This window comes from Meriones unguiculatus, chromosome 1, assembly GCF_030254825.1.
Source record: "Meriones unguiculatus strain TT.TT164.6M chromosome 1, Bangor_MerUng_6.1, whole genome shotgun sequence".
NCBI classification, from domain to species: Eukaryota; Metazoa; Chordata; class Mammalia; order Rodentia; family Muridae; genus Meriones; species Meriones unguiculatus.
The window spans coordinates 98,209,517-98,270,464 of NC_083349.1; the positions used below are offsets into that span (position 1 = coordinate 98,209,517).

Genomic DNA, 60,948 nt, shown 5'->3' on the forward strand with positions numbered 1-60,948 from the left:
TTGCTGTTTTAAAAATAAACTTGAAAGTAAAGTGTGCTTTTATTCTCATCCCATATTAAAACAACAGTTTTCACTGCCAGATAAAACATGTTTGTGTAGAAGTAACAGGATTTGTCGCTTTATGCATTCATCCTAAGAGCAAACAGAACCCCAAAGGGTGCATTACCACACATAAAATGAAAGTACAAAATGGTTGGTAAATCATTCCAGGGCCGCCATTTATATCATTACCTGTGAGTTCAAATATATCCTAAAAAGCTTTGCACCACAGGGAAATTGAAATGATCATCCTTTTGAACCATATACACATGGGAAGCAGAGAGTCCATTAATAAGCCATTAAGTGGCTATCATTATGGGAGAATAAAAAGAAAAGTTTTCACTCCAAGGACCCCAGAATGTGGTACAGTGAAAGGATAAAAATTCCACATTAGAGTTCATTGTGATCAGAGTGCAATGGGAGCAAGAAGTGAGCCTAACTTATCTTAGAAGTGTATAAAGAACCTTATTACCTACACTGGACTTCAATACTTTGTAAGCTGGACTTGGTAGTCAACCTCAAGAGGAGGAAGTCCCTCCGAAATTCTATGTTAAGTCCTGACACCAAGTGTGATAATAATAGCAGATATCACGGTTTCATATCCTTTGTTGTGATAAAACACTTTGATAAAAGCAACTTAAAGGCAAAGGGGTTTACTTGGTGTACAGGGTACAGCAGTCCGTCATTTCAGGGACTCTACGTTGGGCAGAACTGGAAGCAGCTAGGGCATTGCATCCACAGAAAACAGCAGAGAGCAATGAATTAATGCTGTATGCTACTGAGCAGCATGTTGTCTGCACAATCCAGGACCTCCTGCCCGGGGAATGGTGCCATGAACAGTGGTTGAGTCTTCCCACCTCCATGAATGTCATAAAGATGATCCCCCACATATATGCCACAGGCCAACCTAATCAAGACGGTCCTTCACTGAAACTCCCTTCCCAGGGGATTCTGGATCGTGCCCAGTTGACATTACAACAGACAATCACAGGGTAATTGGAGGTTATTAGGTCAGGAAATTGGCACCCTTGGAATGGGATGCTCTTACAAAGAAACCCAGAAATATTTCAATATTTCGCTCTCTCTTGCATCTCTCTCTCTCTCTCTCTTTCTCTCTCTCTCTCTTTCTCTCTCTCTCTCTCATCTCATCTCATCATTATGTGAAAACATCTAAAAACCAAGAGACTGGCTCTGACATGACACCAAATCTGCATCTTGATCTTGGACTTCCCAACCTTGAAAACTATGTAAAAACTAATTTTCGGCTGTTTATAAACTATCCAGTTTATGATACTTTTATAGCAATCAAGGCAGACTGAAGTATTGCTTAGAAGCTATATTCAGATGGAGTCCTGAGAACCTCTAAGGCTGAGGCAAACAGACTCAGTGGACACCTGTCCAAGCTCCACCCGGAGGGTTCACTCTCTTCTGCTGTTTCCATCAACATCTCACGTGACCTCAGTCTCTTCTGTAACAGGAGCACTTTCTTCTCAGCATACAAACAGACTTGCCTCTTTCATCTTTAAATTGTGATTTACTCCCTCAGCACCTTCTGTTACTTTACTTCTCCCTTTGCAATGAATAAAACAAGGTACATTTGCTATCACTGCTTCCTCAACACCTCTGCTATAAGCACTCTTGTCCAGACAGACAGTGAATCCTTAACTACAAAGATGAATTAACACCTCACAACATCCATTTTTTAAAAAGTCCTTATCTCCTTCCTTAGTTTCTCAACTCTCTCGATGATTCTCTGCTGTGTTTCTTATGGACCAGTAGTTCTCAAATCTTCCTAAATGCTGTGACTTTTTCATACAGTTCCTCGAGTTGTGGTGCCCAGCCATGAAATTATTCTGTTACTACTTCATAACTGTAATTTTGCTGCTGTTATGACTCATAATGGAAATATCTGGTATGTGCAGTATCTGATATGAAACCCCCAAAGGGAGCATAACCCATAAATTGAGAATTGCTGTTATAGACCGAATCTGAGCATTTCATAATTTTAGCAAATGGACAGAGCCTCTGAGTTAGAAAGCTTTCTCCACCCTGGTGCAGTGTGTACTGGATTATGGGCTTGGCCTGGGCATAGACAGATGCAAGCTGCCCGGAAGCTTTGCCAAACAGAGCAACTTGGTCAACTGACTCTCCTGAGAATAGGAGAGGGTGTGTATCCTTCCATGCCCACTTCCTGTTTCCTGGTATACCAAAACAATCATATAATATTTTACTTTTCCCTTAGAGAGAAAAGGTCAAGAATATTATAACAGCCTTACAATAATTGATAAAGCTAGTTCAAACTCAGACCATTCCAACAGAAATATTTATTATTCTAGAGACTGGGTGTGGTGCGGCATGCCATGATCCTACTCTGTGGAAAAGGATCAGTCCGTAGGGTCATCCCCTACATGGTGAGTTCAAAACCAGCCTGGGATATATAACAAGTCTCAAAACAAAGCAAATATTTAGTGCTCTGGTTTAGACCATGTAAAGATATTTGTTTGAGAAGAATGTGAACAATAGCTTGAAAGAGATAATCCAAATCTAACGCTAGGATAAGGTGGAGCCAAAAAAAAAAAAAAAAAAAAAAAAGATATCTGAAAATTTGTGTAATGTTTGAAAGGCAAATGTGTCATGTTTGTAAGACAAAACTTACAAACAATCAGAGACAATAAAAAATGGATTGAAGAGATAGGAGAAAACTGACTAATACAAATATTCATTGGTGGCATAGTGGTGAATGTAGCTGTCTTCTCTTGCTGTTTGTCTGTATGTGTTGGTGCCACAGCGGTGAGCACAGGGACCTGCCTAGGCCACCTGTCAATGTGCATTGTGGTATAATGGTGAATATAGTTGCCTTTCCAGGCTGCCTATCAGTCTTTATCTATATCTCCCTGAAAAATGTCAGCTACAAAAAAGCTGCATTTTCTTACTGTAACTGAGGAGCAGTTTCAGTCAAAGGCCTCAAGTAGAGTTACAAAAGACACCATCTCAATCCACTATCTCAAAATATCGCTGAGCCAGCCATCTCAGGAAGAGAAAACCATACCCTATGTTTAAGGACCTTCAGAAAAAGATTTTCGCGTGCCGTAGTGATGATTAATTTCAGTGCTTAATGGCACTTCTTTCATGAATTAAATTAGCCATCGTTCACTGCTTTCAGGGTTATTTCTAAAATCAAAGAGAAAAAAAATTATTTATTAATTAAATTAACTATCACTGAGAATTTTAATGGAGGCTTCTAAGGAAAAAGAAATTCAAAGAAAGAACAATTTAACCTATAGCCTAAATCCTTTTACCTTTCTCAAATTGCCGGGTATCCTATGAGCTCCGCAGGCAGATGGTGAGGTACTGCAAGCAAACCTCCCACATAAAGTCCTACAAAATAGGAGGAGGAGCGAAGGGGAAGAGCAGACACAGCCTCACTCTTCATCATCCTGAGAGACAAATCTGCAGCAGGTGCAAGATTTACAGCGCTGAAGCGGATTGCCTGACTTTGTGGAAATCAATGGAAGTGAAATTCAATTTAAACTTTTTATGGAAATAATATAAACTGTAAGATGTGGCTTCCCTTGTAAATCATCAAGACTGGTGGGGGCTGCTAGAGGAAGAACCTGAAAAACCATCATCCATGAACATGAATTACACACTTGCAAGTAGACTATTGGTCTCTCGGGCTCATCAAGAAAAGAAAAAGTCCAAACCAACTCCATGTTGCAGCAAACTGTAGCATAATATGCCGTTACTATCAGTGGTCCCCAGAGATGCTGACTACTATGGCCAGGTCATTTAAACTGCTATGTGCATCAATTATCAGAATTGCTGAATTTTGGGAGGCAGTCTTTTCCTAACATGCGCAGTGCGCCATGAGAAGCAGCAATAGTATAAAGAATGCATTGTGGCATAATACTGGATCAGTCCATGCTGCTGTCTGTCTGTCTGTTTGTCTGTCTTGAACACAGTTCTGAAGAAGCAACACAAATAAAAGAGAACAAATGCAAAACAGAAAGGGATATCATGTATTGAAAAGTAAATGTATAAGCCAGGTGTGATGGCTCCCGCCTTACATCCCAACACTCTGCAGGGAGAGGGGTGATCTCTGAGGTCCAGGCTAGCCTGGTCTACACAGCAAGTTTCAGGACAGCCAGGTCTAAAAGAAACTCTGTCTCAAAACAAAACAAAAGTTAACACAAAGCCCATTAAGAGACTCCTGGGGTTCCAGAAGGTCAGAAGGCAAAACAACCCAGGCTCAACAGCAGGCTCCCAAAGGGGTCCTGATCTAGATAGAGTTCCTCCCTCTGGTAGTCACTAAAGAAGGTAAATAATGCCACTCAGCAGAATGGAACCAATAAGAAAAAAAAAATAAACTGAGAATTTAAGGTAAGGATACAATCAAGGATTGATTGTATGATCCAAAAATGAGAATTTTCCAAAGCCAAAAGCAGCAGCATGGATACAAAAGGGGGGGAAATCAGTGTAAGTGGCTGGAAACCCAAATGAAATAACCATCCCAAGCTCCAAGGAAGACTGACAGACGCAACCAATGTGAGCTCTTAAGAATATGTAGAAGAGATCTGAGAGGGGAGTGTTACCCCCTGTGTGCCAACAGAATGGGGACAAAACCAACAGCAAGAATTAACAGAACGAATGACTGGCGATTTCTCAGAATTGAAAGCGAAATGCCTCAAATTGTAAAGGCTCATAGTACATGTCCAAACAAAACGGAGACAAGGAAAAGAAGTCCAAACTGCAGACAGCAAAGGGGAAATTGCAGGGACTTCAAAGTCCAAAAGAGATGGCTAAATGCTTCTAGAAAGAAAGAGCAATTCAGCTATAAAGAACGGAACCAGACTGTTATCTGGGACAATGGGAAAGTATTTTTAGTGTTTCTGCAAAAGAACGTTGACCACTGAATGCTGAATCTGGTAAAGCTGAGCTGTAAGTATGCAATGGTTTAAGCATAGCAGCAATAGAGATGTCCTTTGTATGCACAACATCAGAAGGTTAACAACAAACCACAGCACACACACACACAAAAAAAAAAAGGCACCGAGAGAACTTTGGGGAAATAGGTAGGAAGGAATAGGGAGCAAATGTTTACTTTATCTAAACAACCAAAGTCGAAAAGGAAAATAAGCATACACAATCAGGAAGCCAAACTGGATGAATTAAAATGGCTTTCTCCACGGAGGAGGAAGGTGAAGGGTGCTGTCTGAGGGAAGTAAAACTCCACTCCACAGTTGAAGGAACTGATTCACAAGATGTTAAGAAACCTGTCCAACAGGCAGGGCTGGGGAGATGGCACAGCCATTCACATCCCTGGCTGCTCTTTCAGAGAACCTGGGTTCAATTCCCAGCATCCACAGGGTGATTTACAGCTGTCCGTAACTTTAGTTTCAGAGGCTCTGGTACCCTTTTCTGGCCTCTGTGGACACTACACACGGGTTGTAAGCATGCAGGCAAAACATAGATACAAATAAAACAAACATTTTATTTTAAAATAATCAAATTCAGGGACTTCTATGCAAGCATAAGGACCTGAGTTTGCTCTCCAGAAGTGATAGTAAACATTTGTGGCCTCAGTGCTGGAGAAGCAGAGACAGGGAGGTCCTTGGGCTTAATGGACACTCAGCCTAGTCTACTTAGCAAGTTCCTAGTCAGTGAGAGATCCTGTCTCAAAACACCAAATGGATGTCCCCTGCTGAACAACATCTAAGGTTGTCCTTGGCCTCCGCAAACAATTCACCCGCATTCACAGCCATGTTCACCTATTTGAACAAACGAGATAGAAACTCAGGCAATCTGGCTTAGAGTCCACAGTTTTCAGAGGGAAGATAAAGTTGGGAATAAAATCAGATTCTGTGACAGAGAAAAACAAGCACAAATGTAGGTTTAAATTAATCTTAGGTAACCATCACATAAATAAAGGTTTTCAAATTGATAACTATCTATCTAACCAACATAAGAAAGTATGATGCATTCAATGAGAGGGACAGGAAAAATAAGCAAATGAAAGCATGAACGTAATTTGAGTTAGAGGTACAGTAGCTCCAAACATGACAAAAATTTGAAGAAACAGAAATAATTAAACCAAACAACATGATGGAAAAGGTACTAGGACAGCAGATGAAGTTCAGTGGTAGAAGCATTTGTCAAACATGTACACAGCTCTGGGTTCTAGCTCTAGCAACACAAGAAGGAGAGGGAAGGATGGAAGGAGGAAGGGAGGAAGGAAGGGAAGGGAAAAAATGGAGGATGGTATGGCCCGCCAAACAGTGATGCTCAACAATTATCAAAATTGCTGAAATTTGGAAGGCACTTGTGTTGAACATGGTCTTTTATACATGGTCTTTTTCTAACATAAGTAGCACAACTTTGAGAGCTAGCAATTATATAAAGAATGTATTTTGATATAATGTTCAATAAGAAAGAAAGGAAGAAAGAAAGAAAGAAAGAAGGAAAGAAAGAAAAATTGGGTATCAGATTGTCTTTTTCAAAAAAAAAAAAAATGGGGCTTCCAACTGGCCATCTCTTTGTCACCAAATGAATCTTCCAGGACCAGGAATAAGTTACATCTAATTGAATTGTTGGCCAAAGGGGTCCTATGGCAATCCTCAAACAACTCATGCTGTTGCCAGGTCCATAAGTTGCTTTCCACGAAGTGACAGGAAAACCCTGTTGCTGAAAACAACAGCTGGAAGAGTCGAGTTGGTCCAGACATAGAGCCTTCACCCCTACATGCTAGTGTTTGGTACAGGAAGGCACTCTGCATGCTACCAAAGGAGAAATGTAAACACCAAACGAGCCATAAACCCTTTGATGGGCACTGGTGTCCTGCCTGCAAGGTAAGATAGTGCAATGGCAGTGCAAAGCTTGGGAAGGAACCAACCAATGTTTGATTTGATTTAAGTGCCACTCTACTAGATGGAGCCCATGCCTGACACTGCTCAGGTGGTCAGGATTCTGAGCCTCGAATCCAAGAATTCAGGAAGAAACAGAAGGATTGCTGCAGGCTCAAGGCCAGTCTGGTGGTCACAGAGACTTTCAGGGCAGCCAGGGGTGCATTGGGAGACTCGGTCTCAGAGACAACCAAACAAAACCCGGAGGAGCCATTCTAATGGCAAATAAAAACTAAATGTAAAGTCACAATATAACGCAAAAATATAAATGTTATATTTAGATTGAAAGAATGTGTCAAAGGTGTTTAATGATTGTATCTAATAATCCCTCTCAAAAGCAGCCCTTAACCTTTATTAAGTGCTTGCTAAACTTCAAGTATTCTTCTGTTTAGTAACTCAGTTATTCTTCCAAGTCCCCTGTGGGGCAAATACAGTTATCTGTCTCCCAGTCTACTGAGGAAGGATATGAGGGTATGCAAGAAGGGCCGGCTCAAGCTGACTGACTCAGAGTTCACATTCTCAATGTCTTATTTCTGCTGCTATTCTACCATAAAGTAACAACCGAGAACTTTTTTGAGGCCAGTCAAGAACAAGTTATGAACTTATTGGGAGCTTTCAGCACAGCCAGTAGGAATGGATAGATCAGAAAGACAGTAAATGGAGTAGCAGAACAGGAGAGCCAGCGGGCTGGATACCAGCCTGCTACTGTAGATACGTGCTGTTAGCCGATGTCTATGCTCATGTGTTTACTTGTTCTCTGTGGTTGCTTTGTTGTGACCAGGGCAGAACCAGGTGGTTATGACGGAGGTTTCCATTCTGCAAAGCCCAAAATATTCCCTATCTGCCCAGTAAGTCACAAAGCCGGCATCTGCTGACAATTTGAAGGAAATTAACCAGCTTAACAATGGGCACACAGAACACTTCGCAGGTAGAAAAGAGACAGTATGGCCCCTCCAAACTGCATCAGTTCCATTACTATAAAGCCTGAAGACCTAGAGCAGTGGTTCTCAACCTTCCTAGTGCTGTACCCCTTTAATACAGTTTCTCAAGCTATGATGACCCCCCTCAACAATAAAGGATATATGATATACAAAACCCCTGTGAAAGGGTCATTCATCCCCCAAAGGGGCCATGATCCACTGGTTGAGAATCACTGCATTAGAGAGTAAAGTAAACATAAGGACCAGGCAAACAAGATGAAAATCAAGCCTGGAGAAAAAAAAACTAATACCCCCCCCCCCCCCCGCTCATACCAGCAAACATAATCAAATGCAAGGAGCACAAAAACATAAAAAATATCAGGAGTAGGGGAAGAAGAAGGGTTTGGTGGGAGGGGGAGAGATCGGGAGGAAAATGGGGGCATATAAACAGAGTACGCTGTGTGTGTTAAAGAACAAATTTTTTAAAAGAAAGAAGCATGTAAGTGTGGCAGATATACAACACATATCTTTAACGCCTTGTCTAAATCAGCAAACTATCTCAACACAACTGTGAACGTTTGTCAACAAAATTTCCATAAGCTTTTACTGAAATAGCTATTCCATATCTCAGGCAAGATAGAAGGAAAATCAAACAGATGAGAGCTTGGGCCTTAGCTGGGAACAGCCCATAGCAGTGGATGTCTTTAGGAGGGGTCAGTGACTCGGTTTCCTTCTCTGTAAAATGAAGCTGATGATGGTACACACCTAGTTTCAGGACTAAGAAGTGAGATGGAATGAAATGAGCTCAGCACTCTTCATTGCACCTGGAAAGGCTCTGGAAGAGTCTTTTGAAAAGTGGTCTTCTGGGGCCACCATAGCTGAGAAGCCAGCATGGCCGCATGGACAAGGTCTCAGAACTCTGTTATACTCTCTGGTCGCTGACCAAGCAGATGAAGCAATGTTTAAGGGGTCCAGGTTCCTCTGTCTGTTTTCTTTCTTCATTAAGAAGATCAATGCATAGAAACAAGAATAGAGTTGGGGAAAAGACAGGGATGGAGCTGATCTGTGTGATACAGGAGAACAGAGAGCAAAATGTAAAGAAAGCCGTGTTTAGGCGGCTGCCTTGACTTCAGTGCTCTGACTAGCTCCTAACAATGCCTGCCTCTGATCAATGATGGTACAAAAGTGTTTCATGGCTCATACTGTAGAAAGGAGGTTCTCAAGCTGTTGGTCCCAACCCCTTTGGGGGCCCAATGGCCCTTTCCCGGGGATAGCATATCAGATATCCTGCATATCAAATATTTATATTATAATTTATAACTAGCAAAATTAGAGTGACGACGTAGCAACAAAATTATTTTACGGCTGGGGTCACCACAACATGAGGAACTGTATTAAAGGGTCACAGCAGCAGGAAGGTTGAGAACCGCTGCTGGAGAAAGTAAGGGTCTCCACACTTCATCTACCAACCTGCCTTTTCCTAACGCACACAGGGAAAAGATTTTCTTTGGTTTTTAAATGTTCTATTGAATTATGCATAATCACACCCAAAATAGATAGGCTACGCTGATTTTTTTCAAAATTACAGAAGCAACACCAAGCAACCTGGAGTTTAATGCAGATTTCTATCTGACATTTATTTACTGAAATACTCACGATAAAAAAAAAAAAAAAAAAACGATAAAAAAAATTTTTTTAAATTGTCACACCATGGAATATCAGCTCTGGAGGGAATGCTAGCACTGATGCAACCAGTACAACGACCAGGAGAAGCATATGTCCAAGAGGAAAAAGAAAGGCCGTTTGCAGGGGTGACAATTATTTTTCAAAACTTGTCCCCAAGGACATACATTATCACACTCCTGTTTACCCTTTATCCAGGATGTGAGATCGAATAACTGGCCTGTGTCAGCTGTGGAAGCCTGGGTAAAATAAACAGTTTTCATTTTATGTCATAAGACTTCAGACCAGAAGGTCATCACAATAACTCAGGGATAATAACTCAGCACCCGAACAGAGCGCGCCTCACTCCAGTCTGACCTCAGAAGAGCACAGATTCAAAACACAGCCATAGACTGTGCTGGAAGGACCTGACCTCCAGAGACTTCTGTTTGTGTCACAGCTTTTCTCTCAAGCAGACTCTTGCTTTGACTGAAAATAAAGCTGTGTCCCTCTGCTGTACTTAACCTTCCCCAAGTGAATTTAAATAATGAAAAAGCAGACATTTCTTTAGGAAAAATAGGCCAAGAAACAGCAGGTGATGAATTTGCTCACTGCCTCCTAAAGAACCCATATGTTTAGATGACAGTTATCAGGCAACAGTATCATTCAAGACCAAGGCCAGAGAGCCCCTGTTGCTGTTCTTGAGGCAGGCTCTTACTATGTAGCTCTGGCTGGCCTAGAATTCACTGCATAGACCAGGCTAGCCTTGAACTCATAGAAATTTGCCTGCTTCTGTCTTCCAAGTGATGGATTGAAGTTGCGTGACATACCTTGGGGGAAAAAAAAACTAGTTTTGTACACTTGCTTCAAAAGTAAATTTTTTTTAAGATCTTTAAGTGTGTTGCATAAAAAGTAATAATTTAAAACAAGCTGGATGGATAGCTCAGTGGTGGTGTGCACACTTAGTACTCCCAAGGCGGTGGGTTCAATCTTTAGAGACACTCCTCAAGTTTAAACTGTGCATGCGATTTTATAAATAAACTCAGAAGAAGACTCTCAGGCATCAGTTCTCAATCTGTGGCTCCAATGAGCTTTTCACAAGGGCCCCCTAAGACCATCCTGCATATCAGATATTTACACTACAATTCATAACCGTAGCAAAATTCCAGTTATGAGGAAGTAAAATAATTTTGTAACAAAATAATGTTTTATATCAAACTAACAAAAGTAATTTTATGGTTGGGGGTCACCACAACACGAGGAGCTGTATTAAAGAGTCGCAGCGCTACAAAGGCTGAGACTCACTGCTCTAGAGAAAAGCTCACTCCGATATCGGCCTCTTCCCACTCTTGCGGTTCATGGTTGGTGAGGTTTCACAGGGAGCTCGTATGAAGTCTGCCAGGGCAAGCCAGAAAACCAAGGATGGTAGGAGCGGCACCCACCCCCAGGCCTGAGGAGTACCAGCTAGTGCTTCTCTCTCTCCTTTTCTGCTCTCAAACACAGCGGCACACTGCCACTGCAATGTCCTGCTGTGCCAAATTTCACTAAAATAAACTAAAATCAAAACCGCTGCGCCGTTTGCATCAACCACAGGCAAATCTGAAGAACGTTACGCTGAATGAAATAAGCCAGTCACCAAAGAGCTATTAACACACAGTTCCACTCATGAGCCATCCCTAAAACATACTCATGGAGACAGAGAACAGTGGAGGCTGTAGGGGACAGGACTAGGGGAAATGGGAAGTTGTTGGTGGGCAGAAAGTCCTAATTTTACAAGATGAGCTGTTCCGATTACCGTTCAATATCATGCCGATGCGTAACAATCAGACCTGTGTGTTTAAATATTTGCTCCCAGGTTATGTCTCCTATTACCTGTTCTCATCACTATAAAAGGACTACTGTGTTCAGTCAGAAAATCTAGGTGCATGGATGTGCTAAGATGGAGATGGAGAAGTAATTCATTCTCAGTCTTCATTGGTAAGAACAAAAAGAGCTACACTTATCTTGTCCAACATGTTGAGCCACTTCAGTGATTCACTAAACATTACCAGCTACAGAGACAAACAAATCACGAAGGTGGCAAGGAACTCTCAAAGGTTTTTAGCCCACAAAACACTTGTTTGCAGAAGCAAGCTCTTTGAGCATGGCCTCTTTAGGCTCCTTCACAGACACACCCATACCTAGAATACGTGCAATGATTAATTCTTAATTATTTGCTTATTTAAATTTTATTTTATCTTATGTGTATGTGTGTTTTGTCTGCGTGTGTGTCTGTGTATCTCATGTATGCGTAATACCCACTCAGGCCAAAAGAGGGCGCTAAATCCCTTGGAACAGGAGTTATAGACTGTTATGAGCTGCCATGTGGGTGCTGGGAATCGAGCCCTGGTCCTCTAGAAGGGCAGCCAGTGCTTTTAAGAGCTAAGATCCATCTCTCCATTTCTAATTATTATTTTTTAGATGATTGTTTGGGTTGGGCATCAAGGCACGAGCTTGTAATGTTAGCATTCAAGAGGTAGAAGCAGGAATATTATAGATTTGAGGCCAGCATGTGTACAATGGTGAGAACTTATTCCCCACCTTTCAGACCAAACCAAAAGTGCTGTTTTTAATTCTATAAACTCAGACTGCAGAAAATTATGCCAACTTCTGGTTTCCACGATGATATGCCTTAAAATATGTGATGAAAACATGAGACGGACACAGGACTCACAATCTCACCACAATCAAGGGGTCTGCTTTCTCCCTTATCTGTGGTTAACAGCTGTAACTTTCCACTGCCCTTCACAGAACACATCTCAGTTAATACTACGCATTCAGAAAATGGATATCATATTTAAGATTACATCTTTCATTTTCTATAATCACACCTTCCTCTCAGTACTTAAAGATGGATCAAATGTCAAAAGTAAAATCTTAGCCAGGCATGGCAGTACACTTGTGACCCCAGCACTAGGGAGACAGGAGTGAGAAAATCATAAATTTTGAGGGCAGCTTCAGCTGAATAGTAAGACCATATCTCAGAAAAACAAAACAAAACAAAAAAAATAAATGGAGGAGGGGTAAGGGGGGAAGGCTTGATTTCCTTTCCTGACTTAAGTGTAAACTCTGTTTTTTTCCCTCCACTTCTGATCTCTTTAATTAACTCACAATTTAATAAGCAGGGTCTCAGAATACACCTGAAGCTGACCTCAAACTTACAATCCTAATGCCTCAGCCTCCACAGTCCAAGGACTACATTTCTAGCACATTCTGGATCTCATTATGGTGATTTTTCTCCTCTTCATTTTTCCCATAGGACATAAATTCTATATGGTTACTGCTGTGGTATAATATGTCCCCTAAATTCCCTGTGTTGGGCATTGAATGTATGTAACAGCACTGGGCTTTAGACTCCCTTGAGGTCATGAGGTGTGGCTCTTAGGTTGAGATCAGTGGCTTGCAAATTCTTTAGGATGATGCAGCAAGGAAGCCCTCACAGGAAAAGGCCCCTCAGTCTGGGATTTACCTCCCTTCTGCACAGTAGGAACACATTTCTTGTCTGTATACTAACCTAATCTGTGGTGTTATGACAGCAGCACCACATGATTAAAACAGGAAGCTTGCGTGCATGTGCCCAGACACTCCCCACATGTGCCATGTACACAGCCTATCATGGGGCCTCGCTCCAGCCGGTAGGATTGTTGTAACCTGCTTAAATTCTATAGCCCCTCTGTTGACACATACTTAATTTCTTAGCATAACTATGGCGCCTCTGTTAACACCTGCTGTAGGCTTTAGCATGTTAGAAGCCATTTTGCCTTCAAGCATGTCTCCATGGTTTCATTCCTCAAACTTTGTATACTTTGTTACCTGGACACTCTATGAAGTCCAATCCAGTTAAAAGTCAGTTAGAAATTCTTTGTCTAGCTAGCCAAAATGGTGTAATGTTGCTTCCTCCATCTAGATACCTGAAGAATGGATGAAGAAAATATGATTCATTTACACACTGGAATACTACCCAGCTATTGAAAATAAGGAAATCATGAAATTTGCAAAAAAAAAAAAATGGATAGAACTAGAAAAGATCATCCTGTGTGAGGTAACCCAGACCTAGAGGCATGCACATGGTATGTACTCATAAGCAGATTAACCATATAGGACAGGATAAACATAATATAATTCACAGACCCAAAGAAGCTAAGTAACAAGGAGGACCCAAAGGAGGATGCTTGACTCTCACTCAGAAGGGGAAATAGAGAAGCATCAGAAGTGGATGAAGAGAGGGAACAGGTTAAGAGAGGGAACACAGAGGTAAATGAGGGTCAGTATCAGACCTGGGGAGAGAGTGAGAGAGGACAGAGGGCCTGCAGAGAGAAGATAAACACTGGGCAGGAGCATCTCTGACACAAGCTGGAGACCAACAACAGGGTAGGCTCCAGGGAGGATATGGGGGTGACTCTAGCTGCGACCCCTAGTAGCGGGGGTCATGGAGACTGAAGAAGCCACTCTCTAACCAGACAGGACTTCTAGTGGAGGCAGGTGGAACACCAACCCACCCACAAAAACTTTAACCCAAAATTTACCCTGCCTACGAAATGTGCAGGGATGGAGAGAGAGTAGATATTGAGGGAATGTCCAACCAACACCTGGCCCAACCTGAGACCCACCTCACGGGAGAGAGCCAATCCCTGACACTATTAACGATACTCTGCTGTGCTTGCAGACGGGACCCTCGCGTAGCTGTCCTCTGAGAGGCTCCATCCAACAATGAATCAAAACAGATGCTGAGACTCACAGCCAAACATTGGGTAGAGCACAGGGAGCCTTGGGGAAGAGTGGGGAGGACTGAAGGACCCAGAGGGTACAGGTGCTCCACAAGAAGACCAACAGAGTCAACCAACCTGGGCCCAGGGGTGCTCATGAAGACTAATGCACCAACCAAGGCCCATGCATGGGCTAGACTTAGACCCCTTAGATATATGTATCCCATGGGCAGCTTGGTCTTCATGTGGGTTCCCTAGTAAGGGGAGAGGAGCTTTCTTTTACATGGACCCTGTTGCTTGCTTCTAGATCACCTTTTCCTGATGGGGCTGCCTTGCCTGAACACAGGTGAAGAGGATGTGCTCAATCCTGATGTGACTTGATATGCTGGGGTGGGTTGGTTGTGGGGGGCTCCCTTTGTATGGGAGGTGGGATAGGGGAAAGAGGGAGGGAGGGTAGAACGCAGAGGAGAGGAAGAGGGAGCTAGGATCAGGATGTAAAGTAAATAAATAAATAAAAATTGCTGTACAATCATGAGAGCTAGAATTTGGATTCCAGAGCTAGGTAGCCTTCAAATGCCTGAAAATAAAAGTCTGGGGATCCAAAGTCCTCTTCTGGCTTACACACGCGTGCACGCATGCACATACATACACACACACACACACACACACACACACACACTTACACATTGTAACAAAAAGAGTTGTAGGAGATGAAAGAGGAGATAATAGCAAAACTCTAAAGGAAAATAATTTCTACAACTACAATAATAAGTGCAGCAAGAAAAAGAGAATATTAAAATAACAATCTGCGTTAAAATACACATAACTGCAAGAAGAAAATGGCTTCATTTTATTTAGGCAATGTAGCTCATTCCAGTAAATTGAAGAAAATTGCAAATTCAGGCATTCGTTCATTCAGCAGATACATTGAAGAAACAATTTCCCTACTCTCTTCTAACTGGGTCATTCAAGGGGTCTAAGAAATATACATACAGTTTTATAGGCTCAATGTTCGTTTAAACAAATAAAATCACCTTAAATAGCTTAGTGTTTTGAAATAGGCACTAAATAAATACTTGGCACACTATTCCAAAAAGGTACTAGAAATACTTGACTATGTTTGTACATAAGAAATTACTTGCTGCGCTGTGCAACTGAAGGCCAGACAAGGTGTAAACAAGAACTGGCTCTGAACGAGAGCATAAAGATGGCATCTTTAGAATTTCAACGCTACATTAGAAGCTCTTTGCTGTAAACACTAATTAGCAAGCACCATTCTAGAGACAGAATTGATGTTTCCTCTGCAACCATTTTCTGCTGAATTTTCTCTTTTTTAACTATATGTTCAGAGAAGCATCATTTGAAGTGATTACTATGCGCATAGAAGCGGTTTAGGTAATCAGTATGTGATCATAGCCAGAGGCAGCTTTTCCCCAAATGCCTTACAGTTGGGGACCAAAATAATAATAACAATAATAAGTTTATTCTTTTTTGTCTGACTCAGTTGAAATGTGTCTCTCAGACAAATGTGCATCTTCATCTAAGGTTTTTACAGTGCAGCTGAATTTTTAGAACCTTTGTTATTATCATTATTGCTATTGCGTGTGTTGGGGAACACAGAACGTACCTACATCAAGGAAAAGAGTAACTACTTCAATGGCTATGGCAATGGTTCTTAATCTCTTGGGAGGAAAGGAGTCCAAAGCCTGACACCAACACTCAACAGTATCAGTACGGAGGAAAAGGGAGTAGCAAGCATGGTGCTGAAAGACGTCCTGGTAATTCTCAGGGCTATTCTTCTTGGCTACAGAATATGTATTTGGCAGGGGTGGGGGAATAAATGAGATGACAAGGAAGAAGGGAAGCAACAAGCAATGTTGTGAGGAAGTTCAGGTGTATAGGGTGTGTAGTGATCTCCTACCCCTCAGTGCCCCAACTTTCCTACTTTGTTGACTATACTTCCTTTTCTTTATCCAGTGCCTGCTCACAATGGCCACTGCCAATAGGATGCTGTTCCAGTTTCATTTCTGTTGTCATGATAAAAGAGCCTGACCAAAAGCAACTTGGAAAGGAAAGGAAAGGAAAGGAAAGGAAAGGAAAGGAAAGGAAAGGAAAGGAAAGGAAGGAAAGGAAAGGAAAGGAAAGGAAAGGAAAGGAAAGGAAAGGAAAGGAAAGGAAAGGAAAGGAAAGGAAAGGAAAGGAAAGGAAAGGAAAGGAAAGGAAAGGAAAGGAAAGGAAAGGAAAGGAAAGGAAAGGAAAGGAAAGGAAAGGAAAGGAAAGGAAAGGAAAGGGTTTATTTGGTTTTCAATCCCAGGTTATGGGACTAAGGCACCAGATAGACACTCATGAACAGAAAGAAAATACGCAAAAGGATCCTTGCCTGCTTGTTTTCTGCTTATACTCAAGCCAGCGTTCATCACTTTTACACAGTTCAGGCCCCACTTAGGGAATGACACCACCCACAGTGGGTGAGGTCAACCAGAAAGACGATCCTCCCGGCACCTGGTCACAAGCCAACAGAGCTGGATGGTTCCTCACTGGAGGCCTTGAGGTGATTTTCAGTTGTACCAGGTTGAAAAAACTAACCAGCAGAGGTGGTTATAGCAATCTTCTAGCTGAGAGAGACTTCCTGTTTCGGCCTTTCAGTTTCATGCCATTGAATTGCACCCCATTCAGCACCCACACTGACCGCCTGCCTGTCAGGAGTAGGCCAGTGTATGACTGTGGTATTGAAATGAATGAAACTAATCTCTCCCCAGGGCTCTTGCAGCCTAAAACTGAATTGTGATACTTAACTGCATACATTACATGCCTTTGAAATTAAAGGGGTTGACAATCACATCAAAATAGGAAGAAACTGTGAAGCAAACGTCCTACCCTATATGCTCACAGCAACTCCACTTTAAAAGCGTGTCTTAAGGTGGGATAAAAATGACTAAAATTCACTACGGAAATGTACAAAACTGGCAAACATGAAAAAGAATTAATGTCTGTTCATTCTAAAACCGTTTCTGTTGACTTCCAACTTCCTGAATTTGAATATGTAATATTCAAATAGAAAACTTCAGCTGAATAAGTTAAATTTATCTGAAGGCATCTGAGGTTATTTTCTAGTACAAACTCTGTGTGTGTGTGCGTGTGTGTGCGTGTGTGTGCATACACAGTACATGCATGCTGTGTGGAGAATATGTGTATGTGAGTGCATATGCACTTTCACACATGCATGTAGAGGCCAGAAGACAACCTCAGGTGTCATTTCACAGGTGTTGTCCATCTTGCACTTTTTTTTTTTTTTTGAGATAGGAATTTATCATTGGGACCTGGAGTCCATCAGTTTGGCTAGGCTGGCTGGCCAGCAAGCCCCAGGCAGCTACCTTTCTCCATGTCCCCAGTGCTAGGACCACCTTGCCTGGCTGTTTTAGTTCTGCAGATCAAACTCAGATCCTCACACTTGTACACAAATTACTTTTCCAACTAAGCCATCTCCTCATCCTCAGAAGAAATGCTGGAGGAAAGAAGGAGCAATAGGAGGAAAACTACAGGCCAGTTATAAAAGGCTCTCTGACAGGCCCAAGCGTGACAAGCATGGTCCTGCCTCCTCTCTTCCCTCTCCCTTGCTAAACCATCACATTCCTAAAGCTAGCCCCCTAAGTCTATTCCTTTATTTGGCCACTTCCTTAAACCTGGTTAAAACACCAAGCCAGATAGCAAAACAAAATGTGCAGCAATCAAAATTCATTATTTGGCTACACTGGCTAACAGGTCCAATTGGGACTTGCCAACTCATCCCTTTTCCTCCTTTAAAAACCAATCCTGCAGAAACACCTGCTGCTGCCTTTGCCCCATCCAGAGGCACCCCCACCCCACCCCCACCCCTACCTCCCACCTTGCCACTCTGGGTAATAAATCTCCTTTATGCTGACAATTTGGTGCCTGGGTGTCTTCCCCAGGAAACAGTCATTTTCTCCCTACAGAGGCAGAACTGCGATTCATGACAAGTATTTTATCAGGGCATTGGTGGGGGTGATTGACTGCAGCACAGTCCACGGGTGAACAAATGCACAGCAACAGGCCTTTGCTGACCAACCGCCCCTAGCAGAAGAAGGAGGAGAGTGGTGTGTCCTGGGAAAGCTGGCTCTGCAAGGCTGCAGCTTCAGCTCTGCTGGGGCTTCTCTCAGGAATGCACACTGCTGGTGAGTTTGGAGTTTAGAATCTGCCCCCCCCACGCTTCTCTATCCTTATCTCTGTCTATTCATTGCATCTTCTAGTTGATGCTCTAATACCTAACCGCTCTCGAACTTCCTGCTTCCATTGTCTCTATCTCAAGTGTGTATGTACTTCTACTGCTACCCCTCCCCCATCCTTCAAGGAGGGACTCAGGGCTGCTTTTCTCCAGAAAGCATCTCCTCTCTCCTTCCTCCTTCAGGTAAGCCAGTCAACGTGACCATTTTCTAAGTCTCTGACTTCCACACGCTTGACTCCTCAACACAGCCTGTTGACTGGCAGAAAGCAGCTGTACCATCCCTGAGCTGAGCTGGATGAGCGGTACGCAGGAGCTCACCCAGTCGGTAACAAGTGCTGAGAGTCCTAATGAGGCTTCATGGTCCTCCTCACGCGGACTTGCGATGGGAACCGAAAGTATAAGGACGTTGGAGTCAGCCATAGCAACAACCAGCGGGTAAGAACCGTTTGGAAAAGGGCCGAGATGACTCACTAAATGAACCCGTTTAGGACTGACCTTTTGAAAAGCTCAGGTGAAAGGACTCCATAAGGAACTTTGTCGTACTGCCTCAACCATCCGTGAGCTGACCAGTGTGTGAGTGGGGAGAGAATATCAGTTACCCACTGGCATCCATTTCTGGACTATGCGAGAGGTTATTTCCAAAAACGTTCACTTAACAATGTCTATGTGGCTGATTCAATACGAACCACGTAGCTAATTTAATGTGGTCGAATTAGAAATAGATTTTATTCTACATATGTCATATTTTCTTTATCATTTTAAAACAAGGGTTAAAAAAAAATACCGTTCAAATACTGTCACTAGTTACTCAAATCTGGTGGACTAAGCTGAGTGGAACATTCATTATTTACCTCGACGTCTGGGCAAGTGCAAGAACTGCAACAAGTTTCGGGAACATAGAGACGTTTTGTTGGAGAACAGGAATTTCTGCCCTTGGCCCCCTGAGTTCCCGCCCAGGCTTTGGTGCAGAGTCAGGAGAGCATCCTCGGGATCCTGGCTGCAGGAGGCTCGGTGTAGTTTCCAGGACGTCCCATAGGGGGCGCGCCTGCGAAGCCGACGCTCAGGGGCGCGTTCCTCCGAGAGCGCCGGGGTGCGCGCCCGAGCCCACGTGACCGGGCCTCGGGGCCGCGCCGGGGCGCAATGGCGGCCGCCGGGTCAGGTCCGGGTTCCGACCCCGCCGCGGGCGCCCGGTTCTTCTGCACCGCGGGCCGCGGCCTGGAGCCGTTCCTGATGCGGGAGGTGCGCGCGCGGCTGGAGGCCACGCAGGTGAGTCAGGCTCGCCGTGCTGGGGAGGCCGCGTCCCGTCGGGTCCCGGAGCCCTGGATCCCCTCGCCTCCAGTTTGGGGTCTCAGGCCCGGGAAGGACCCCATCCCTGCGGGCCTTGGGCCTCACTCAGATCCTGCGATGGCTGCTGTCAGCACCCAGATGGTTGGTGCTTGCGTTCTCTATCCAGCCTGGTCAGCGCACGTCTGTCACCGCCAAAGTTTTAAACGGAAGCGTGCGGAAGCCAGGTTCGTCCTGGCTTCCCCACATCCCAATCCCCCCCCCCCCCAAAAGAAACCATGAAATGGAAGTACCTGGAGTTAGAATCCTTCCTTTATACCTTAAATGCAAATATTCTTTACAGGCCCAGTTTTTTGAATCTTGTTACTTTCTTGACGAAGTTGGGTTTTACTTTGTGGGTTATCTGTGAAGCATTAAAAAGTACACCTAAAACACACGGGTTAACAGTAGCTAGAAAAATAAGACGCTCCTGCCGGCCTCCTGGCAACCTTTGAGTTTCTGCGAGTAACAAGTGGACAGATCTTAAATGTGCCAACTTGCTTCTTTGAAAGCAGAGGGAAAAGATGTCATGGGACAGGTCAGTACTTTTGTGTATGGTGTGTTCTCGGAAAGGGAAAGCTTGCTAAAACCAAACTAGCTGCTCACTTCTGCGAGCAGTGTTCGAAGCCCACAAAAGGAGTGTCTGTGATGGTCCACAGGTGCAGCGGGAGAGTTAACAAGAGTGACCACTGCCACATTGGACTGCTGCCATTTGAATTAAAAGTGTTGAATGTAACCTGTCTAAAATAGTCTCTATATAGCAGTCCCTGCGTTAATCGAGGATTTAAGGTTTGTCTTTGTTTTTCTTTTAATTTTGTGTGTGCTTACATGAGACATCTCATCTGCCTGGAGCTGGAGTTACAGGTGGCTGTGAGCTGCCCAGCATGCGTGCTAGGACCCGAACATGCGTCCTCTACAAGAATAATGCCTGGTCTTAACCAGTGAATCCACTGATGTTTTCAAGTCATGTAGCTACAAAATGATACTCAGATTCTGAAATCAAGTCAGCCGTGTGCCCAGATACAGTGCTGCCCTGGGATTTGTGTTGTACTTGGCGAGCTTAGTGTGGGAATGACAAGGTATGACCCAATCTGCTTATCTAAGATTGTTAGAAAAGGGATCCTATTTGTCTCCTCTAAAGACAAAATCATCCGAGGAAAACTTGAACAACAAGAATTCAGTTCAATATAAGAGAAACTTTCTTGACATCAAATGCAGATAGATAAATACCAAGAGAATTTTCATATTCTTCTCTGGCATGGTTTTAGGAATAGAGATATGTGGAAAGGAGAATCTGAACAAATGCCCCTCAAATTGCATCCCAGCTGCCCTGACTAGGAGGAAAACTCTCTAAGTTAGTTGCAGTAGTTATTAATTCAGGATGGCTCTAACAGCTCCTAAGCACTTAAGATATTAGATGTTATACACATATTATGATTTAATCCTCTGAGGTTTATGTCACCTAAGCTTCCCTTTTGCAAAGACATAAGCAAACTGACACTGGTAGGGGCACATATATTTGACCACTAGGCTGAGTTATTCTGTTCCTGTCAGCCGGATCCTTTACTGTCACCTGTGTTGGAACCATGGCTAGGTAAGTGAGCTAGTTTGGGCACTCTTCTAGTTTTGGCAGTCCTAGGACCTTGAGTGCCCAAGGCCTTGGGGCTGGACTGGCAGGCAGGTCCAGAGGCCAACAGCCTCATATTCCCACAGTGCGGTGCCTTTTGCTCCAGACTTTAGATACTGAACCTCTGTTTATGGCAGTGGTTCTCACCCGTCCTAGTGCTGTGATCCCTTAATTCAGTTCCTCATGTTGTGGTGACCCCCAAGGGCAAATTGTTGGGGTTATTTATTTATTTTTTATTAATTACAGTTTATTCACTTTGTATCTCAGCTGCAGCCCTCCTTCAGCCCCTCCCAATCCCACCGTCCCTCCCTCATCTCCTCCCATGCCCCTTCCCCAGTTCACTGATAGGGGAGGTCATCCTCCCCTTCCCTCTGACCCTAGCTTATCAGGTCTCATCAGGACTGGCTGCATCGTCTTCCTCTGTGGCCTGGCAAGGCTGCTCCCCCCTGAGGGGGAGGAGATCAAAGAGCAGGCCACTGAGTTCATGTCAGAGACAGCACCTGTTCCCCTTACTAGGGTACCCACTTGGAGACTGAGTTGCCATGGGCTACATCTGTGCAGGGGTTCTAGGTTATCTCCATGAATGGTCCTGGGATGGAGTATCAGTCTCAGAAAAGATTCCTGGGCCCAGATTTTGTGGTTCTGTTGCTCTCCGTGTGGGGCTTCTGTCAACCTCCAGGTCTTTCTATCTCCCCCTTCTTTCATAAGATTCCCTGTACTCTGCCCAAAGTTTGGCTATGAGTCTCAGCATCTGCTTTGATACCCTGCTGGATAGAGTCTTTCAGAGGCCCTCTGTGGTTGACTCCTGTCCTGTTCCCTGTTCTCTACCTCTTCCAATGTCCTTCTGTTTGCCTTTCTGAGTGAGGATTGAGCATCTTATCCGGGGTCCTCCTTCTTGCTTAGCTTCCTTAGGTGTACGGATTTTAGTACGATTATCCTATATTATAGGTCCACTTAAAAGTGGACCTATATATTATCCACTTAAAAGTGAGTATATACCCTGTGTGTCTTTCTGTTTCTGGGATGAAGCAGATGATGATCAGGACAATCTTTTCTAGATTTCACCATTGGCCTGCAAATTTCATGATTTCTTTGTTTTTAATTGCTGGGTAGTATTCCATTGTATATATGTACCACAAATTCTGTATTCATTCCTCTGTTGAGGGACATCCGGGTTGTGTCCAGATTCTGGCTATTACGAATGAAGCTGCTACGAACAAGGTTGAGTAGGCAAATTGGTTTTTTGTTGCTGCTTCATAACTGTAATTTTGCTGCTGTTAAGAATCACAATGTAAATATCTGTGTTTTCCAGTGGTGTTAGGCAACCCCTGTGAAAGTGTCATTTGACCTCACCCCCTGAAGGAGTCACACCCCACAGGTTGAGAACTGCAGCTCTGTGGCCTGAGGATCTCAAGATGGAGCCTTATTTCTCTGGGCTTTGCCCATCAGCAACCCTAATCCTTTTGTAATCCCTGGCTTTCAGCAGCAGTGAGTGGCAGCTGCAGATAGCAGCAGTAAGGAGTAATGGCTGCTGATTTATAGCTCTTGGGCCTGGAGTATCAGGACCCTGAGGCCTTGGCCGTGGCTCCTGTTAGAGCAATTGGGCTGAGAACCTTGGCCTTTAAGGTTGGCAACCCCCTAAATTCTTCTAGCAACCAGGGCCCACCATTTCTCATCTTCACTTTTTAGAACCCTTGTTCTTTTTGCCACTGTTCTCTATTTTTTCTCTCCTGGTTATTCCCTGGGGCCAATGTCCTCTTAATATTACTGCCACCTCTGCTTCTGAAGCTGGCCTTGCCACCTTTTCTGCCATTTTCTCTGTGTCACCAACTCATCCCACCTTAGTGATAAAGATTAAAAATAGACACACACACACACAAAAAAAGATCATTTGAAAGAAGCCTTTTATTGGTACTAATTTTGCAAAAATACCAGGTAAGAAGGGTGTGTCCCAGCTGGATCAAAAAGTAAGCTAAACAGCTTGCTTTTTACAGCTATAAAGGGATGTAATGAGGATGTATATTTACATGGACCAAATACAGTCCTGCCTACAAATGAAACCAATCATGGCAGGTCCCTCATGCAAATGATGAACTGTTTGCACCAACCACTCGCCTTTTGCTGGGCTGTCAAGCAAAATGCACCCCCTCTGAATAAGAATAAACGCTGGGTCCGCAGGGTCAGGTATAGTTTACCAAGACATGTAATATCAAAGGGGGTGGGGGATGTCCAATATAAAGTGTTTGAAAAAGCCATAGCTGAACAGGTGTCTTTTTAAATGAATTGTGCTTTTGCAGCAAACAGCTATGATTGCCTTGCACCTTCCTCAGGACCTCCATGGAGGGTCCAGAGTGTCTACATTGGTATTAAGGTAGTCTAGCTACACAGCTGACTGACAGTCCTTACTAAAAGCAGCCAGAGCACTAGAGAAAGGTCTAAAGCACTCAGAGAGTCAAATTTCCCCAGCCCACAACATCTTAGTTTATTTAAAGGAAAAACAAAGACTAAGAGGGTATTTGGGGAAAAAAATTATTTGCAATCATTAATGTCGGCGTTTAACAGTACTGGAACAGTAAACTTACCTTCTGCCCGAAGAGGGGTCCCTCTAATCTGCCTCACCTTAATATCTGAGGAGGAGGATTCTAAGACACCTCTCTTTTCCTTGTACAAAAATGCATGATTTCTTGAATCTGTACCCACAGTAGTGGAGTGTTTGCTGATAACTTGCACGCATGAACTCTGTCCAGATGAGGGAGGGCACTAATGCTGTGTCCGTTGTTGAACAAATTGTTTGGGAAATAATAATGCCAAGGAAGGAGTCTGTGCATGGTCAGCATAGACCAAGGTATACTTCCCAACTATTTTTTGGGATTCACCGAATCCACCAAGGGGTCTTCTGCAGGCACAGAGGACCAGGTGCAGTGTGCGGACCTCCCCTGTAGCACTGAGTGAGGTCTGTGTCCATGGTGAAGAACAAACATTCAGCTCTTACACTGTTCTTCAGTAGATACGTGATTTCGGATAAATTCTTCAGATTTCTAAGCTTCACTTTTCCTTGGCTGACCCTTACTTTCACAGTATCATTCAGCTAAAGGCAGCTAGCAAGGAGTGCATGGCAAACAGTTGGTGTTCCATAAATGCTTTCCTCCAAAATGAGTTGCACAGGGAGACATAAAAATCCTTCTTGTGGTGAAAGAGTCTCCTAGGGATTTGGGTTTGCTGGAAGAAAATTAATATTCAAACATCTGAATTTATAAAACAAATTAATTCAGAAGTGATTGTTTACTTTTAGAAGGTAATCACTCAATTTCAATCAGTGTTTTTACAATTTTAGTGGATGTTAAGACGCACCAGGGAAGCTTGTTGAAGGTGCATATTCCTGGGTGCCAGCCCCAAAAGGTTTTCCTTTCAGCAGTGTGGCTGCTGAGCCCAGGTGTTTGCATGAGCACGCTCTCCCTTCCCAGGTGACTGCCACTCAGGTAAATCTTCCACAACAGCTTGCAGCAGATAGCCTCCTGTGTATTCCTTTTAGCTGTTTTCATGGACACAAAAACAAACAGAATAATACTGTGAATTCTCCCTGCTCATCAACCAGCTGTCTTAGACATCAACAGTGAATTCTGCTCCATTCATCCCTCCTGCCACATTTCCAACCCATAATATTCCTAAGCAAATCCCAGGAATCATTTCATCAGCATGTTTACTTATGTATCTCTAAATTATGATGTTCACAGCAGGTATATAGTGTGATGTAAAGGAGATGAAGACTTTTTAAAGTATGTCACCTTATCATTTACACCGCTAAAAATATCATTCCTTATCATCAAATACCTAATTAGTATTCAAAGTTGAATTTGTTTTATAATATCACTTTTGTTTGTGTAAAAGTAGGGATTTAAATACCATCCACACATTGTGATTGGTTGATATTCTTTTTCATCTAATCTATAAATTTACCTCTATTTCTCTCAGAATTTTCATTTTAAAGTGACTGGGTTGTTTGCCCTTAAGCCAAGCAATCTAAAATAAAAGCTGTGTGCCTCATGTTCAGCTCCTATCTCATTTCCTGTAGGCTTTATTACTCATCTGTGATTTCTGCTACATTTTCTTCTTTGTTGTTCTATTTACATTCCTTTTAAAGTTAAGCCATTCTCAGCTCACCAGGGCCAGTTTTCTGACCCTCCCTGGCTATGCTATTGAAGAGGGTCACTGATGCCCCATTGAAAGTATACTTGTTTCCCCACACCTTGGTGATACTTCAGGTGCTCCCAAACTACACATCCTGGTGGCTCTTGGATTGGATACAAAGTTACCCTAGTCTAGACTTGCCAGCTGTGGTGGTTTGGATGAGAATGACCCCTTCTAATACTCTTTTATTTGAATGTTTGGTTCCAATTGGTCTGTTAAGGAAGAATTAGGAGGTGTGGCCTTGTGAAGGAGGCGTGTCACTGTAGATGGGCCTTGAGGTTTCACAAAAGCTCATCCTGTTTGTGTGGGGGGGGCTGTCTGGCTCTCCCACCTTCTCTCTCTGCCTCCATCTTGAGGAAAAGACTTCAGCTCTCAGCTGTTGCTCCAGCATTGTGCCTGCCTGCCGACCTTACCACCATTGTCCTCATCGTGATGATCATTGCCAACCCTCTGAGACTGTAAGCAAGCCCCCAATTAAATGGTTTCTTTTAAAAGTTGCCTTGGTTGTGCTGTGTCTTCACAGTGATAGAAAAGTAACTAAGACACCAACATTTCCATGGCAGGGTTTAATGTGTTCCTCTGTGTCTTGATCCTCTGTATTGCCATAAAGGAATTCTGCAGATTGAATGTTGTGTAAAGAAGAGAAATGCCCTTTTTACAGTCCTACAGGTTTAGAAGGCCAAGACTGAGGGACTGTATCTATGAGGGTCTTCTTGCCACCTTCTAACATGGCAGATAGTTTCCGGAGAGAAAAAGTTCATCTTTATAACCATCCCATTTCCTCAGAAACATTTATCCACGGCAGAGCTCTGCCTTAGAGAGCTCCAACCTCCCATAATGTATTGAGAATTCTATTTCCAGCACAGGAGTATTGGGGCGCATGGAAGCTCCATCCTCTGCATTTCCAGCAAACTGGGTTCCTGTTAACTTGTGTCTAGAGTTTGGTCAGATTGAAGCTTACATCTCCATCCCCATGTTCCGGTGGTGATGTAGATGTCTTTAAAGGTGTGCAGGTATTTAAAAATAGTTCATACACACTTAGATCACTTTATGTGCAGAAAAACCTCTTTATAACAATACGTAATGTCATAAACACTAATTTTTGGTAAGGATCACAGTAGCGTTAGTTACCTTTAAGATAAAATTGAACATTGCAGAGGTGGCGTTGCGCTAGCTAAGCAGAAGCTCCTGTCGATTGGTTCATTGATCTCTGTAAACGTGCACAGCAGAGACTATTAACCCAAGCCTTCAGTAGGCCAACCAGTTTTTCCTTTCTTAATAGTGTCACGACAGTAGGGGATAGCTAAAGCTAAGGGGGTTACTTCGTAGTTATTTCTGTGGGATGGAATGCTTGTATATGCATTTTCAAGATTCTGAACATTTTTCTTTTTTCTTTCCATTTGATGCCATTTTGAAGATTAAATCTATTTTTAAACTCAGTTGTGAAAAATGAACCAAAACAAACTCAGATACCACCATAACAGATCACTTAGTGCTTCAAAATTCATTCCAGGTCTAAACAGTGTCTGTAGAATTAGAATTTTGGTACATGCCAGTGATAGTATGTTTTACCTAAATTTAAACATCAACTAATCTTCAGTCCATGAATTTGAAAGGAAAGGCAGAAATGCTAATTACTTAGACATGCCAGCTAAGAAGGACTCTTAGCTCGTCTGCAGAGGCATTCGTTAGACATTAGGCCAGTTGGTTTAGACACTTCATTTGCATTTGATTCAAAATGGGTGAAACAACTCTTAAACAGCTTTCAAATAACAATATTGAGATGAAATTTTATAATTGAATATGATCAGTCAGAAGCAATAAATCAAGGTCTGAGAGATCCTCCTGGGGAAAGACGCTTGCTCCCAAGCATGGCGATCTGAGGTCAGTCTCCAGGACCCCCATGGTGGAAGAAGACAGCTGCCTCCTTAAGTTGTTCTTAGACCTCCACGTACGCTAATCACTGTGACACACATGTCCCGGAAGTACACGTTCACACAAGTAAATAAACATTAAAAGTAGTAGCGGGGCGAGTGGCTGGAGGGATGGCTCAGAGGTTAAGAGCACTTGCTGCTCTTGCAGAGGACCCGAGTTTAGTCCCCCCACACCCACACCACACCACACCACACCCACTTTCAGTTCCAAAGGATCCGTGTAGCCTCCATGAGTACCCAAACACGCATGGCATACACATATGCGTAAATAACATTTTAAAATGGATAAGTTGAGAGAGATGCTAGAATACTGTATCACTCTCGCTGAGGATCTGAGGTAGGTTCCCAGAGCCACGTCACACAGTTGACAGTTGCCTATAACTTCAACTCCAGGAAGATTCCGACATCTATGACATCTCACGTCAGCCAGACACACATGTGCTTATCTACATACATACACATAATACAGATAATAAAAATAAATCTTACCCCAAAAGCAATGCAAAAAAGCTGGAGGAAAAGGGAAATACTAGTGTTAGCAGGTGATGACATCTTAAATACGAAACTTCATTCTGCCTCCTCCTTTGAGATAATGCTAATATTCCCAAAGAGAAAATCGCTTATATTCACATATGTAACTATGTGATTCTCACAGTGACTAAATTAGGAAGCTACTTTTGATGATGTGCCTTTACTAGTAAGCCTTATGTCAATTCTAATGACAGTAACACTGACTTGGGTTTTGGAAATGGATTTGGTATTTTAATTAATCTCTCTTTTTAAAATGTGTATCAGTGTTTTGCTGCATGTGACTATATCATATTCATGCACTTAGATGCCAAAATGACATCAGATGCCTTGGAACTGGAGTTACAGATTGTTGTAAGCAGCCGTTTGGGTGTTAGGAACCAGGTCCTTTGCAAGAACAGCAAGTGCTCCTGACCACTGAGCCATCTCTTCTGTCCCTATTGCTTAGTCTTAAAACCATTCATCTTCATAAAGTACTTTTGTTTTTTTTTTTTTTTTGTTTTGTTTTGTTTGGTGGGAGGGATCTTGGCAAGGATTTTAAGTTGTACAATGACCTCTTTTAAAAATAAGATTTATTTTATCTTATGTGTATTGGTGCTTTCCCTGCATGGGTGTCTGTGCACCTTGTGTGAGCCATATGCTTCCAAAGGTCAGGAAAAAAAGCACTGGATCCCTGAAACTGGAACTTAAGTGGTTGTGAGCCCCAGTGCAGGTGCTGGGAATCTAACCCAGATCCTCTAAAGGAGCGGTCAGTGCTCTTACCTGCTGAGTCATCTCTCCAGCCCTTGAATGGTAGCTTCGTAAGCATGTGGTTTCAATAGTTCATTCTGCACGCTTGGTAGAATAGCTGGTCCTAGGTAACATACAAAGAAAAGAACTTTTTTGACTCAACATTCTGGTAGGGGAAAGTTGAAATAGCATGGATAGTATCTGGAATGGCCATGCCATCTGTCGCTGTGAGGTGGAGAAGCTATGAGAGCCAGTCTGAAGGAGCTTTCTGCAGGAGAGGAGTAAGATCCAAGCTTTTCTTTTATAGCAACCTGCTTTTCTGGGAATTAAGTAGCTACTGTTAAGAGACCCAGTGGTAATCAGGTGACCAGCAGTGGTTTCAAGGTTGGTGTGACCCAATCATTGCTTGCTAGGCCAAACCTAGAAGTTCTACCACCTTTCACTGTCACCACAAATGACCCTTCAGAGTACACACTCAACAAAAAGCACCAGGTAACTTAGGATTGTGTCAGTCAGCCATGACCACTGTGAAAAGTAGCACTCCAAGACAGTCCATACTTTCCACGCGACATTCAATTCCCTGTGATCAGTTAGTTTCCCACTTCCCTTCCTTCCCAGTGTACCACATGCTTCCCAAAGACTGTTTCTGTGTGATGTGTAATGTCTCACTCCTATTAATTTTCCTGTTCCATGGCCATGTGTCCCATCGTTTCTACCTCAGCAATCTGTTTTTCCCTCCAGCATCACATTCCACATCCCGTCTTTTATGCTGCTTCCAAGGTAATTTTTCTGTCAACTAAATCATTGCTGTCATAGTTTTCATCAAAATTCTTTAATGGCTGTCCATTACCATCTGTGGTACTCAGAATTTCATGGCCGTATATCAGGCTGGCCTAAGCTATGCCATCTATCCCCCTGACATGATCAATCAGCATAATTCAGTCAGTGCTGCCAGGACGCTGACAGTTTACTGCAGCCAGGTCGTTGCTTCTGCACCTGCTCCTCTGTGTTAGAATCCTGCTTCCTGGCTCTTACAGGACTCTTCCCTGGCATTTAAAAAAATGGTGGCTTCCGTATTTGGTGCTAAAATACTGCGACGCTCATCAGTACAGCTGATATGCAGTTAAACTTTTTCATTTCCTTCTGGATTTAACATAGGGCTGTCTTAGGAGGTTCATATCTTAGTTTATATATCTATTGCATTATTGTTCAGCATTTGTTGTATGTTCCCTGCTAGATATGGAAATGTTTAATAAATATCCACCTTGGTCCACACACCTAAGTTGTGCTATGCTTAATACCTTTCTTTTGCCTACTTTTAAGTAGTGGGTGGGGTTTGGCAGTGTAATTACTGAATAGTGTCTTAATCTTTTTCTAGTCACGCGGGTGTGTGTGTTACAAGCAATAGCATACTCATATGACCACGTGACCTTATGCACATTATGTAGCCTGCCCTAAATGTCAGTTTCTGAAGTGGAAAATGGGCATGATAAAATCTACCTTAGGGTTGTTAAGTGTTTAAAGGAAAAATGCATGTTGGCAGTCCCTTTTACAGAACCTAACCTCAGATAGATGTTCCCCAATGATCACAGGGAAAAAGAAAGTGGTCCTTATTCCAACCCAGAGCCACATTAACATATGTTTTTCTGTATCTAGGTTGAATATATTTCAGGAAAAGTATTTTTCACCACCTGTTCAGATTTGAGCTTGATGAAGAAGTTGAAGTCAGCAGAGAGACTGTTTCTGTTGATGAAGAAGCGGCCTCCAGTTGCAGTTTCTCCCCTGGACAAAGGTACCGCATGTTCCCACTGTTTTCACCTGCCCGCAGTTGTGTCTCCATTTCACACTCAGAGGTTCACTCATGCTGTGTCATCCTTAGTTACAGTTTTCAGCGCCCTGGTACTGTCACGTGTCTGTAGCAGGCTCCATTACTTCTGTGGAACCTGCCATCTGCCTTCTGGGTTTTACTGTTCACATATTTTCTTTCTAGAGACAAATATGCTCCACTGTATTACTGGATTTTCAAAGCATATAATAACCAGAATACAGTTATCCATCACAAGTTGATAAAAACTGTCATCTTATAAATTTTAACTGAGTGCTAGAGTAGGAAAATTACCACATAGCAAAATTTTCCTCTCTTAGAACCTGAAATGTTTTCAACAAACTTATGACTATGTATAAAGGGAGCTTAGGAGACTTCTTAACTACTCCCTAAGTATAAAATTATCTTGTATAAATAATTTCAAGATTGTGGTTAAAGCCATTTAAAAAGTCAGACTGCAGGATTTAACACTGCATTAACCTTCACTCTGATTGTTATGTGCATAAGACATCAAAGAATTACATAAATTTATAAGAAGCTTTTTCAAGAAAAATGAAAGTGACAGAAATCAAGACTCGAAGGGAAAAATGAAAGCAAATCCTGATGGTTTGTGGGGCTAACATAATTTCTTCGCAGTCATCCTGGTGCTGTCATCTTGAAGGAACTATAGTGGTAACATTCAGGTTGACTGAGGAGGCTTTAGCCAGTAAGTGTCTTGTGTATCTGAAGTCTGATTTCATGGAAACTCATTTTAAGATTTATGTTAAATTTTTGTGGTCTTAAATGAAGTGGGTCCAAACTTCAGCTGCTCTGTTTCTGATCTCTTGTTTTTCAGTTTATTCTTGTGTCTAAACCTTGATGTTTCCCCCCTTCTTTTTTTCCTTTTCTTTTCTCCCTCTCCCCTCACCCCCATGGGCAAGATCACTGTTATCTCAAAGGTCACTCTGCCTTCTAGGTCTGTGCATAAACACACAATCTGAGCCAGGCATGGTGGCACACACATGTGATCCCAGCACTCCAGAGGCAGAGGCAGGCAGATTCAATAAAACTTAGAACTCTGAATATAAAATTGTGAAATTTATTCTGCTTTATATTCTTAGGGTAAATTATATAAATTCCAAATAAAAGTAAAATTTTGTTCATGTAGCAATTCAGTAAACTATTTTAAAGAAATAAAGGTCATAAAATCTGGGTTGATGTATATAATAGACACTTGTCTATAAAGCTTGACAATGGGATGGATAAACTGAGGTTTTGTTTATTTAGGAAAAATACTTAATGAAATGCAGAGACTTATAAATGATGATCCAGGAAGTTGGCGGAAGGCCATTTCACTTTGGAAAAAACTTCTCGAACTTGATACAAAAAGAGAAAATTTTCCTCAAAAGGATGCTAACCCACTAAAACGAAAAGCAGGAGAAAATGAAATTATCGCTGCTAAGAAATTAAAGCTAGAGGAGACACGGGTGGCTGGCGAGAGTCACAGAGAAGGCCGGCAGGACAGACTACCAGAAGACTCAGCGGAGCAGGGGGATGCTGTCACTAGGATGGATGAACTCCACCAACAGGGACTCCAGAATACCGTGGAGAAGGCAGGTGGTGCTCAGAACCAGGAGGACTTGACTTTCAGGGTTTCCTGTCGCTGCAGTGGGAATGTTGGAAAGGCCATCACTGGACAGGTATGCTCATCGCCCAGGTGGGATCCCACTTCCCAAAAGCACACCTTCTATAGAACAGGTAACACGGCCCAGACAGAGGATGAGGTCATCTGCCTTCATGTGATTGACTGTCTTTGAAAGTGTGTTTCCCTCTTAACGTAGCCTCAGAGGCTCCAGAGGAATGGTGTGCTAGTCTACATCATGGCCTTTTTTTGCTTTCTGCCTGATGGTTTCCCTAGGTTCATTTGTAAATCCCAATGCTGTGGTCTTAACACATTCGGGGTTCTTCTTCATTATGTTTGTATGCTTACTGGGGACCACCCTGCACTGTGTGATGTTTGTAGGCTTGTCACTGGGACCGAGACCACAAATACACCACTACACATGAAATCTAACCGTCTAGGGAGGGGAGGACACCTGTTTCCATCCCAGGACCTCACTAGTTGGCCCTTACAAAGCTCAGTAGCACACAGTTCATCTGGATCTTTTAGCCAAACTTAAAATCACACAAACCCAGAGTCTTAATGAAGCTGACCTAGTCATGTATAAACATAGAAGATAATAATAATTAATGCTTAATAATTTAGTGTGTGTTCATTTCCTTAATTAGTAGGATCACATATCAGATCATGGTCTTATGTCACACACCTAGACTGCAAGAGTAGAGATTACAAGTAGAAAGTAATCCCAAGGGGTTTGAAAGATGGAGAAAGTAAAATATAGCCCTGTTGCTGTGCATAAGCAATCTGGAGGTATATCAGCTATTACCATCAGGTAATAGGGCTTTTTTTTTCCCTCCCAGACTGCTAGTTCTTATCTGTTTTAAAATTTTCTTCTATCTTATGTTCTTGTTTTTCTGTAACTTGCCACTTTGCAGGAGGTAGGAAGAGTGATTGGAATTGCTCTCATGAGGCAGTTTGGATGGAAAGCTGATTTGAGGAATCCAAATTTAGAGGTAACGACTACTCCTCTCATTTCTACACAGCAGCAGCAGCTCCTTTCCGTTCTTTTCAGTTCGACTGCAGTTATAAAAAGCCCCAGATTCTTTGACATGGTGGTGTCTTTCCCCACTTCACCTTCTCTCCTTGTTTTCTCCTTCTCTCCTCTAGCTCTGTACACTGTAAAAATTGTCTCACAAAAATATCCTCAGTTTAGCTACTACCCATTGTCTCATGTAGCTAATAATAGCTGTGGTGGGTTAAAGTAATCATACGAAAACATAATTAATATTATGGCAACGTATAATAAAATGTGTGACTCAAACTGATGAAGAATCAAATCTTATTCTATAACAGTGGTAGGAAATCAGTTTTATAGTGGGAGAAGCTGTTCTTTATTTGGTATGTGAAAATGAGATCGATATATATTAAAATTTGAATAGAATTCTATTAAGTAATTTTGCTAAAATGCATAATCAGACAATTGGAAGGTTCAGCTGTGATGTTTCAGTCAATGGAGGAATTGTCCACATGTGAGACCATTTCATGCAAATCTTAATGAAAATTTTCCATATTGGAATGACTGGTAAACGTGCTAATACTGAACCTGACCTTAAAGGCTGGGGTGTGGCTCAGTGGTAAAGCATTTACCCAATTTGAGTAAAGCCCTGCATTCAGTGTGTAATCTCTAGCAGCAGATTGTGGGAAAGACACTTTGGGTGAAAGTACCAAGGACCATGTAGTTCACCATGTTAGAAATAAATCTCATCACAATATAATAGTAAGAGAAAATCCCATTTTTTTTAATCTTATGTGGGCTACTAATGATGATGCATTAAATTCTCATCAGGACCTACCAGATGGAAAGGAAAAGGCTTTGTTTTTGTTTTGTTTTGTTTTTGTCAGCTTGGCACAAGCTTGAGTTATTTGGGAAGAGAGACCTCAGTGAAAATGTCTTCATGAGATGGCCCAGGGTGGGGGTGGGGGTCTGTGGGACATGTTCTTAATTAATGATTGATGTGGGAGGGCCTAGCTCACTGGGCATGGCAGTGCCACTCTGGGCAGGTGATCCTCAATTGTACAAGAAAACAAGATGAACAAACCATTGGAACAAGCCAGTAAGCAGCATTCAGCCGTGGCGTCTGCTTGAGTTCCTGACTCACTCAGTGATAGAGTGTGGCCTGAGCATTGTAAACTGAGATAAACCCTCTCCCCGGGTGGCATTTGGTACTGGTGTTTATTGCAGCAGTAGAAACTTAACTAGACCCTCACCTGCGAATAACAGAGCGGGGAGCCAGCTAGAGAAGCTTCCTCTGCCGTAAGCTGTCTGTGCCCTGGGGCAGGCAGACGGCTGCAAGTCTCACTTGAGGTTGGAGCAGACTGAGGAGGTCCTGGCTGCCGCAGTCTAAAAGCCGTATCCAGGACCTAGGGCCAGACACCAGTGCAGGGAGGGCTGAGTTCTCCACTCCGTGGAGCTGACCCGCTACTGGACCTGACTTTCTTTATGAAATGAATGTAAGTTTGGTTCACCTCTAGCTAAGGACAAAAGATAATAGAGTTTTTCCAGACATGACAAGTAGGTCTTGGCATTTCTTATTAAAATACAGGCCTTATAAACTCAAAACGGAGGCTGCAGATTGTCGGCGACTTGCTGTGATGTTTTCTTGTGCCACCCTGATGTCTGTGTTTGTCCTTTCAGATCTTCGTGCATCTGAGTGATGCTTACTCAGTGGTGGGGATTCCCCTGTTCAGGTAACGGTCGTATGTATAGAGTTAAGAACTTGCTTTTACTTGTGTAGTCTGGAGTATTGGACAGCAGAGGAGGCAAAGTTGGCTGAGGTCTTTGCTTGGGGGTGGGCCTTGATCTGACCAGTTAGGGCTGAGAAAGGTTGACCACAGTCGTTCATGGATTATAGCATAAATCTTAAAACAATGCCTCATTATTTCTATTATTAAGTAGTTTACACAGGCCCCTGTATAAGCTAAAATTGTTAGTCTATTGGCATCTTGGCAATGTAATTAAAAAAAAAAATAAAGCATAGTTGCTTAAATACATATGGAATATTGTCCAGATTCTATTGCCATTATTATTTTATTACAAGTGGTTATTGCTCATTTTAGAAATCATTTCAAAGTGCCTCACTACTTACGCAGAATACCAAGTAAAAACAAACATATCTACTGAATTCTTACTGGCAATAGTTGCTTTTTCTAGGTGTTTTGGGGAGAACGCTGGTAGATGCAAATAGTTCTTGAAAGCATGTAAATATTAATAGCATTTTAAAATGTCTTGTGTGTCTAACTGTTCACATAATATAGGGACTTATCTACCCCTTTCTGTTAATTCTACATTTGCCTTAAGTGCCTATTTTGTCCATCTTAAATGAGAATGAATTTTAAAATGTTTGAGGTGATTATAATGGCAGTCATGCAGTGGTGAGCTGTGCAGCTCACAAGGCTGAGATGCCCACAGATGCCACATGATAGTCTCCCTGCTTATTGCCAGTCATATGGCAGGCTCTACCACTGTCTCCCCACCACCTGCCTTGGTGGCCTGCTGCTTTCCCCGGGCCACAACTACCTCATTGCCAGCTCTATAGACCAAGCCTCACTTGCTGGTGCTTCATGGTCTCCAGGCTGCCCTTGCTGCAGGGCCCCGAAGGACTTTAAGTCCAGTACTTCTGCCTCTCTGGCTTCTTTAAAACCCCTGATTGCTGACAGAAGAATGAGAAAACTGTAGAACGATTACATTTGTGCTGTGTATTTATTAACGATCACCAAAACAAAGGTAGGAAGGCCATGTAAAACACCTACAACATAAATTATATATTTTATTTTATAAGAATCCCTATCATAAAGTAAGTCTCAGTTGATTTCTGTCTCTCTGTGTGCCTCTCCCTCTCCCCTCTCTCTTCACCCTATCTCTCTTCCTCATTTCATTGCTGGGAATCAAACCTACAACTTCACACACACATGCAGTTCAGACATTGTATTTCTCAACTACATTCCCAGCCCCCTCCCCAAAAAAGGTGGATCTAGAAACTGACGAGAAAAAGAATATCTCAACCCTTGAGAACTAAATGCAACAGTGATATATTTAGATTCCAATACCAAATAAACCAATATTTTAAATTTTTAATTGTATATAAAACTTATTTTTTTATTCAGCACTTATATATTGCTTTATATGTGCTTTTAGTTCATTAAATTTTATTGTTCCAATTTTTTATACTTGTAGAAACACAGGAAGTCATGCATATAGCATTTCCAATAATGATTGGTAATAAGCTAAAAGTTTAAAAGCACATGTGTACCTGAAAATTAAGCCTGGGAACTGGAGTGTACGACATAATAAGAAGGTTACAATTGAGATCTTGGGGTAGGTTAAGTTGACTGGCTCGGTGAAGGAAAGTAGTGGTCTCAGAGGAGTGCTCAGCTGAGAGGATGAGCAAAGGGAGCAACATGGTGACCCTAACCATGGGAGAAAGTAGAAAGTTGTGAAACAGCATGAGATGGCCAGGGTATCTGATGGCCACATCAAAATATCTTAGTAGTTCCTAAAGAGTTTGCTTGTTTAAAGACAAAAACTGTTTGGATCTTTTGAAGAGCAGTTTGAAGTTTCTAGGGCCTTAACCGTACCTACACCAACACTGTTATGGTAGCTCTTCTCTGCTGTAAAATCAAGAAAATTATATTACCTGCTTTATAGCTGTCTTAGTTATCTACTGGTGTGAGAAGACACCACGACCAAGGCAACTTACAGAAGGAAGAACTTATGGGGTGTTTGCAGTTTCAGAAGGTTAGTGTTAGTGTTAGTGTTCATTACCACCATGGTGGGAGCATGGCTCAGAGCTTACATCCTATCCACAGTTGGGGGTATAGACAGAGTGGGTCTGGCCTTTGAAACTTTAAAAATCAGCCCCAGTGGCATACCTCCTCCAACAAGGCCTCACCTCCCAATCCTTCCTAAACAGTTCACCATCTGTGGATCAAGCATTTGTATATATGAGCCTGTGAGAGCTGTTCTCGTTCAAACCACTGAAATAGCTTTGTAGTTGGGGTTCAATGAGCCAGCAGGTGTAACTGTGCTTGTACTGTGTCCAGGATTCAGGGTATGCTGAGTACATGTTAGCTTTTATTTTGAAACTATTTGGCTACTAGTGAGGAAGGGGAACCTTACCAAAGAAGCAGGAATCTGTTCAGCTGGTTTGAGGTGAAACAACTGTGCCTCTTAAGTAAGATGGATATTAAGTTCAAGAAATCCTAGGAATAGAATGACAAATGATAAATGCTTGACCAATTAGGAAAGAGTTAAATAGTGGGTGGCAAGTGGGCAGAGAACCAAAGACACTTGAAAAGCTAGGTGTGATACCACATACTTGTCATCTAAAGCAGGGTACTCTGGGTACATGAGTTCCAGGACAGCCTAGACTACATAACTCTACCATGTCGCAAGGAAGAAGAAGGAGAGAGAGGAAGACAAGGAGAGTATAGAAAGTGTGAAAGAAAAGAAAGGTGCGAAGGGATTAAATCCGGCCTCTCCGGTGGACAAGAGAAGGAAAAGGTGTAGCAAAATTTCTGTTGGTTTCTTTGTTTCTTTTCTGTGATAAAATACTCTGACAAAAGCGACTTAAGGGAGAACAGGATCCTTTGGCTCCCAACTCCAGGTTAAAGACTACCATGGCAAAGAAACCACATCTCATCCACAGCCGAGAGCAGAGAGCAGTGAATTAACGTGTGTAGTGCTTACCTTGCCCTCCGCATTTAAACAGCCCAGGATTCCCTACTCGGAATAGCTGTTTCCACAGTTCCGCCGGGTCTTTCCACGTCAGTTCATGTAAGCAGGATTCCTCACACTCAAAGGCGAACCTAAATCAGACAGCCCTCTCAGGTGTGTACGCCTTACCTTGTTGGAAGACGTTGTGTAAAAAAAAAAAAAAAGAAGAAGAAATTTATCTGCGTGGGAAGAACCAACACCTATATTTCCTTTGAACAACTAAATCTGATGTAAAACAAATCCTAAACAAGTAGGCCATTGTTTTTCTTTTCAGGAATTTAAGCTCTGCTTCCCCCTAAGCTCTTCCGTGCTGGTTTTAATGGATCCATTTGTTGGAGTCATAGCAGATTGTGATGCCTCAATTTAAGCAAAATAAGAACACGTTGACACTTGACAGACACCGTCAAATTTTTTAGAGTTCCTATATAAATCCCTGCTACTTGGAAGAGGACTGTAAACTTCTCAACTGAAGACCATTTTCCATTGTGGGGTCTCCTCATTGGTACCTATAGGGTAAATCGATATGTTTTATAGCAAGTATTTGCCAAGCTAACTTTGTAGGAGCAAAATCCATTGATCAAAATATTTTGTGGTCTGTCTACTGCCAGTTTACAACCTGGAATTCAAAGTTTTGATGGTACTGTTTCTAATATAGACTATTATTTCCTGGAAAAGCTTCCAATAAAAGGCCAGTTCACATGGTTTTACCAAGCAGAACCACCTGTTATAACAAGAAGTACTTTCTCCCTCGAAAGTAGTGCATCATCTGGTTGGAAGAATTTAAGAGGCATGTGGTGGACACAAACAAACAATACTTTAAAGTCAGACAGGTGAGAAATAAAATGTTAAAAAAAAAATCAGCGCCTGGAATTACATTGAAAGTTTTTTTACAAGGGTGCAGAGACTGCTGTGGCTTTTTGTGACAACCCTCTTGCTGGTTCTAAAATTAACCTACCCTAAAACACACCAGCACAAATTCTTGAAATCATAACTTATTTATCTTATCCCCAGATTATAGCTACAAAATGATACCCCTTGCTTGTTGCATTAGAAATGCAGAAATGGAGGTTGGGGAGGCAGCTCAGTCTGTAAGATGCTTGTGAGACCCTCATGAGGACCTGACTTCATCCTCAGAACCTCAGGAGGTGTCCATTTGTCACCCCAGCACTGGAGAGGTAGGGACAGGCAGGTCGCTGCAGGGGTTCAGCAATCCACAGCTAATCAGTAAGCCTTAGGTCTCAGAGAGAAACCCTGTGTTGACAAACAAGGTGGGCAGCCTCTGAGGAGCAATGCCCAAGGCTGACCTCTGACCTACATCCACACAGAATAGTGAAATGACATGATAGTTTGACAGTATTTTAAGTATTTGGAAGTCTTTCAAATGTGGAAACCTGGTAGCTAGGATGAGGGATAGGTGTAGGGTGGACTGATATAGAGACTCGTTTATATGTTCCTGCCTCCTTCTGTCCTCCAAGAAAGCTACAGATCAGCAGAAACCAAGCTTATAAAAGAGGCTATGAATTCCCCATATTGCATCCAGATCACAAAGCCCTGTTCCTCTTGATGACAGCGGCTCTGTGTAGAAAGACACGGAGGTGCTAAGTAAGAGGTTTCCTTCATGTGCTGTTAGGGTTCTGTAACTTGAACATAGTTTAATTTCAGTTGTCTAAAAAAAAAAAAAAGTTATTTTTAAATACCACCTGGTTGATTAAACAGAGGGTCCAGTGTAGAGGGTATTTAATAATGAGCTTAAAACATCCTCTAGTTCAGAAAACATATCTGATTGATGCGTTAAAGTACTTCTCATGGAGAGACAAAATAATCATCTTTCGTATCCCGTTCTTTTGTACATGGTGATGTTTGATGCCCATCTGGTCTCTCTCTTGCAGAGTTCCTTTAGCCAGCAGAACTTACATCCAGACAGCTGGGCTGCGGTCGACCATAGCATGGGCCATGGCATCTATTGCGGAAATTAAGGTCAGGAAGATGCCCGCATCCCTCTCAATACCAGCAAGGTCCTGCCTGTGTTAACTCACACAGTCTCCTGCTTCTGGCTTGGGGCTTTTTGTTGTGGTTGTTTCTTCCCCTTTGCTTTTTGTTTTTTGTAGCTGCCATTTGATTTAAAAGCTGTTACAGTTTAAATTTTTTGTTGTTTCTTGCTTTTTGCTTTTATGCATTGAACTTCTATAAGCATTTTGACTGGAAAAGCTGAGGCCAACATTAATTGCATTTTATTATTTCTAATCTCATGAGTCATGATCCCAAAATTTGGCCTGTAGAGTCTACCTACATCTTAAAAAAAAAAAAAAAAAATGTTGGTTTTCTCTATGTCCAAGCTCTTCATCAGTCTGTAAATGTTCCACTGACAATAAGAAAATTGCATTTACTTATTAAGAAATGTTCTGGATGATCTCTACGTCTGTGTTACTGTCTAAAAGCTATTCTACAACTACTCTGTATTAGTGTTTGCATTAAGTTTTGGATTTCCTTGATAACACATTTCTCCTTCTATGTGATTCATTGAGAATTTTTTTCCTTTTGGTGTGAAGTGTGAGTGTGAAGGCACTCTCTATCTGAGTTAGCCAGCTCAGCTCATGTCTTATTGGTCATTTCACTTGCTTTTTATTTTCAGATTCTTTTGTTTTGCCTTCTGTTTCTCTCAGGCAGTCCTGAGCACCCTTTGGAGCCGAGGCTGGTCTTGAACTTGTGGCTCTGCATCTGTGTGAGCCATCCTGTTTTCAGTTTAACACCACACCCAGCTTCACAACTAGTTTTTATGTTTTCTGTCCCTGTCTCTTTCACCGAAAACATCCAGGAAAAGGCATGGCAGATCCGCTTCCTATCTTCCTCTTCCACTTCCTGTCTTCTCTTTCTGCCTATTGTGGTTTCTTACTATTTACCAATGCACCGCCTCTGGTATGACCAGTTTCCCTGCTAATGGGTTGGTGTCCTCCCCAAGGCCAGGGATTTTACTTACTGATTGTTCCCTTAAGTTGTTTTGTTCAATTTAACTGATCGCTTTTGTCACTGCTTTTCCCAGTTGCCCCTTCTGGGTCATGAAGAGTGCTTTCTTCCCTTCCCTGTAATGAGGCCTTTGCAACCGTCCTGTCTTCCTCTCCCAGTCCCCAGCTGCTAAGCTGAAGTACATTACTTCCTGTTTATCACAGATTCCCTCAAAGTTGACCTGCTGTTTGAGATTCTTAGTGGGCTCTTTCCTGGCTGTCCTGCCCACCCTGTTACAGCACACTCTCAAAACACATTTAGATAAGGCTGGAAAGATCCCTCCTAGATGGGTTGCTAGGCGATGGTTTGGTTAAAGTCTTTTCCTAGCCATCCCCTCACCTCTATCTGAGTTAGCCAGCTCAGCTCATTGTCTTATTGGTCATTTCACACCTTGCTTTTTATTTTCAGATTCTTTTGTTTTGCCTTCTGTTTCTCTCAGGCAGTCCTGAGAGAATTTGTATTTGACTGTCTCATCCTCTGATAGCCCCCTTTCTTCTTGGGGTGCCCAACTTGGCTGACAGAGGTTCCTGATTTGAGTTCTCCCCTTTTGGGCTCCTGATGCTCTTCCTGCCTTTTACCTTCTGGTGCTGCCAATGAATGGGCCACACACTGTGGGTTTTCTTGAATCTTTCCAATGCTAGTCTTCTAAGAGTTCTGACTGCAATCCTAAAACTCAGGAATATTGCCAGAGTGTGATGTTTTGTTGTGTGTGTGTCAGTGTATTTCTGTTCAAGCCCAGAGTTCCCTAAGTCCACCTGCCTATTCAGTTCTCTCCAGCACATTCTGCCTAAGGACTTTTAGGGATGATAAGTAACAACCCTGCCTCAGTTTCTTGTTTGCAAAATGAAAATAGTATGTCATAGACGGAGTAGCCGTTAGGGTCAGAGCCTGGGCCTTAGCAGCTCTGATGGGCCAGGCTTAGCCACCTGTCAATAGGCCAGTTACAAACACTGCTGAAGAAATGGTTCAGTGGCTGCCCTTCCAGAGGACCAGGATTCCATTCCCAGGACCCACGTGATGAATCACAACCACCTGTACCTCCAGTTCCAGAGAGACCAGTTCCAGGCAACCACCTTTTGGAAGTCTTTTGGCTTCCTTGGGCACCAGACACACACACAGTGCACAGATATACATGCAGACAAAACATTCATATGTATAAAATAAAATGTTTTTTAAATTAAAAAAAATTAGCAAGTAATCATGAATAGTAAAAAAAAAAAAAAAAGAATTCACTAGGGCCACCTTAGGAAAGAAACCTAACAAAAAGGTCCAGTGACCCACCCACCTACAAGTCTATCCCTAATATCCACGTCCTGACAGGATTTAGGTTTAAATAAAGGCCCAGCTTGCATAACTAACTGTTCCTGGTCAAAGTGCTGTCCTACCCATCATCTGTTACCATCACCTCTGCCCCAGTCTTTCTCAGACAGTGGTCTGACTGTTATGAGAGCTGTGTGAAATCTTTCAGAAACAAGTTCCTCCTTTGGCTTTTCATTCTCTCAGCAGAAGTTCCCAAGGGAAGGGCCTTGGGGTCCATTTTCTCCATGATGAGAAGAGAGATCCTCCTTAGAATATCTTCCTTCCTGCTGTGATGGTTACAGTGGATTCAGATCAGGACTAGATGAATTAGTACTAATAAAGCAATTAAACTAGTTGCTGTCAAAGGACAAGTTTTTATGGCATATGAAATTGTTACTGTTTAATAACAATTACTATCTACTGCTCTTCCTAGCTAAACACTCTTTCTTCCATTATTCAATATCATTGCGTCAGCTGTCTCATGAATTAACTTTAAATTCTTTGTTTTTGACCTCTGAATTCCTAGTAGAGCATGTTGATTTGCTGGCTCCATCCTCCAACTCATTCATTCTTTCTCATGTGGTTTCATCTATTCATGTTTTACTTCTACATTTGAACTGTTCTTCTAAATTCCAAAAATAACAGACATGATCTCCCTTATTTCATTTGTTGATTTTCTACCTTAAAAGACATGTTTTTTTGTTGTCAACAACTCTGCACATTAGTATTGCTCCCTTTAGATGCACCAGTTTTGTTTTGGTTTGGTTTGATTTTGGGGTTTGGGGGAGGGGTGTTTGGGGGTTTGGTTGTTTGATTGGTTGGTTGGTTGGTTTGATTTTTTTGATTGCTTGGTTTTGTTTTGTTTTTCTCACTAAGGCCAGAGTGTTATCAGTGGATATTTGAATGCCCCGAATAAATTGTAAAAGGCAAACAGATCTCTGTATCAACAGTGCACAGACTCTGTCAGCCCTGAGATGCCTGAGGGAAAGGCAGCTGTCCTCTACTCTCCTTCCAGGCTGCTAGCTCTCTGAAGAGAAGATCCCACCTGGTACCACTGCTGTTCTTGTCACTCAGCCTAGGCAATGTGGCCCCCTACCGGCTCCATCTTGAGGGTCTCAGTGGGAACAGGTTTCTCTGAGCACTAGAGCCCTGAAGTCTGAGCATCAGCTTGACTAGGGATCTGGCCCCCGTGCTAGTCTTTAAACAGTTATCCCAGTTTATTTTGGTATAAGACTAGAGATATGATTCCGATCAGTTCTTTCCTACACACTCAGCAATTCCAAGTTTGCGTTTAGGTGTAAGTTTTTATTACCACAGACAAATCTGAACTTTTACATTTGTCTTGATATAGACATATGTTTGGTACCAGGATGCAGGCTTTCTTGCCTGAAGGATATTTCACTTCTTTCCTTCAGGTACCATCTGGTTCTGACACCTGGCTGTGCCCTGAGGACCCTGCTTCCTCTGTAGACAGGTCCAGTGCTGGATGTTTTTCTCCCATATCCAAGTGCTACTCAACCTGAAGTGGGGTAGGTTCTGCTTGCTCCTCACTGGTCATTGGTCCCTTCCTTCTGCCCTTGAAGCATGTGTTGTCAGATTATGTCAAGTTCAGCCCTCTCTCCCTGACGCGCCTGTTACAGTATAAGCCTTTAGTCCTGTCTGGTTCTTAATGCTCTCATAGCCAGGTGAGAGCCTGCTCTTGGTTTCTCAGCTCCTCTCCCTCTCATGATCTGCCCTAGTCCCATTCCAGACCATGTCAAATCCAGAAGGGTATGACTTCTGAATGTCTCCATTTGAAGAATCCTGTTCTTCCCCAAGTGTGGAAATGTGCACCTATAGTCTCAGCTGCTTGGGAAGTTGAGTCAGGAGCATCACAAGAGCTACGGAATTTGAGACAGCCTCAGTCACATTGCAAGTCCCTGTCTCTCAAAAAGGAAGAACTCTGCTCTCATACAATAGTTTTATCTACATGGGAAAGTGAGGCAAGAGCATCATAAAAGCCCAGGAGTTTGAAGACATCCTTGGTAACATTGCAAGGCTTTGTCTCTTAAGAAAAGGATTCTGCTCTCTTACAATAGTTGATTTTGGTTCTACACTTTCAGTTCTCTCCCTTCTTGTTTGACTTGAATACTAGACGCAGAACTATCAGCTTGCAGTACTCTGCATCCACATAGCTTTTATTGCCTTTTGTCCTGCAATCCTGAATTTTCTCCTCTACCCCAGAACTGGGGACTGGAGTCAGCTTCCTCCTTCATACTTTAGGACTTTTTCCCTCTAAAGGACCATTGCCATCATCCTATCCACTATTCTAATATCTTGGAACTTGAAAAAAAAAAAAAAAAAAGACCAAAATGAAATAAAATAAAATCCTCTAGTGAGTCCAAGGTCCCTTTCTCTACTTCCTAAAACAAACAAACAAACAAACAAAAAAACTGTTGGAAAAAGCTGACATGCTGCCTCTGGTTCCTTCCCATCCTCTCCTTACCTGCTTCCTTCATGAAGACCTCAGTGAACCTGACCACTGTCCTTTTCACACTTGATGATGTGGCCACTCTCCCTGAAACCGATTTCTCTGCTGCTTAGGAACTACTCTATTTCTCCTCCTGAAGCAGACACTCCACCTCTCAGCAAGCATGACTCAGCGTGTCTGCCCGACATCTGCATTTAGGGCACTTACGTTGCTTCCTGAATGATTGCCCAGTTCTCATGCTTTAAGTACGACATCTCAGCTGACTCTCATTGACCTCCCAATTTATATCTTTAGCCTGAACCTTGAGCTCTAGATTCATCCACTCCTCTGCTCCAAGAGGGCTAAGAGGTGTTGGAAATGCGTGTGTCAAAATATTTTCCTGGTTCCTTCAAGTCTCCCTCCACACTTCTGCCTCCACCAGTAACAGACAGCTCTTCTGCTGGTCAGGCAAAAATTTAGTCATTCCAGCCTAGTGACTTTCTTTAATAGTCCACACCTGAACCTTCCTTTGGCTCCACCTTCTGAAACATAACCAGAGTCCAACTACTTCTCCCAGTATTGCTCTTAATCTCTCTTACTTGGACTCCGTCATGAGCCTGTGTGGTTCATGCTTCAGAGCAGCCATGGTGATCCCTACCAACTGCAATGACACGTGACTTCTGTGATCACACCCTGTTGTCCTTCAGCCATAGAACCAGAATCCTTAGGGTACTGCCAACGTCTAAAATGATGTTTTGCCCAAAATGGGACTAAGTAGGTTTTCTCTCTGGATTTTTATTTTTCTTCAAGCACAAATAGTAACGAATTGTCCTGACTCCTTGAGGCTGTGTGTACCAAGACACTGACATGGCTTAACCAGCCTGATGGTATAGGAAGTCATGTGAATGACATCCAGATGATCCCATTCAAAGCAGTGCACAACTGTCCTGACTTCCCTCTGTCAGCTGTGGTGATGGTGACTCTTCATTAGCCTGGCTTCCAGAAAGAGTAAAGTCCCAGGTGCCCTGCTTTGGGCGGGCATGAGGTGTGGGCTGCATATTGTTCAAGACCTCTGAGGTCCGGCCTCATACAGTCGTGGCATCCACTGCTGCCTCTCCACTGTTTCCATTGACTTGGCCCCCATTGTTCCTTGAGCACCCTGGGCTTCCTCCTGCCTCGAACCCTGGCAAATGCAGTCCTGTCTTGGGACTTGAGCTGCCTGAGGTTCTCCTGGAATATAAGAAGGAATCTTGACTCCTGAAATGATTTCCCAGGTTTTGGCTTCTTTTATAGTAAATGTATTACAGCAGACTTAGTAATATCAGTTTCTATTTCTGTGTAGCCTGGAGCGCTGGTTCTAGATCCAATGTGTGGCCTTGGGACCATACTTGTGGAAGCTGCTGAAGAGTGGCCAGTAAGTTGCAAAGTTTGGTCTAAATCAAGTTATGTATTTATTTTAATAATTACAGTCACCAATTTTTTATAAGTAGATAGTCTAGTTTTGGATTATTATTTATGATAATTACAATAGATTTTGAAGAGTTGATTAAATTTCTATATTATTTCTTTAATTGCTATGAAGAATTTAAGAAAATATGATAAGATTGTGATAATTATTCATACCTATCTTATACTAATATCCAGAGTCTTTAAGTATCTCTAATGGCAAAATATTAACAGACCTTAAAATTTACTATTGTGTATTTTGGGTGAATAAAGCTTTAAATCCATTTTAACTTAAAATGAGAATCTAATACAAGTAGATTTTATTAAATACTGAATATCTAATGGATTTGTTTTTTACATAAAATTTGGCTTTCCTTCCCATAGGATGTCTGCTACATAGGTGCTGATGTCAGTGACTCGCAGTTACTTGGAGCATGTGGCAATCTGAAGGCTGCAGGCCTCGCAGACAGGATTGAGTTACTCAAGGTCTCTGTTACAGGTAAGGTGGTAAACACAGAAGGCGTCGGTGTGTGTGTGTGTGTGTGTGTGTGTGTGTGTGTGCGTGTGTGCGCGCACGCGTGCACGCGCACGCACGGATTGGGTTGCTTGTGTCTGTGGAAGGTCTGTGGGGCTAACGTGCGCTTCGCTTCCACTACTATAGTTGTTGGATGTTTTTCAAGATGTTCCTGCTTGGGAAGTGATGTTTATGTGGATTCCATAGCACGTAAGCTGGGGCCCATCTTCTGATGATGTATTACAACTGAGTCATTGTCATCTCATGACCTAGGATGGAATGATTACAACCATAACATAAAGAGAGTATTAGATGGAGAAGAAATTACTCAAAATTTCCTTCATCAGAACTGTCGCAGATGCTCTGAATTAGCAAATCTTGTGCTTCAGATTGGGCATAAAGAAGTGAATTAAGTCACCCATCCTTGGGTACTAAACCAATACTTTGAAGAACACAGGGTCTGGGGCGAGCCAGGATGAACATAACCATCACCCCCTCCTGATAGGCAACCAGCAGTGGCTGATGGGAGTGGGAGTCAAGCATGCAGAGTCCCTCATGGCCCCCTAACTGCTGTGGCCTTAGGGCTGCCTTAGCAGAGCTTCACTGGGCTCCTTGTCTCTAGGCATCACACTCTGCTCTGTAAAAAGTGGCTTATCTAACCCTGCTGCGGAAGCTATGTTAGGTTTTTTTACCATGAGTCAATATTGAACCTCTAATCCAAAAGAACAGAGTGTGTTTAAAGTTTCTCTTCTAATGAGAGAGATGAAGCAGCAGGAATGAAAACCACAGGAGAAAAAAAATGTTAGTTTTGTATAGCAGTGGTTCTCAACCTGTGGGTCACACCCCTTTGGGATCAAATAACCCTTTCACAGAGGTCACATAACAAATATCCTGCATGCCTGATTTTACACTACAGTTCATAACAGTAGCAGAACTACTGTTATAGAGTCATAAAAAACTATTTTACAGTTAGGGGTCACCACAACATGAAGAACCGTACTAAGGGGTCTCAGCCTTCAGAAGGTTGAGAACCACTGCTGTAGAACCTAAAGCAGCCTCAGAGAAAGACTTATCTGATTGCACGCTCATGGTTGCTTTCAGCTGGTGACCATTTGTCAGTCTCAAGACACAGATTTCCAGAGTAAACTGAGAGGGGACCAAATCAACTTCTTGTGAGTTGATTCTGTAAGGATGCTCCTCCTGAGACCTTTAAGAGAAAGCACTTCCTAAGTTGTCTCACATCTGGGTTTTCCCTTTGTTTGCTTTTATCATGGCACCCTGCAGACCTGATTCATTTTGGAGATTTTTCTGTGAAGTTTCACTTTAAAAAACAAGAAAAGGTACCTCTGCTGTTCTTAAGTAGAGTGAAAGCGTAATCTCATTTTCTTTCTTGTATGATGTTTATTGCAAATGAGCACCACTTGTCATGTGATGGCATGACCATGTGAGGTCAAAGGACAACTTATAGGAGTCAGTTGTCTTCTTCTGCAGTGGGGGTGCCCAGGGCGTAAACTGTGGCCGTCAGCAAATGCCTTTACCCACAGACCCATCTTCTTGACCCCACTTTATTGTATTTAATGGCTTTGTGATGTGTGCTTCTTGCTAGCATTGCTTTGTGTTGTAACCCTCTGCTAGTATAATTAAAGATGATCATTTTACAGGGAGAAATTCTACAAATTCGTCCCTGAGTTTTAATCACTGTAAAAATATTGAATAGAATGAGTGTTGTGCTGCTGGTTATCTGGGAAGGAGAGCCTCATACTGACTGAACAGTTTCATCTGTTGTTGTATATACATTTTTAAGGTATGGTAGAAGCTGTAGCATACAGATTTGAGCAAAAGAGATACATTTGTGATGTAATTAAAATGTAACTAAGAAAAGGGAATGTTTATGTTGTTTCCAGTAAGACATTCAATAGCTGGTCACTCATCACTTCAGCAGGCTTCATTATAACAAGATTATTTTGTCACAAGTGTGTCATTTATTGCCACCCTTGTTCTGGAGCGTCACAAACTATTTCTAAGGCCATGGCAATTCATTTTCCTTCATGTTGTTGTGTTTTCCTCTACCACTTGTCTCCCGCCCTGCTGGCCTGGCTGGCGTTGCCCCGTTGGGGAGTTAGCAGCAAATGTAGAGTTCGGTAGGCTAGGTGTACATGAAGTATATACAGGAAATAGATGAGAACTCACCCCAAAAGTGGTCGCATGCTGTCATTCATTGTTTGGTAGCATTTCTATTTCATAATGAGCTTTTCTGCCATTAAGTTTATTAGAGTGTGTCTTTAATGGAAAGGTACTACATTTCTCTAGAGAGGCAATGATGACCAGGTGATTTGAAATGAGTCTGTTGACATTTACTGTCCACTGTGAAGGCAAAGCAGCACCACTGGCCAAATGAAACAAGTCTGCTTAAAGAATCACCTACCATTTACTTCAAAGCTTAGATGCTATTTTAGTGAGATTTGTGGCTCAGAGCCAGATGTTTGTCACATGCGGCTGAAGAAAATGCATTTAACATCACTGTGTGAAGCATGGCTTGTCGTCAACATGGAGTGACTAATGTTCTAAATTAATTCACTATTCAACTGCAAGTGTCCTTATGGTTGTGAATGTTTTTGGTGATTTGTTATTAAAAATAAAATTAGCAACAGGAAACTTAATAATCTGAAACATGGACAGATTATTGATCTTAATAATGCACAAGATGAATTCTTTGTATATACCTTGGATGTCTTGTGGCAAGAATCTTCTGGTGGCTTTCTTCGTTTTAATCGGACATGAGTATATTCTAGAGTAGAATGGAACGAAACTGCACTCCTAATTTCATTGAGTCTACACTTAGTAAAATATAAATAATAGAAATAACTTATAATTTTTGTGTTTGCTGAAGTTGCTGAGTGGAAAGTCTATGAAGGGCTACAATAGTCCCGTTTTCCATGTGAACTAGAATTAAGAGTGACCTCCGTTTAGCAGAATTGGCTCTGAGATCTAGTGTTACTAGAACAGCTCTAGATAAAATATAATGTAGTCCAAAAAGGTTTTTTTTTTTAAACATGAAGCTTACAGGAAGTTTTATGAAAAACAGCTTTAAACCAGGGATAACACAGGATCAGAAACAAATGTGTCCATAAAGCTGATTGGTAGATGAGCGTATACTACAATTACTATAGTGTTAAGATTATTAAAGTTTGGTTAAAACCTTAATTTGCACAAATATGGTATCCCAATCCAGCCGCCAAACTGAATTTTCCATGTTTAAGACCACTTATGGGGGCTGGAGAGATGGCTCAGTGACTGACAGCACTGGCTGCTCTTCCCACATTTGAGTCCTAGTACCCACGTAGCAGCTCACACCTATCTGGGACTCTAGTCTTAGAATTTGGCACCTACTTCTGGCCTCGAAAAGCACTGTATGCATGTGGTGCACATGAAAACACACCAGCTGCTGGGTGGTGGTGGTGCAGGAGGCAGAGGCAGGCGGGTTTCTAAGTTCAAAGCCAGCCTAGTCTTATGGTGTGAGTTACAGGACAGCCAGGGCTACACAAAGAAACCCTGTCTCAAGGAATCAATCCGTAAATAAGTAATAAAAACACGCAGGCAAACGACTCATACACATCGAAAATAAAATGAAAACAGTAAGCAAAGACTGTGAACTTCTGGATCGCGGTAGCTTGCAGATTAAAAATTTGTTGACATTATTTGTACCTCCCTATAGTTAACTGAATGAACAAAAGAAGAATAAGTGAAGAAGCCCCACAGCAGCTGATCCAGGGAATATGATGGGCTAGTGAAGTAACCATTGTTTTTGGCCACAGTGGAAAGAGACGAGTGCTGACAGTTTCCAGTGTAGTAGTGTCTGTTTCTGGGGCTTTGGGGTTCTTTTTCATGATTCCTAAAGCAGCCTGTGACAAAAAATGATGCCCATCCCCAGCAGCATTTCAGCACAGACATTTTCAGAAATAAAATGTTGAGGGAACATTTCACTAATAAGCCTTTTGAGGCCTGTTGGGGTGGGGAGGTGCTTAATAAAATGCAGACATGGAAGAGCTGACTCAGCCAAGGAGCAGAGAGTCAAGGCAAGGTGGTTGTGATGAGGTCTGGGTCCATACACATAGAGAACTAACTGTAAACAACTAAGAGAATGGCGGATTCTGGCAGAACCGAAGTGTTGCAGACTGGGACACAGGAGGAAGGACTCGCAGCAGAAAGTACAAGGGAAAATAGAAGGAGAGCAGCAGCTCCTACAGAGCCTTCCCCAACCAACCCTGCCTGTGCACATGCATACATACCCGGCAGCCTTAAAACTTGCAAGAAAGAATCTTAGCGCCATGGTCCTATAGTTTAAGTAATTTTTTTTACCCATTTTTCTGCTGAAAAAGGGAAAATCCGATAGTCAGTTATTTTACTCAAAAGACCTACAGTTTTAAAACTAAACTTTTCACATTCTCGAATCATCCTTCAGAGATGTAAAACAGAAAAGTTGACTTGTTTGCTTTCTGCTGTTCCTATCTTCAAGCCTGGTCCTTAGTTACAGATGATCTGTCCTCAGGCAGCTCAGAGCACTTAATAATTTACAGGGTTTTACTGTGTGCTCCATCTCAGCAGTCAGGCGTTGAGGTCTCGGGGTCTGCATCAAATCCCCGGGCACGGCCTGTTTGCAGACGCCCCTAGATGAACTGTGTGCACAGTCGGTGGCGCTTCCTGTTGCTGTGGGGCTGGTAGAGTCGCTGCTGGAGGAGGGAGAGGACAGGAGCCTGTCTGCCAGGAGTGGCCGCCAAGGCCTTTGAAGACCTTTGCCAACATGAAAAGAAATCTTGCAGAGATTCTGGTCCTCTGCATTTCCTCCTGACTGTGGCCCAGCCGGGGAGGATTACACAGTAATGCTATTGGCTTTTATCTTGGACCTCCAAAGCATTCCGAATCTTGTCTCCTCAGAGAAACAATATTGAAACTCTAAATTTGGTTAGACATCTTTTGGAAATCCTTGTAGGTTGCGTCTGGTTGAGGTGGTATGTCTGACCTTGCCGTAATAGGAGCCTCTGCTTTCTGTGTTCCAGAGTTACCGCTCCCGTCACAAAGTGTCGATGTTATTATTTCTGACATTCCATTTGGGAAAAAATTTAAGTTAGGAAAAGACATCAAAAGCATTCTACAAGAAATGGAAAGGTAAGTCATTGAATTTATTTCCATAATATTCTAGCTACAGGCCATTTAGTTAAAATACATCATTGCCCTTAAGTCTGTTTGCAGTGGAATAATTTCCCAAAAGTTTGACATCTAATTTTCCAACAGTTAGAAGTTTATAATTGAAATACATTTTCTGTCTCTTCTTCTATCATTAATTTTGTAAGAAAAACAATGACTTTTGTTTCAGTCACCGGGTTGGGTAATTTAGATATCTGCTTCTCATCCCCACAAAGCCCTGCATCCCCTGTGTCAAACCCCTTTACAGAAGAGAAACTGGGGCCTGGGAAGGTGAGCCTGTGCCTGATCAGAGAGCTGCTGAACCACAGAGCAGAATGGCAGGGTGACCATCGCCAGCCTGAGACGAAAATGCAGACTTTCCACTGTTGATCTCAGGGTGTCACTTAACACCAGTTTTTTGTTTTGTTTTTGTTTTTTAGAGTTCAATCAGTAAGGCCTAGATAAACATTTTCCAGTCATGTATGTTGATGCATGATAAACAGACAAAACTAAGGGATCAATAATGATAATTACGTCAGCTGGATATTTGATGGACCAGGACATGAGTGTTAGTAGCCTGGTGTGGGAGGAATGTGTCTCTGGGGGTAAAGCTGAGCAGATATTGGGAAAGAGGAAACCGAGTGTTGAGGCTGACATTCCACCTTAAAAAAAAAAAAAAGCCTGGCCCTCAGCCTACGCCCACCTGTGAGCCGTCTCACTGCATCTTGCCAGCTGTGTGTGTCGTGTCTCTCACCTGCGGTTGCTTGTGTATATGTTTCTGTGGCACACGTGAGAGGAGGCGGGAGTCTCTGGTGGGTGTCTCTAGCTCTCACGCCACTCCATTTTTGAGACAAATTCTCTGATCAGGGGGTTCACAGACATGGCTAGACTGTGACCAGCAAGCTCCAGAGATCTTTCTCATCACCGTCCCCCATGCTGGGACCGGGGGCACAGGCTGCCACACGGTCCTTCTATGGGAGCGCTGGGATTTGGCCTTAGGTCCTCGTGTCTCTCTGCCCCAGCCTGAGCACATGTATGATGCAGATACACATGTATGATGTAGATATGGTGCAGTACAGCATATCTACATGTGCGGTCCCAGTGTCCTGTGCGAGGTGGGCGGAGAGAGCAACAGCTGGCTCTGGGATGACCCCCTGAGCGCCATGTGCGTGTGCCATGGCATGCGGGCACACAAAAACAAATAAGTGTCATAGATAAATGTGAAAGCCACTCCCTGCTGCCCGGGTCCCTAGCTGTGCCCTGCCGGAAGCACTGTGATACAGGCATCTCTTGCACATCCCCAATCCGATATTAACTTCCCTCCAGCAGGTTTTACAGACTTCATATTGATGAAGTCATGGCAGGAACATGTTTAAACTGTTGCCCATTCCCCACCACTCTCTGCAGCTCTAATTTAAGTGGTCTAGGGCTGGCCAGCGTATGTTGCTTAAAAGCTGCCATGTGGCTCTGTTGTACTGCCCAGCTCGTAAGCACAGCCTGTGCACCTAGCTGAGTGGCTCACTATCCATTAACCAGTTCATGGGGAGATAATAGAATGGGTGAGCCATGGCACACATTTAAACTGGAACTTTGCAGAGAGATGACGACTTGACTGAAGATCTGGCACTTTCTATTTTAGACGTGTCTGTGAGTCGTGGGAGGTAGGGTTGCAGACAGCACCTGCAGCAGGTGGAAGTTTCTCTGGAAGTGAGACAATGATGGATGAGCCTGCCTGCCCACTGTCAGTAAATTTAAACATTTACCACAGAGTCAGGAAGATGAATATTCAAGATTTCCTGCATGGTTAAGAATGCCTCAGGTCTAGTTCAAAGTGTAGACATTTTAATACGGGGCCAGGAGGCTCTTTCTTTGCCCCAGCTTTCTTGCTACCTGCCGCCAGCTGTTATGACCTGACTTGCTTGGTTTCAGGTTCACACAACGTAGCACAGTGACTAAGGGCACAGCCATGGAAACCTGGTGATGGGATCCAGTCTTGGCTGTTACTCGCAATTCCTCAGGCCTAAGCAGACTGCCTGACCTTGACATCACTAACTTTTCTATCATGACACATGCGTTCAGGTATTGTCCGGAGGATTCCATGGATCTAAAGCTTTCAGAACAGTTCTCGGCACTAGGCGGCACTCAGCGTCTTAGCTCCTACCCAGAGTTTCGGGCATAAGTCACTTCCTGGAAAGTATGTGGGGATATATATTCGCAGTTAAATACATAAGCTTTTCTCCCAATAATTCACTGGTGTTTATGGATCTAGACATCTAGAAATCAAAAGAGGAGACTTGGGTTACTAAAATTAAGGAGAAAATAAGTGCTTAGTAAATGTATTCATAATGTCTGTGTGCCATACAGAATGGGGTTCCCAAGAAGGAGTATAGATTGTGATCAGATTGTCAGACAAAGGATGGCATGAGCTGTGCATTTAACCGTGTCGTCAGGACGGAGCACAGACAGGTACTTGATGGAGCTTTCTTCTCAACTATTAACAGATAAAATACATGAGCAAAATTTGAAATGCACCTTGCTCACCTTGAAGGAACAAGAAAGCTCTGTGTGTTGAAGAGGCCTGGAGTTGAAGAGAGCTTCCAGTAAGATTTGGAAGTTGTGAAAGACTTTTTTAAGGGGGCAGGGGTTTTCTGTTTGTTTGGTTGGTTGCTGCTATTGTTGTTTGGCATTTTTTTGTTCGTTTTTCAAGACAGGGTTTCTTTGTGTATCCTTGGCTGTCCTGGACAGGCCTTGTAGACCAGATTGGCCTTGAACTCACAGGGATCCTCCTGCCTCTGCCTCCCCAAGTGTTGGAATTAAAGGTGTGCGCCACCGCAAGGGCTATATTTTTATACATACCAGTATTCAGAAAGTAATGAAGCAGCAAAGATACTCAAGGGCTAGTGAGTACGCTGCTCCTGAGGCAGAAGGCGGGCAGTATGTGGTGTACGTGGCTAAGACTTAATGTGCTCTGTGGTCAAGTAATAGTATTATTGAACCATCTAGCCCTACTCTCCAGGATCACATGCAGAAGAAAAATATTTTCTATGGTTTGTATGCAGAGTTTTCTCACACTTTTAATAACAAAACATTTTAAAGATACGACCATCAATATCAAGAACCAAAATACTGCTGCTATTCAGAGGAATCATTTTGAGCAACATTATAATTTCGGAATAGCCTTTTATAAGAAATTCTGTGTACATGTACATGGAAAGAGACCTGGAAGAACAATCATCAGAGAAGTTTGGGTCATCTGTTCTCCTTTATCTTCTCCATTATTTAAAAACATAACAATAAATAAGTCATTAAATGTTGAGTGAAGTATCATGCCTTGCACATGTTCTTAAAGAGGGAGATGGTTACACACTCAGTAAATATTAGCTATCGTCACCATTATTGAGCTATTCTCTGTTGCTGCTGCTGCTGCTGCTGCTGCTGCTGCTGCTGCTGCTGCTGCTATTACATCATCATGGGATAATTCCATAGAGGTGATATTGCAGGGTTGAAGATATGCTGTATTGTTGATACAATATAACTAATGTACTATCCCAAAAATGTTACAGCTGAAAGCATGCAAAAGTCGGGTCATAAAGGCTGGGGGCAGGAAGCAAGAATGCTTCAAGAGTGCTCATTGTCTCAGTCTCACCATCAGTCTTTTCATCTTTGACAATGAAATGACTTAAAGGATTGTGTATCATTACCACTTATATTTTCTTCGCTCTGTTCAGAGATAGTTGTTTTCTTATTTCTGACCTCCTGCCTTCTGGTCTATACAGAAATGGCTTCTCTCCTCCAACCAGGCTGCTTCTCCCAGTTCCTTCCTCAAGAACTATACTCTGCCAACTTTCCGCTCTTATCTTCAGCCATTTTTATCTTCCTGTTCTTTCTAAGAGACTCAGTCATCCTTTTCTAAGATGCTCTCAGCTGTGTGTAAATGTCTGTCCTGTACTAGATCCTGAGGACACAGCAGTGGGCAGGACAGGTGAGGTTCCACCTGTCAGAGCAGAACAACAGTACACACAGCAGTGTTTCCCATCATGAGTGCTGCTGTGGAGAAATGGGGCAGGATTCCCTGCTGAACAGAACGGTTCTGGCTCTACCTTAGGCACAGTCAAGAGGTGCCTTTCTACCGAGATGCTTTCTAGATAGGGCCTGGAAGACAAGTAAGCACACAAGGTGATGTGTTTGAGTGGAGAGCAAGCAGATAGTGTAGACAGAAGCATGTCATTGAGTCTGAGCAACTGGAGGAAGATCCCTGGCCAGAGAGAAGTGGGCAGGCAGTGGATCTAGAAAGGCAGGAGCAGGCAGAGTACAGAAGAGCCTGAGTGCCATAGGACAGAGTTTAGAACTTCCCTGACACCCAGCAAAGTGACTACAGAGTGAGCAGGCATTTACACCTGTCTTCTGAGTGGACGCCGGGAAGAGATGCTGGGAAAAGACCCTTCCCTAGCAATTCATTATCTCCTGTCTGCCCTGGCCCTTCTATCCCCAGGCTCTCTGGTGGCATCTAACCATGGCCACTTGCTGGTCCTATAACTTTTGACCCTTGAAACCATGCTCCTGTAGCCTCTATGGCACCACTGCTATCCCAGTTTGCTCTAGGCTGTGGCTCTTGGCTCTCTTCCACAGTCCTTCCTTAAGAGAGAAGTCTTTGTTCCCTCTTATTCTGCCATCAAGCTGATCCCAGCCATTTTGGCTTTTTCTTCCATTTACATTAAACCTTCCATCTCTGCTTCACGCCCTGGTCTCTCAGGACCGCAGGTTGCACACCCAGTTGCCCTTTGGAACCCACCCTGGGTGGCATCATACTCCAGACTGAATTCTGTCCCCTTTTTCAGCTTGCCCCAGGCTAAGCCACTTTCATTGCCTTGTCCTGATGCTTCTGCCCTGCTACCTCCCAGGCTGGGCCTCTTCCCGTCACTGGCCTGGCTTACTTTTGAGCCTGGTTGTGAAGCCTCTCATCTGTACACCTTGCAACTTCTGTCGCACTCTTTAACTGCCCCTGGCCTCCCCCTCACTGCTGTGGACCTTTAGTCAGGCCAGTGCTGTACACTCCTCTGTCACTGTTGCCACAGATGTGTCTCTGACAGCACTTGAGTGACTGAGTGATAAATCCTCAAAGCAAATGTTTCGGGGTGTACCCTTGTGGGATCATCCCTTGACCATCCCTTTGTTGTGGCCTAACTCCTCCCTGGTGACTTGTGCCATCAACCTTCTCTTCCTTAAATATGCTGATTCCATAGAATTCTGTCACTTGCTTTCCCCGTTATACAATCATTTGTTAGAATGTGACTACAGATTACTTTGAAGCTTGCCTTTAAGTAGAGCAAAAATAGATAATTAAAGCAGATTTGTACTAGAGACTCCATAATTACTATAATGAATATGCATTATGGAAGATGCTACCTAATTATCAAAACTCTTATATTTAAATAGATGAAATTAAATTTCAGATTAACAACTATTTTATATAAACCAGGATGGTTTGTTGTCTAGGAACATAGAAATACTCATTGCAATTACCGTTTTGTTTTGTTTTGTTTTGTTTTGTTTTGTTTTGTTTTGTTTTGTCACAGAGTGCTGCGTGTTGGAGGAGCCGTGGTCTTGTTGCTCAGTGAAGATCACCACCAGTGTCTTAGAGACTGCGGAGGCAGAAGTATGCCCCTGACTGCCCAGGGCAATGTCGCTGACCCTGAGATGAAGATGCTTTTGAATCCTGGCAGAACTGGTGCCCCCGACACAGCATCGCCTCCGCATAAAGCCGATAGCTTACAGTGCCCCAGCAGGATGTTGCCCTGGGGCTCATTGGTGCCAGTGGAGTGCTTCAAAGTTAGCCTTGGAAAAACAGATGCATTCATATGTAAATATAAGAAGGCACATGCCCCCAAACTGTCCCCAGCTGGATGCCATGAGCCAGGTGCACATCCTGAGATGGCAGCCATGCAAGAATCCCGCTCTCTCCAGGATTCCCTGTAGCCCTCACCATACCCCATAGCTTTAAGTGTGTAGGCTCAGCAGGTAGGTGTGGTAGGTTGCCTGCTTTAGTCCCCAGTACTCAGGGGTCTTGACAAAGAACAGCTGGTTAAAATTTCTGAAGACTTGGTATAAAAACCTTTCATCCCAGAAACTGAACTTTTAAAAATGAAAAAAAGCTTTATGTGTAAAGATATCTATTAAATAATTTTTTTTTTACCTATAATTCGCTTCTCCATTAGGGTGAATTTTTTTGTTTGTTTGTTTTGTTTTGTTTTCTGAGACAGGGTTTCTTTGTGTAGCCCTGGCTGTCTTGAACTCTCTTTGTAGACCACGCTGGCCTCAAACTCACAGAGCTCCACCTGCCTCTGCCTCCCTGAGTGGAAAGTAATTTTTATTTGCCATAATGTATTACTCATATTTTATAAAACATCAGATTATAACACTAAGCTAGAATCCCTCAACATGATGAAAATGAATTTTGTCTTTTTAAAAGATGTATTTATTTTTATTTTATGTGTATGTATGAGTGCCTACATGGATGGATGGATGGATGGATGGATGGATGGATGGATGGACAGATGTGTGGATGGATGGATGGATGGATGGATGGATGGATGGATGGACAGATGTGTGGATGGATGGATGGATGGATGGATGGATGGATGGATGGATGTGTGGATGGATGGATGGATGGATGGATGGATGGATGGATGGATGGATGGGTGGGTGGGTGGATGGATGGATGGATGGATGGGTGGATGGATGGATGGATGGACAGATGTGTGGATGGATGGGTGGATGGATGGATGGATGGATGGATGGATGGATGGGTGGATGGATGGATGGATAGACAGATGTGTGGATGGATGGATGGATGGATGGGTGGATGGGTGGGTGGGTGGGTGGGTGGGTGGATGGATGGGTGGGTGGGTAGGTGGATGGATGGATGGATGGATGGATGGATGGGTGGATGGGTGGGTGGATGGGTGGGTGGGTGGATGGATGGATGGATGGATGGATGGATGGATGGACAGATGTGTGGATGGATGGATGGATGGATGGATGGATGGATGGATGGATGGATGGATGGACGGGTGGGTGGATGGATGGATGGATGGATGGATGGCAGTGTGTACCATGTTGATGGAGACCTGAAGTCAACTCCGTATCCTCAAGAACTGGAGTTACAAGTGGTTTTAAGCTGCCGTGTGGGTGCTGTTGGGAACTGAAGCCAGGTCCTCTGCAAGAGCTGCAAGTGTTCTTACCCACTGAACTCTAGCCCCTGAAATCTGCTTTTTAGAAAAAGCATTAATAAATCGCTTCCTTATTCTCTTTGATATTCAGTATGTTTCTTCTGTTTAGTGATTGAGAAAGAGAAATAGGAAGGTAGTGAGCATGTACTTTCTTGTATTTGACCTTTTATGTAGTAACTCACTTTTTGTCACGTTTGATACCATTTGAACAACCATCCTGTGTTGAGGAGTTTCCTCGAAAACCTAGCAAAGGACACAAGGCACAGACACAAGTGGAAACCAAGGCCTGAGTGGTCAAATGTCTTACCCCCAGGGCCTTGGGTAAAGGAAACTAGGCTTAACATCCCTAAACTCTACTCTGCAACTAGAAGGAAGTCTGTTATTGTAAATCTCACTTCTACCTTTCCCTCCAGGCAGGGGTTCTCCATGGCTGTCCTGGAACTCACTCTAGACCAGGCTGGTCTTGAACTCACAGAAATTCACCCATCTCTACCTCCGGAGTGCTGGGATTAAAGGGCCACCACTGCCCGGGCCAAAGTCTCACTTCTTAAGCATAGCTAAAAATCAGTAACTCAGCTCTAACTAAAACCACTGTAAAGTTATGGTAAATTAACCAATTCCACACTAACTTTTAATGCCATGTGTCTAGCCCTTCAAATGAAAGGATAGACACCTGGGAAAGAGGAGACCTAGGCTTCCCTAAAAAGACTTAGGACCAATTAAAATAACTGCACACCAAAGGAGGGACCGTCTAGACCACTCTTTCCATGGCTGGCTGACATCAGTGCTTTGTTAGCCGGCATCCCTGGAATTCAAGTGCCACTGCAGTCCACTAGTCAGAGTGGGGCTCATGGGACTTCATGTGAACCTTTGACCCAGAACTGCCTCACTGTCCTGTACAACAAATACTCCACACCTGCTGTTGTCGAAGCGCTTGTATTAAATAGGTGTTTCTGCTCAAACAAAATACCTGATAAAAGCAGCTCCAGAACGATTGTATTTTGACTCACTGTTTGATCCATCATAACAGAAAGCATGGTGGCAAGATCAGGAAGCAGTTGGTCACATTGTATCCACAGTCGGGAAACGGAAAGCAACAACCGCTGGTGTTGAGCTTGCTATTTCCTTTCATTCACCATGAAATGGTGCCAGCCTACAGTAAGTCCTCCACAGACATTCCCGGAGGTCTGTTTCCATGGCGATTCTAAAGCCCATCAAGCTATCGTGATTAATCAGCACAAAGCTGCTCTAAGCCTGGAGCACATTCATGACCCAAAGCCCTAGTTGAATGTAAACATTCTGTGTGTGTGTGTGTGTGTGTGTGTGTGTGTGTGTGTGTGTGTGTGAGGGGTCGGGGGAGTAGGTGGGGGGATGGTGAGAAGCATCTGACATCATGTATTTGCTAGGTTAGAGCAGCTGTGATAGCTGTGAAGATGGGGAAACGGTGAAATTCTAGCCCGGGAGAAATGAGTTACTCTGAAGAGATGCTTGCAATTCTCAACCTGACTGTCAGATGATTAAAACAAGGACCCCAAAGAAATGCGAATTTCTGCAGGGATCTACTGGGAGAAGGAAAAGGCCCCGGCCAGAGGGAGAACTTGTCACACAGATTTCACACAGTTCTAACAACATGTCAGACCATTTTACAGATAAAACTGAAGCCCAGATAATGGGTCGGAGTAGGCGGGACTGCTCATTGACATCTTTAGCCCTCTTTTATTAATCTCACTTCAGGACGCACTAAGATGTATTCAGGGAGTACTTAAGGGGTTTTTCTGGATCTTTGTCC

At 43.0% G+C, this 60,948-nt stretch overlaps 1 protein-coding gene across 3 annotated transcripts; it reads left to right on the forward strand.

The window, feature by feature from the left end:
• The first annotated feature begins 19,609 nt into the window (after positions 1–19,609).
• Thumpd2 (THUMP domain containing 2) lies at positions 19,610–58,129 on the forward strand. 3 transcript variants are annotated; one of them, XM_060363838.1, is made up of 11 exons: positions 19,649–19,774; positions 20,665–20,910; positions 30,494–30,629; positions 31,929–32,341; positions 33,198–33,275; positions 34,958–35,010; positions 39,925–40,012; positions 46,129–46,200; positions 46,617–46,731; positions 51,804–51,912; positions 57,507–58,129. In XM_060363838.1, exons 3-11 carry the CDS (start codon positions 30,548–30,550, stop codon positions 57,904–57,906), a joined length of 1,410 nt encoding a protein of 469 aa, XP_060219821.1. In that variant the 5' UTR covers positions 19,649–19,774; positions 20,665–20,910; positions 30,494–30,547; the 3' UTR covers positions 57,907–58,129. The 3 variants fall into 3 exon arrangements, with proteins under 3 accessions (XP_021495670.1, XP_021495668.1, XP_060219821.1); XM_021639993.2 differs by lacking the exon at positions 20,665–20,910 and having other exon boundaries at positions 19,613–19,774; XM_021639995.2 differs by lacking the exons at positions 20,665–20,910; positions 46,617–46,731; positions 57,507–58,129 and having other exon boundaries at positions 19,610–19,774; positions 51,804–51,875.
• The last annotated feature ends 2,819 nt before the right edge of the window (positions 58,130–60,948 follow it).

What these genes read in the sequence shown, in the direction of transcription:
- Thumpd2 (XM_021639993.2), top strand. Translation starts at nt 19,649, where the DNA reads ATGGCGGCCGCCGGGTCAGGTCCGGGTTCCGACCCCGCCGCGGGCGCC. An exon ending in AGTTTCTCCCCTGGACAAAG is followed by an intron (nt 30,630 to 31,928) that starts GTACCGCATGTT and finishes TTGTTTATTTAG; the next exon opens with GAAAAATACTTAATGAAATG. An exon ending in GTGGGGATTCCCCTGTTCAG is followed by an intron (nt 35,011 to 39,924) that starts GTAACGGTCGTA and finishes TCTCTCTTGCAG; the next exon opens with AGTTCCTTTAGCCAGCAGAA.